Source organism: Oreochromis niloticus, linkage group LG16 (genome assembly GCF_001858045.2).
Source record: "Oreochromis niloticus isolate F11D_XX linkage group LG16, O_niloticus_UMD_NMBU, whole genome shotgun sequence".
NCBI classification, from domain to species: domain Eukaryota; kingdom Metazoa; phylum Chordata; class Actinopteri; order Cichliformes; family Cichlidae; genus Oreochromis; species Oreochromis niloticus.
The window spans coordinates 34,362,394-34,434,482 of record NC_031987.2 but is presented as its reverse complement, the minus strand read 5'-3'; the positions used below and the strand labels follow the sequence as shown (position 1 = coordinate 34,434,482).

Here is a 72,089-nt window from a genome sequence, read left to right as displayed (position 1 = left end):
CATTTTTTTCTGCTATCTTCAAGTTTGCTGCACATTTCCTCATTTGCACTTCGAGTAATCAAACACTTGAGAGAAACCAGGAATCTCAGCAGGGCTGACATGTACCAGTTTCTCTGCTCACTCAGATCAGACAGTGGGAGGGTGAGCTGGACACCTCGGTACTCCTGGTGGGACGACGTCAAATTACGACGTCAAATCCAGTCTTCCTCATCGTTGACTTAATACGATCTGAGGTGCTGCACAAAGCCAAATTAGCCAAACGTTTTCCTGGCACTGGAAAGGCCTTTATGTCCGTCCTTTAGCCCACTCCTCCTGGTCATACTCAACATTAACAGGACTCTGGAAACACTTTTTCAAAGCATTGAGACTGATATCACACTCTGTCCATTCATTGCTAATTTTGAAGTTCCCTCAAACTATTCTGATTTAACTCAACTGAAATGAAACATTGGTGATTTCTCTCTGTCGTTACCCACAGCGTGTCCTTTTACACTGGAAATCATGCAAGCCCCCAGCAGGAATCATTTGGCGGTGTCATTTCTTAGACTAGAAGAGATTACATTTTGTATTTGGTCACTTAAAAAGTTTTAAACTATGGCAGCCTTTTCCCTCATTTTTATTTGAAAAAGCAACAAGCCCACTACTGTGAAAAGCAGATCGTATTCTCTTTCGTCTTTGACTGGATCTTTTTCTTTATTTTATTGTTTACTGAGCCAAGCAGCTATTCTGATACACTCAGACTTCCTTTGGTTCACCTGTTGTGACGTGCTGTATAAATATGGAACAGCTCCTAATAAAGTAGAATAGATGAATTGACTTATATTTGTTTCTTCGTCCAGTCTTCCAGTTTTTCTTCCAGTAGTGAACTAAGTTGTGGATACAAGCAAAGAAATGGGTTTGCTTCACAGTGTGGTTGGCCCCAGCTTTGCAGCTCTAACATCCTGAGGGAGCTCTCTGCTCTGCTCCTTAGTATAGAAGGGAGGTAGAGAGGTTTGGGTATCTGATTAGGCTGCCTTCTGAGTGCATTCCTTTGGAGGTTTTCCAGGCATGTGGAGCTAGGAGAAGACCCCGGGGTTGACGCTGGAAGGATTACATATCTCATGGCAATGCCTCTGGATCCCCGAGGAAGAACTTTAAAGTGTTGCTGGGGAGAGTAACCCTGCTTATCTTGCTGAAACATGACCCAAACATCAAGTGAAACAGCTGGCATGAAAACTGTGCACAAAAAACTGTCATGAAGCCAGAGCTGGACCTCTGCATGCAGATGCATTAGAGGAATCAGTTAATGGTACAAAGTGCACGGTGCATCTGCAATACAACATTTTGTAATTCTCATAAATATGTAGTTTTAGGCTCTGTCTTTATGAATAGCTGCCTTTCATAAAGACCATGAGGGGTCTGATTTTTTTTTGATTTTTTTTTTTGATATTCAGTAATTTATACGGTGCGAAATCACAACAGTTCACTTTACATTGTAAAGTAAAGACCCTACAATAAGAGGAATAAACCTGTGGCAGAGCCACGCTCAGGGAGATATGAGGCAGAGCTCAAAGCTCTGCCTTGTGTTTTACTTTTAAACACTATGAATCACAAATACACCAGCAGTGTGAGAGTGAAGTGCTCTAATAGGGTGATATGGTACTACAAGGTCATTAAGATAAGATGGGGCCTGATTATTTAAGACCTTGTATGTGAGGAGCAGGATTTTGAATTCAATTCTGGATTTAACAGGAAGCCAGTGAAGGGAAGCCAAAACAGGAGAAATCTGCTCTCTCTTTCTAGTCCCTGTCAGGACTCTTGCTGCAGCATTTTGGATCAGCTGAAGACTTTCAGGGAGTTTTTAGGACATCCTGATAATAATGAATTACAGTAGTCCAGCCTGGAAGTTGCTCATGTTGCGTCAGCTTCTACACACGACCTCTGTGTGGTGTCCTTTGGGTTCTGTGTGAAGCTGCTGCCATCTGGGTAACTACTTGTAAAGGGAACATGTGCATGAACACTCTGTGTTTTCCAGCAGCACGTCACATTTCATTTGTTTACTCCTCAGTTTGTAGGTTGTTCTCCACCAATATCTTTACATTCCTGCCTCCAGTTTAGTCTGTAGTGTCTGCAGAGTTACTTCATTCTAAAAAAAAAAACATGTTTTTTACTCCTTAATGTCACTACTGATTAGACCTCAGTGTTGCATTATACCAGACAGAATTCTGTGCCTACTTCCCTTCCCTAGAGTTCATGTTTTCCACCCTCCATTAGTTCAGTGTGACTGCTCCAGGCTGCTGTGCTGTCAATTATTCACACTGTTTTTGTCTCAGTAGCCTGATGCTCTGGCACTGGGCATGCAAGGAGACAACCTCTTTTCAGCCTCTGGCAAGCACCTGACCTTGTCTGTCTGCTCACAGTCCAGGTCAGCCAAGAGCTCATTTCTTACTTTTTTAACTCTTGGAGTGCCCTAAGAACTACTTTCTGTTTTCTTCACATTTAGCTCCCAACTTTTTCAGTTAATGTAATCAGTGGCCTGGCTTATTATACTGCTGTCTCTGAGAGTGACTGACAGATAACAACTTTTCATATAGAAAATTAATTTACAGTTATTGTTTTTCTTTTGCATTAATCAAATGTAAGTAGATCTTTACAAAATCGTATTGTCAAATGAAAATAATTTCATCTCTGAGCAAAGTGTAGACTTGAGGTCTGTGATTTTCCAGCTGACAGTGTAGGGGTATATAACATTATAATAACACATATCAGTACACTGTAACCATGGCTACTATTGAGCTTGTGGAAAACATTTAAAATTGTGCTTTTAAAAGGCGGAGACTTTTCAGAGAATTATTTTCTTATACTTTCTTATACACTCTTGCTCAGGTGACCCAGCTGAGGTTGATCAAGCCTCATCTGGCAGCACCTTCCTATAAATCTACTCTCTTTATGCAGAGCCAGCTTTTTCTTCTGCCTCTGTGCTGCCAGAGATGGTCATTCTTTTCCTTTTGGCCGCGATGCCGACTGCAGTACAGTCCCTCCAGAAGCTTTGAACCATACCTCCACAGGCATGAAGCTTGCCTTCCAGCGTGCCTGTGGCAGTCACCATGTAATTCTTTGCACTATACCTAACTCAAAGGCCTCCTCGGCTTTTTCCATGCTGCGGTGAGCTCCAGCATGACAATGTTCCTGTTGCCTCTGACACTGTGATGATGTCAGGTCTAAGGGGGGTCTTTGTAGTGGTCTTGAGGGTCCCTTTACCAATTTATTTTACCATGATGGTGTTTGAGCCAAACGCCAGCACTGCAGAACCTGATTAGGAAGAGCATCATAGACAGCCTGGACCAAAACCTTACTCCAGCTGCTCGGTAGGCCCAGCCATCCCCTTAGACGTCGTCTGAATCTCCTTTTCAGTTCTGTGATGATGGCGATGGGGAACTCCTCGAGCAGCAACAGTGGACACAATACCCTTTACACAATTCTGTGTTGATAGATCCATGCCTTGAATTTCCTCAGCAGGCCTGTCTTGTCAATGTCTTTCAGCCAACCCTTTAACTCCTCACAGGTGTTCTTTTTGGAGGCTGTGTCCCTGGGATGGTTGGGATTGTGTTGCTGATATGGAGATCAGGAACTTCTTGACACCCTTTTACAAGACAATTGGATCCTCTGGCTCAGTGCTGGTGAAATTCGTTTGGGTCTTCCACTGCGTCCCACCTCAGCAGCGATGGCGCGGTGTGAGAGACGCTGCTCATGCTTGCTCATAGGGGGTTTTTCTCTGTATGTACTATTGCAGGGTCTACCTTACAATGTAAAGCACCTTGAGGCGACTGTTGTTGTAATTTGATGCTGTATAAATAAAACTGAATTGAACTGAATTGAAAAATTATGCAGTTCCACAACCCGACCACTTTCACAAAGGGTCAAAGTTTTTTTGCCTTTGCCATCAGAGCATCATGACAGTGTGACTACCAGACAGAAAATGACAATGATTCCACATTTTTGCATAGATTTGCCCTTTTAAAGGCATGTGGTCCTAAACTTCTGATCAGCTGTAAAGCAGCCTGTTTCACTTTAAGTGTTGTTTTCAATAAATTGCTCAAACAAAAAGTTTTTTCTGACTCCCATTTCCTCTTGTTGCATGTTGAAGCTCTACTTTTCTTACTACTATTATTGTAGGGTCTACCTTACAATATAAAGCACCTTGAGGCGACTGTTGTTTGGTGCTGTATAAATAAAATTGAATTGAATTACTTGGAACTTTGTTAAGATCCAACCATGCAAAATATGATTTTGTGCTAGGGCTGTGCGATATGACCAAAATCTCATATCCCGATATTAAGACATCTATCGTCGATATAACGATATAAATTACAAAAATGTAACATTTCCTGTAAATTCTGTGAATCTCGGGCATCTCGACTTGCGTGAAGTGTTTCCAGCTGGGCGTCGTGTACCTGGAGTCGAGTGTTTTAACTGATGCATGGAACTATACATTTTTAGACGTAAGTTGTAACGGCCGCCGTTTTCTTTGTGAGTATTTACACAGCGTGCTGCGGAGAAAAGTCTGTTCTAACGTTTGAGTCTAAGGTTTATTTTTTAGCACCTGGCGGCTCTTTTTTGCTTCTCATCCGTTAATACTCTGCATCTTTCACGTGACTCGTTTTATTTTGAAAAGCCTCAACAGGATCTTGAGCTTTATTGTGAAAGGTTTATGTGGAAAATAAACAAGCGGACACGCCGTGGTTTTACCGTCGTTGTTGCTAACGACAACGCATAAAAAACAAGCGCTTGTCCGTCAGTAGTGTGGTTATATTAAATATAAGAGAAAGAGAGAACTTTAAGAAATTAATATAGCCACTACAGTGACCATCAAAATGATGAAAAAATATTGCCGTAAACAGTTTATTTTGCGACACCACGAAACAAACGATAGCGTAAAATGAAACGATAGACGTTTTTCTATCGTCATCCGATATATATCGTTATATCGAACAGCCCTATTTTGTGCCATTTTTCAAGCGGTCTTAAACTTTTGATGTTTGACTGTTGTTATGGTGGATAATGGTCTCGCCATAACAAGAGATACACCAGCTTATGAGCCATGAGCATTGAGCTTCTAATTAGTACAAAGGAAAGACTAATTACAAATGTATTGGACAGGATGTGCTGTATATTACAACAATTCTTATTATTCGTCAGAAAATTGTGCACCAACCAAATTCCACTTTAATGCAGTCACCTATGTCAGGACAAGTGTCAGTCAAAGCAACTACGCCCCTAACTCCAGTATCAAAAGTTCACCTCTAATACAGTTCTTCGGAAGAAAGAAAGTATCTGTAGTGACCAAAACAACTATTTGTACCAGGCAGTAAACATGCTAATGTTAGGCATTTTAACATGGGGATCTATAGGGACTGACTGTTTGGGAACCCTCAAGTATCCACTGAAGAGGCTGCTCGTAACAGGCCAACGGGTGGAGTATACCCTGGACAGGTAAGAGCTCCACAGGCTGTAGCACTAATACAAAAACTCAGTCATGCTTACATTAACACCAGGAATGACACACACAAACAAACCCTTAACAAATTAAAATGAGTCAGTCTCCCCAAAGGAAATATAAACAGTCATATGAACACTTGAACGGGTCTTCAATGTCTCATTGGAAGGTTGCAATACATTATTACCTTATTATACATATATTACCTTACAGTATGATACACATTTATTGTTGTGATTTGGCACGATATAAAAATGAATTTAATTCTGTCCAGCTGAAAACAGTTGATGTGTTTGTCCACACAAAGACAAAATCCTTCCTCATCACTTCATCCACTTCCTAAAACTGAAAATCCAGCTGAACACACAGAAGAAGATGTGGCACATCCCACAAAGCCCCAAGTATGCCTCAGTCATCATCACGCTTCTTTTTGTCAGCAAGTGCTGCATTTGTGTCACACAGGAGGTCAGAGAACAGGGTCACGCTGGGGGCCACTGTTCTTTGTAATGAGAATGCTGAGAGAGCTGTTAGTACTCAAGTTTTTGTCTTGTGTGTCAGCATAATGCATGGTGACGTCCTTCCAACTGGCCACATCAAAGCAAATCAGCTTAAAGTCTGCATCGCCAGAGCCAATCAAAAAGGAGCGGTGGCCATAAACACTAAATGTTGTTGTCTAGCCATGTCTCTGATTTCAAACACCTCTTCGCATTAAGATCCGGAGCACTGATTTTATACTGATTTGAACAGCTCGTGTCGTACAGTGTGATGGGTGTCATACAGTTAAGTCAATAAATAAATTGCATTAAGTTTTAAGGAATTTCAGCCATTTTTATACACGATCCCACAATTTCAGAGGATCGAAAGTAACTGGACAAGCTTAACTGTGAATATGAAGGTTGTTTTTAATACTGTGATAAATACTTTAAAGTCATGAATTCATGGATATGACCGAACACACTGGTTCCTCCCTCTGCTAGAACTTTACTGCAGACGTCTTCAGATGCTGCTTGTTTCTGAGTCTTTCTGCCATCGTCTTCAGTATCTGAAGCATGATCTTGGTTAAGATTAGGTGACTGACGGCCATCAAACAATGTCCCGTTTCTATCTGAGCATTGTGTTGGGTTTTTATGAGAGAAAAGACAAATGTGTCTCCCAAAGCTACATGTTCTTCAGACACACCTCTTAGAACTTCAATAATAACAATGTTTCAAAATCTTTGTTAATTCAAGATCAATATTCAGAAATCATCTTAACCACACGGTTACCTGAGGTTCGACCAATGCACTGTTAAAGTCACTGGTACCAGTAATCTCAGGTACCTGACCACATCTGAGGCAGGAAATCTAAGAGTCTTTTCCTCCACAGTATCTGAGAGGTGTTGGACCAGTTCATAATCTTTATTATTTTATCACCATGCAGGCTGCACGTCACCTACCTCTGTCTAATGTCTAATTCATATAATACCATAAACTACTTTAGTGATGTTAAGCCTTTTAAAAGAATTTTGTAAACAACACAGTATTACAAGAGGTTTTAACAGAACTTCAAGTATAAAAATTTCCCCCAAAGTAGCAAAAAAATAGAATAAAATAAAATTGTGCACAACTAAACAATTAGTCTTTTTTAAGTCCAAATGGTACCGGTGGGGCCCATGACAAATGGGTGTATTGCAATAGAGTCCTTCCAATGAGGAGTGTGTGTGTGTAATTGTCTGTCCTACCGTACTACTTGTACAGTAGAGGATTGTAGTCCATCAATGTGCAAATGAATGTGCGTGTGTATGTATATCAGGCCCTAGGATCTTGGGTTGGCTCACCGTCCAGTGAACACTGGAATACACTGGGATCTGGAAACGCTGACCTGGTCTTTGGATTCGTCCCATATAAAAACCTGACCTATAAACAATGGTCAAATATATGTCACGAACCATTTAAGCATAACTCTCACAAATTAAACTAAAGTAGTGTCACAGTGCAGTAACTACTATTCAGATCAGCTATCAACTCAGTCATCAGTTCAGTCATGTTGTACAACATTAAAGTATCAAGGTTCAAAGTTCACAGTATCAGTATTCAAAATTTAGTTGTAACCTGCAGCAATGTTAAAGATTATCTACAAGGCTTCAAACATTCAGGAATTATAGTCGCCATATAATTCACTTCCATGGTAAACATTCATTGCATCCATTAGGTATAAACTCACTGCATATATATAATCACAAATAAATAAGTATATTACCCCTTTTAGGAAATGGAGCAATACACAAACGCTTATCAGAACTGAACAAAGTGCAAATAATCAATTTCAATAACATGTAAACACAAGGACTCAGTCTACGAATAGAAGTATTAAAATAGGTGTGCTTAATCCCGCTTGTACCATAGGTCTACTAGTACAAGTGGAAATACACTAAAAATTACCTCCAAGTATTCAATACTGAGCATTGTAAACTGACAACTGACTGACATCAAAAAATTAAGCAGGAAGCAGCATAAAGTCTGCTTACAATTATCTCTCTCATAAACTACCTCTCATAAACTTATTTTCAGCTGCTTTAAACATTTACAGCTTTTCCCAGGTTAATGACTTGGTCAACGATCTAACTAGCATGCCAACAGTGCGTTTCAGAGACACCCAACAACTGTATCCACACTCCGCACATCACGTGTCTGATTAGCCACATTTAGCTTACCGCTGTCGAGTGGATGCTCAGCGTTTATATGACGCCACAGCTTGGTAAACTCCGTTTTCGCTCTGCCCTCTACGACAACAAGTGCAAAACCATACTTTGTGAACAATATCAGTTTAAACGGTTTTTTAAAACTTGTTAGAGATTAATTTCTCCAGCTTACTGATAACAAAGTTTTAGCCCGTGTGCTCTGTTCGGCTGTAGAAGCAAGAGACTGAAAACTTGGGAGCTGGTACTAAGGAGGGACGAGCTGCCTAGAGCTTCACCGATTGGCTGACACGCGAGGACTGGAGTAAAACAGGCTCTCATCAGAGCTCATCAACCCCCGGAGAAACTTAACCCTTGTTCAACCAAAACAAATATATAAATCTGTGTCCCTTTTTTGTTTAAATAAATATACTGATCTCGTTTCACTTTCATTAAACAAGGACAGTAAGAACAGAAACAATGAACATAACATTTTTTACTTTTTCTTCTTTTTTTGTTTGAGATGATTTTAGGACCTGGGTTACAACCAGCAGGCAACGGGTGAAGTGTCTTGCCCAAAGACACAGCGACCGAGACTGTCGGAGCCGGGGCTCGAACCGGCAACCTTCCGATTACAAGACGAACTGCCAACTCTTGAGCCACGATCGAAAATCTCAAACCACTTTTCGGTTCAGGTTTTTTTGTGTGTATTGACTCTTCTTAGACTAACAAAAGATTAAACGTTGTTGGTTTTTTGTTTTGTGTTTGTTATCATTAAAGTCTATCACTTGAATTCACATGTGTTTTTCACAGTTTCTATTATCCAGGCTTTAAAAATAAGCTATTAGGTTTTAAATAGACTATCAAAATTGAGCTCTACAATGTTTACTCATTTATTTTATTATTTTTTCAGTATCTCGAGACTCTTGGACGGATTCCTTTTCATCCTTCGCTCCTTGGCATGACTCAGATGAAGCTCTGGCAGGTTTCTTGTCTTTGGCCTGAGAGGTTACTTTACATACTCCTCCCAGTGTTCCCGTCTCAGTCACATTTCCTTCCCGGCCACCTCGGCACAGTCATGCAGCTCATGCTCTTTGGAGGTTTTTCCAGCTGTCGATCCTTTCTGTCCCATAGGTGATGTGTGGCTGCATCTAAATGCTGGACACTGTTTCTTCTTGAATATTGCTGTTTTCTCCATGTTGTCTGGTCTCTATGTGTAGTTCATCAGTGTTTGTCATCCTCCCTCCTTTTCCTGAAAAAGGACAGCATTTACATCACCACCTTCTTCAGAAACATCCAACTAAAATAATTCACCATAATCAGGAGTCGCAAGAGCTGCAACATGCGTTTGGGCGTGTTTGTTTGGTTCCTGCTGTGGTCCCACTCTAGGTTGTCCCATCCAGTGCTGGGTGTCTCTTTGTCCTCTTGGACACTCTCATGCATTACAGTTAGTGTACATGTTCCTTAAGGCTGGAGAGCTCCTTTCTGGTCCGTATTCCTCGCTGTGATATTTGCTGTCGATGCATGACAGACTGGCTTGGAGGTGGCTCAGCTGGTGGCTTTGGCTGCTGTTGCGCTGCTACTGCTTGTTGTATCTCTTTCTTCAAATTCATAGATGTTGCCACCATTCGTCCAGCCTTCACCTGTTTTGTTGGCTTCCCAATCCTTTTCTGCCACGTGGTATATCAGCAACCTTTTATTTAAATATTTTATTTCTTCCTCTTCCTGCTTTTCCTTTGTCCTGTGTCAGTGCACATAATGCTGGAGGTGATTCATCCATAGGATAAAATCCACATTGGATATACAGGAATTAGAAGTGAGAGTGACTGCACCACTGCTACTCAAAGTTAGCTCATAGAATCAAATAATACAAAATAAAAACCTTCTTAAATTATGTTCTACATGAATGATGTTTGAACTTCATTGTTATTTATCTAAACTATACATAATCTGGCTTTGAGCTGAGCCAAACATTTTGAGTAGTAAGACAGAAAAACTGCAGTATTACTGCGGGGAGCTTGTTCCAAAACTACATCTGCTGCTGGTAGATTTAATCAGCTGAACTACTGAGAAGTGGCACTGTGGTTCTAGCCGTGCAAGCCATTTAACAGCTTTAGAAGTCTTGTAATCAGCCACACGGGGCCAGTTGACTATGTGATGCATTTCACTACGGGGCTGTTAGCTTTTGAGATACTGGTAATTTTATGCTCCACCAATTACAAATGGAATAACTAATGAAGCAGGGAAGACATTCACAAGCTGTTTCCAGCTCCTGTGGCCTAGTCCTGCTGGACAGTTTACATTTTTATAAATGGAAACGTGTTTGTAGCTGTAAATATAGGACTGTTCAGCAGGTAGCTTTACTTTGTCTTTTAGTGTAACTAAAGTATCATATTACAGTTGGGTAGTCTTGAGTCTGGTGAAAAAAACAAACATGGTTCCAACTTCAACAAGGAGGCCATCTTTGGATTGGTATCTGGGAAGTGACATTCATGCTTACAGTGCAGTTACAGTGCATCCTCTCACTATACTGGGAAAAGGGAAACCAGTCAAGTGATTTATAGAAACATGTGCAAACATAAGCAAAAACAAAGTTTTTATTATACGATAATAAAACATCTGTATTTGGAATGATCACAGCAGCCTGAAACTGCAGGCCAGGTCAAGCTGATAGTGTTGTTGTGTGTGTATTCTGGGTTTTGATACCCAGGTTTTACTGCATCGTCAGTGTTTGGAGTCAGAGCCATGCTGAAAAATGAAGCCATTGTCAATCCAACACTTGTGCCAGTTCAGTTTGACATGCTCCCCCAACCACACAGAGCCCCAAACCGCGACTGAGCCTCTGTAGAGTTTCACACATGGCTGTAGATGCTCGCCGCTGTCCCGCTATCCTGACCTCCTCCAGACATGCTTCATTGGTTTGTTGTGAATTTCTATTCTCAAGACAATCTGCGTTCAGTATTCTGTCCTGGCACTTTGACATCTTCCACTTATATGTTTTCTCTTTACAACCTTCCCATTTTGTTTGTGCTTACTGACAATTTCATACACAGCTTACTGGGAACAAGCAACATCGTTCACACACTGTTTGATTTTCTTCTTAAAGGAACTGTCTATTCTTTCACTTGACAGTTGTCCTGTTGGGGCTCTGCTTCCTTCCAATCAGCCAAGTTCAAAAGCTTCTTATGGTACGCAAACACTCAGTTTTAGATCTCCATGTAACTGCAGTCGAAAACTTTTTCCTCCCAAAATTGTCATCGTGTTTTTGATAGATGGGCTTGAGACGACGCATTTCATCTGCAGACTTTTAGACTTTTAGTCTAAGAAAAACTTTTTCAACCCCATTTGGACAAATTTTAAAAATTCATTACTGTAGTGACAAAACAAAATGTAGACTTTATGTCAAAAAATAGACGTAAATAACAATTGAGTTTTTTAGCATTAAGGCATTAAGGGAAAGCAAGCCAAGCAGTGCTCGACTAGTGAAATCTAAAAATAGACACCAGTAAGTGTTCAGCCTGTCAAGCTGATGGAGACTAGTGTGCTGACCAAGGACTGTATACGCCTCAATTTTAAGTTGGTAATTAAAATCCATACGACATATGTGAAGGTGTTTCCTTCAACTCAAATCAACTTGATAAGAAAATATGAGTTTATTAGTTTGACCAGATCCCATCAGCTTACATGTAAGTGGGACTATACTGCAGCCAGACACCAGGGCCTGTTACTAACCACCTTGGCAGCATGTGTGATGGTAGAAACCTTCAATAACTCATTTAGCACGTTAGCAATAAAAACTTTGATGATGGAGAGCTTCTGCCATGCAAGCAAAACAAACAGGTGAAGATGATATTTAACTCTCTGGACTCCCTTTGGGTGGTGTCTGAGGGGAGGGAGAAAACACACACACACACACACACACACACACACACACACACACACACACAGCATGTAAGCTCCACACAAAAAGGCCACAGACAGAGTGGATTCTAACCCAGGAGCTTTCTGCTGTGTGCCTGACTTTATCAAAGAAAACTATTCTTAAAGGTACTGGATTATAGACAACACATTAAACCACCTTTGACTAAGACTGCAACATTTACACAGTAAAGCAAATCCAGTACATGTTATGGGGGCATGGGAAAGGTCACCAGAGAGGGGAAGCAGCCTCTGAGACGGCTCATTTTGTGGGAGGTATGTTTTCTGTTTGTTTTGATGAACAGTTTTTGAATTTTAAAAAATGGAAATAGTCTCAAAAATACAGTTTCTTCATCTTTTTGAGATCTTGTAAGGAAAACAATTTCATTGTTCAGTTTTGTCCGACTGCTCACTTGCCATCGCCCCAGATTTGGAGGCAGAAATGCTTCTCCTCAGGCCGTTCCTGTGGAACGTCAGCTTGGACGCTGAAACTGTTTTGGCCTCTAGTGTGACCCTGTTCCAGTGAATAATTCAGTACCTACACTCCATTAACTGTTGTTTATTGAGAGCTCACAAGTGCCTCCTGCTGCTCACGCCACTCAACAGCAGCATGAATATAAATTGCTGCTGGGTAAAACACACACAGAGGAGGAAATATTGAAGCAAAAGCCTTTAGGCTGGCCACAGCCTGAACATACAGAAACTACTGGGGTCCATCGTGGCCCAGTAACCCAACAGTAACTCACTGTCATTACCTCATATAAAAAAATGTCTTTGCCAATAGTCCATTACACACAGAGACAGGACAGGAGCCACTCAGTCAGAATCTATTATTTTAATACATACATATTTTTGGGATGTACATTAGAAGACAATGAGCTCAGTGGGCTGATTCGATGATGAGAGTGGAAAGTTCACTTCAGCCAGATGTATTTATCTCCAACATCAGCGTTATATCCACGGGCGTACTTCTTCCCAGGGATCTACAAGGACCAACAACAACAAACACAGGAGTGCATTTAACCAGTGCAGATAATAATAATGATGACAATAATAATAATGACAATAATAATAATAATAATAATAATAATAATAATAATAATGATGATAATAGTTTGTGTCAGAGTTTCTCAGCTTCGCTGAGCTGCCTCTAGGACAACATTCCTTCAGTGGAAGTCATATTCAGACAGGATCCAAATGTCCTTCCGAGGCTTCATTTGTAAACTGGAGGAGATTATTCCAGTATGTGTCACCCTTCTCTTTCTCTCCTCTAAGATCTGGGCTCACAACAAAATGTCAGGTTACAGCCCGCTGCAGCGTTATGGAGCCTGATTCCTGCAGCAGTGGGAGGCGAATACGTCACCAGTCAATAAAGAGAAAAGGTCAGACCCAAATGTTTCCCCACAAGACCGATGATACAAACAACCTCGTAGAATATTCCACATCTGGCATTTGCCATCGAGTAACTACGAGCGGGTCAATAATTCAGCAGAAGGAAATGAGCTCCATCATGTTGACAGAGCTGCACTGGAAAGCTTAGAGAGTTCGGTATAAACAGAACGAGGGGGATTTATACCGAGGCACCAGCCTCGATACGGTTACACAGGCTGTAATAAAGTGCTCAACAACGAGGTCAAGTCAGACTCCATCCAACACACGGAGACTAAAGATGCTGTCAGACGGGGAACGGCCGCAGCACACTGTTCAAATGTAAAATGCTTCCACGCACCTTTGGTGAAACGTACAGCGCTGTGATCTCCAAACACATCGTCTGTATCCTTGAAGCCTGCAGATATGCTGAATGCATCCCCTCTTGGTGGCTCAGGGTCTTTTTTCTCCTGCCTTTGTGGCACACTTTGTGTTTCTGTGCACTCTGCTGCTCCCAGCTGTCAATGAATGGTTTTCAAGGAAACCACAGAGAGCAGCGAGTGTGTGTGTGTGTGTGTGTGTGTGTCACATTACAGGCAAAAACACCCATCAGCTCTGCACGGGTGGTTCTGTGATGTCAGTGTTTTCTACATACAGGCTTTACCTTAGCGGGCTGGCCTGTTCTTAATGGCTGCACAGATATAGTCGTACTTTTCCACTGTGACTGACTTCAAAATAAGAGCCAGGGAAACGTCTGGTGTGGACACCTAAGTGCATGAATGTAATAACTGGGGAACGAGGAGAAGTAGGGGATTCAAATTGATGCCACAGCTGCATCTACTACTAATCTTTGATGACTCTGAACCTCAGTGGTCTTGACCCCAAGGTCAATGGACAGATTAGGTTTGGTGAAAATCTTGTTAATGTGATCTCTCTGTAGACAGATGTCTATACAGAGACAGCACCAGCTCAGTGCGGTCCTGTTCCATGCAGCTAATGTGACATGCGTACATACCGACTTATAGGCGTAGTATTTTTGATCGTAGTCGTGGGCTCCGATGGTTATCTCTGGCAGGAACCTGGGTATGTGGGTCAGGGTTGCCACCCTCTGTTTATCTTCCACACTGCGAAATGCAGAAAAGGGTAGAAAGCTCACATATTTGCATTTCAGTGTGAAACTGTGTGTAAAATACATCCTAAAACTCACAGCATCCTCATGTGGTGGTAGCTGACATCATCCTGCTCCACCCACGGCCCCTTTTCAAACTTCAAATATTCAATATCTTCTGCCACCTGTGGACAGCGTGGGAGGCATAAGACACTGTGTTTGTTTGGTTTGGAGGTGAAGATGACATCTGCAGTTTAATCTTACCCTTTCAACATCTTGAGCCTGGGTTGCATCATAAGCCAGCAGCTCTGACGTCTCACTGAAAAGGAAAAGTGGAGGTGGGGGGAGGTGGGGTGGTGTTACACAGAAAACATTCTGGGTCGTTCACACATTACAGTGAAATTGTATCCACTAATGCCTCCCTGCTTCCAGCTTTGGTGACAGTAATAACAATAATAATGATCATTTCTCAGTTATAAACCCTTCAAAACAGTCTAACTAATGTTGGCACTTATGTACTGAGGCTATATTACTGGAATATCAGCAAACTGTCATAAATCACTACTAAACTCAAAAACCATGACGAGGAGACCTTTGACTACAGGGGTCCTCCTCTCGTCCCCTGATATTTCCACCTAATATTCAAGCTTGAATCTTGAATCTTTTTTGAACACACACACACAAAAAAACAACCCAAAAACTGAATTTTGGACAGATTGCCAGAAGCATTTCTTTTAAATGTTACATTTGGATCAACTGAGTCACCTTTGGATTTGGTCTAATATACTTTTATGGTAATTATTCAACCAAAACGAAAGAATTTAGTGTCTAAATTACGACTTAAACTAAATGACGTTTTAGTCAGAAGACTACTCCTGTCAAAGAAACACTCGTCTGTATGTAAACTGCACATAAGGATGAAGAGCAGTTGTGAGGTAAACTATACTAACTGATAATGTTTTCATGTAGTTAACCATCTGCCTTGAAGCCATTGTCCATCATTATATAAAGACTCTGGTCAGATATCTAACAGCATGTGTAACAATCTTACCTGATTTTGGGGAGAAAAGTCTTCTTGTAGCCATCCTCGATGCTCTTCAGATATGGCAGAGGCACATTTTGAAGGTAGGACTGAGAATAAACATATTTAAAACATAACTCACCTATGATCAATACTATGAGGTGGTTTTCTTTTTATTTTCTGCTGTTCTAATGAAACACTGAGACGATATCCTGCAAAGACAAGTGTCTCCCGTGGTTTAGCAGAACATGTGCCTCTACCTTGGCGCTCTGCTTCAGCTTCTTCTGCACCTCCTCAGCTGGCAGGTCCACATAGATGACGAGGTGTGGAGGCAGGAACTCACAGATGCTAATGTTTTTGATCTCGCTGTAGTGCTGCACACCTGCAAAGCCACAGGTCACACACATCATCACCATCAGGTGAAAAGTGGGGAGATGCTGCTGATTATCTGTATGTATTTTAATTGTCTCCCTCCCTGCTGTTAGTGATGCAGAAGCACTTACACTCCTTCCTAATGTAGCCCTGTTTGAACATGGCCTCCAGGAAGACCACATCACTGAAGGGGGAGCGCTCCAGGATCACTCCCTGACCTAGAAAACAAAAGCCCAGGATGAAGATCACTGCCATACAGATGCATCAACCACACTGCTGAGTCAGAGATACCTGTGGTGAGCAGGTGTTCGATGGCGTCAGAATACTGGAGCAGCCTCATGTTGTACATCCACAGCTGCAGCCTGTAGCTGTTTCCATCTGCAGCTTTGGGGTCTGTGTAGAACTTTTCCAGGCTGCACATCCCATTAAAGTCGACGGGGAGCGGCTCCTTCTCCCCGGTCATCTTGTCCAGGTAGAAAGTGTCAGGCTCAGGCATGTACAGCATCCCTGTGCACAAACAAGTAGAAGCTGTTTTCTGCATCATAAACTCCAAGCACCATGTACCCACTCAGTCTAAAGCTGCGTATCACTTCCTCTAATACAGTGGAGTGTGGTAAAAGCAGGAATCACTCACTGAGTGCACTGTGGTGTGAAAGAATCCCTGTGATTAGATAATTACCCAGTTTGTCGGCCAGTTTCTGGGCCAGCGCTCCTTTCCCCGAGGCCAGGTTGCCATCCACAGAGATGATTTTGCTGTACTGCTTTAACCGTGGCGTGGTCCTCTCCCCCAGAGCGTAGGCCCACCAGCCATATCGCAGGCTTCTCACTGAGCTTGTATGAACGCTGGCCTGGAGCATCAAAAATCAATGAATAAACCTCTAAATGATAAGATGGGTTTGCTAATTATTCAAATGAACAAGGAAAACTCTGTTGGATATTCTCTGCTATGTGTTTGTGCCTCACGCTGCATTCAACAATAACTGAGTTTGTTACTGTGAGTGCAATCAAAACCATCCCTCCAGTTGTTAAACTCATAATAAAACTCATAGTTTTAGCCTTAACCATTATTCTATACATCGGTTTGTGTGAGTCAGTAAGTGTCCACACACAATGAAAGAATACAACATGTACACATCAAAAGTAAATATGTTACAAAAAGTGCTTTAATATGTCAACATTATATTTTTAATTAAAACATTTTTAAGGACCCTGATATAACCAAACATGTGTACAGCTACTACCCTGATATAACCCCGCCCTCATCCCCACCCCTCAATGTTCACACGCTGCAGTGCAAACCTGACTGTAAAAATTGGATTAGGTATAGTAACATGCGATCAATGAGTTGATCAGTTCCATGTAGTTCTGTGTTTATTCCACCAGGTGTCAGGAGACCATCTGCTGATAGCAGGACAATGAAACATAGCATGGAGGAAGCTAACAACATTATTGCTACACAAACTGTGAGCTGGAGCCTGAGATCCCTCTCGTGTTATGTTTGGGGTAACAGTTGTTGGGAAGATTTTAACTGAACTTGCATTAACATAACATGTTGTCATCATCTCAGTTCATATTTCACTTGTCTGTGGTTAGCAGCGTGTGTGTATCTGCACTCACGGTGAAAACGGCGAGATGAGAAATCAGTGACTGCAACAGCAAAGGCTGTCACACCGAGCAGAAAGGACACAGGTGCAAATAAATGAGGGAATGCTGTCATCTTATTAATAACAATTACAGGATTAATCATTCATTAAATGTATATTTTTTTGATACATTTTCCTGTTATATTGTATTTAGTTAGGAAAGCTGTTTAAGTGATTCCAGTCAGATCACATCAGTACTCATTCCTGGCAGGTGCATTTCTAAAAACCCAGGACGAGTCATCTTTAATTAATTCTTTACATCCATCACAGACTTTTAAATAACCACAATGCATTTATTCAACCGATATAAGCACAACTAACACGTAAGCCATCTTTACACAGCTTAATTTCCACTTATTTTTCTAAAAACGGCAGATTCTTCTAAAGTGTGGTGCAGCAGCATCCACCTCCTGTCTGCATGTGGTGAGTTCAAAGTGACGATGTGTTTTATATTCTGTCTGCAACTAAATGCACTCGGGCTGGTACGTTGTCTTGTTCTAGTTTTAAATAGAGGCAGGACCAGGACGACACGACCACAGGTGCACGGGACAGAGGTGCGTGTTAGTGAACCTTCTCACGGAGCTGACCGCACTAACTGTTGTTTGTCAACATTAAAACCAAGCCTGCCGCCTGTGAGTGAAGGGCGGTGATGGTGGCGGCTAAGGGGGCAGCTAAACTAAGATAGCTTGCCCTTGTGAATCAGAGTGGAGCCGAGCCGGACAGAAACCCGGCACACCGCGGGTCCTTACCTTGTGCGCCGCGGTGACTACTCTGAAAGCAGCTGCTCTCGCCGGGATAAGCAGCCGAACTGTCCTCAGGGCCATGATAACCTGTGCTGCACAAACCCTCCGAGCTGACCCGAAAGTCCTCGCAGCCCGGTGACTGAATTATACGTCACACACGCGAGGCCTCTGGGTAGTTTGACCCGTCGCATCCATTATACGTCACGTGGATGACGTACCGTTTGGCTCTTTTTTTTCCCAACTTTATTTCAAAAGAAGCTTTAACAACAAACATAATACATGAAGAACACGTCGTACTACTGTAGTGCAAAATTATAATACAGTGGAACAGTATGTATAATTAAACAAATAGGATAGAGATGCAGGTTAAAAAGGGGAAAAGGCGACAGAGACATTGAATAATTAAATAAAGACATTAAAAATATGACAAATATTAATGGTTTTTAATGCTTTTGTGTTGGGAGAAGAACAAATTGTAGTCACATAGAGTTCTGTTTCTTTCCTGAAAGTGGAGATCTTACATTTATGGATGTGGAGTAAAATCAGATTAATGAGTCATTCTCACTAAAGTCAGTATAACCAAATAACACGTTTTGGTAAAAACGTACAAATTTTGATAAGATGCTGTTAGAGATGAAACTTGTGATATCTTTCCATAAAATCTGAGTAAAGGTACCAGACCAAATAAATGTGAGGTCTCTGGTTTGTTCATTGACATAAGCGTTGATAGTGTTAGTGATATCACACTTTTATGTGGAACCTATATGCTGTTACTGTTGCTAATGAAACATTGTGCCTGTTTTATTTGTGTAATATTTTTTGTTACAATTCAAAAAAGACAAATACAAAGTATCTATAACTGTAACGGTCTCAATAGAGATGGAAAACTTCTTCAACAGTGACCGAGCTGAGAGAGCAGCATAAACAGAAACAAATCAAAACACAAATGCCACACACAACTAACAAATGAACAAAAACCTGCAGCTCATACCAGTCAAAGCTCAGGGTCCAACACCAAATAGATCTCAGTGCCAGTGTGGAAGTATTCACACTGACTGTGTGTTTTCTGCTGTCAGAAACCACCAGCTATACCAGGAAAAAGAAGCTTTTCTGTCTAAATGATGAAGATAATGTAGACAGAAAAGCTGGTGTGTTGTACAGTATGTATTGGGAGAAAACAGACTGTACATATAATACTATGAGGGCCAAGGTCATACTGCGTAATTTTGTCTATGAGATGAGGAAGAGAGGGAGGCGGCTCATGGACACACAGCGACTAATGTATTCAAGGTAAAAAGTCGCAGAATTCAAGTGTAGTTGAAAGAAACTTTGGTGTCACATTTGTGTCGTTTATAATGTCTCCGTTCTTAACTGTTTGATAGCTCCTTTATCAGCTTTCATTTTTGGAAGATCAGATGTTAAAGCTTTGCTGTTAGAGAACAGCATGAGCTTGGATTTGCCTGCATTTTACACCAGCTCGACTTTAGTCTGAGGACTATCCAAATGCAGTCTGCAGTAAGGGTTCTTTCCTCCGTGAGTGCAGACCCAAACAAAGGCAGCACAGCGAAGCCATCTGATCTCCTCACTGTCAGGGTTTGAGTTTCCTTTGTTTAGTCTTCCTTTCAGTTGTCACCTGTTTGTTTTTTGTGTTAGGAATTTTCTCAGGACTGAATTGGAATTTATATAATGTGGTTCTGAATAATGCCTGACATCTCATTGCTTCTTTGTAGCACATCAGTGACTCACTAATAAGGCAGGTTTAGTTGATCCGGTGTGGTGGAGATGCTGATGATTAGCCTGTCACAAGCAGGTTGTTATTTTAACAGCGCTGGCCCACAGACAGTGATGCATATCGTCTGAAATCATGTATTCTCTTTCAAAGGCATGTTTCCAAACAGCAGTAACAGCAGTGAGCAGCACTCACACATGTGTAATCATCATCTGTTTATAGTCTGATCCTTTGCTGCACTTACAGCTACAAACTCATTACAACTGCACCTCAATTCTCAAGACTTTATATAACAGCAGTCTGTCAGCACATGAGAGTGACTCACAGCTTGTTTCCTCTGTAGGCATGGAAACCACTAATGTAAACATGGCTGACAATCACACCGCTGCATGTTTCATGGGCCGTTCAGTCAAAGCAGTTCAGTTTTCCACCAGCAGACACAAGTATTCCCATAACTTTACTGATGTTACTATCAGCTCTGAATGCTTCTCACATGTTACAGATCTCTGCTGCATTTGAACTACAACACAATTTAACTTAGCAATGTCCTACAGTCAGCTCAACAGGTGTGACATCAAAAAGAGAAACCATGGGCTCTGTGTAAAGTTCATAACATGTTCATGATATTCAATCTAAGCTGAGTCATAGTCATTGCCATCCTGCTGATTTTATATTGGATGTGACAGCTGCTCTTACTAAGGAACAGTCCACACTCATACAGTGGCAGCTTGTAGGCCGGAGGCCCACTCTGAGGCTGTGGAAGCTTGGACACCTGAGGCTATGCTTGTGTCAGCAGTGACCACGACGCTCTGTGCAGATGTCTCTGTGTCAGCTTTGAGACAACACACTGCCAACTATACACCACACATCAGGTGTGTAACAGGAAACGTATCATGAATGTGGTTATTTGTGTTTCTCAGCTAACCTATAAAAAGGAGAGTTTAGAACAAATAACAGAGTCAGGCAACCTGACTGACTGTGGAGAGCTATTCCACAACCTCAGAGCGAAGGACAGTTAGACCCTGGTTAAATGATTAGAAAGGCCCGCTGCACTGATGAGGTGTTAGAAGCTCTGCTGTATAAGCAGGAGTCTGTCCACGTAGAGCTTCATGTGTTCATAGCAGAATTTTAAAGTGGACTCTGAATTTCACTGGGAGCCTGTGAAGCAAGAATAGGTGCAAAATGTGACCACAGGCTAGTTTTTGTACTGCACTAATTGGAGAAGAGCTATGGAGGGCTGAGAGAATTCATTGTTAGTCATAAATGATACCAAGGTTTCTAGCAGATATTTGAAATTAGAGAATCGTCAGTTTTACCAGGACTGAGGGGAGAAAATTGGTTGCAGAATGAATTTTCATTGTAAATGAAATAATAGTTCTGACTACTCACTGCTGCACTATAAGTGTTATTTATCAGGCACATGCAAACCATATTGTGGGCTCTACCTTACAGTATAAAGGCACCTGATGCTGTGATCTGGGGCTGCAGAAAATAAAACTGAACTGTTGTTTCATGTCGTCTTCAGCATGATGAAGATTTACAAATTACCTCACAAAGAGTACCTCACTCACTTATGATTTCTGATTGTTGTATGACGTGTCCAACAGATTAATAACAGGTACGTTAGGAGACATGAAAGAGAGCTACAAATATACACAGTTATAGTAAAACACACACACACACACACACACACACACAGGAAACAGGCTAATTAGTCGACAGTAAAACAACAGTATTCCACATTCAGCTCTCACGGCTGAGGGGTTTGGCAAATACAGCTCTGCCAAATTTCCCCTGGCTTTATTTCATCTGCAGCTCAGTCTTGCTGTCACAGAGGCAGCAGGGAGGGCTTTGCCTTCATTGGATATCATTAAAAAACTCAAATGCATGGCAACCAAAACAGTAGCCTACTTTTTGTGGTCTTCTTTTTACCATCTTTATGCAGAGAAACCTTCTACACAACGTGTTGTGTACACTCTCTATGTTTTATTTGTTTTTTTTAATGGAGCATTTTCTTTAAAGCTTTGGGGCTCATTATCCTGCTGCACTATGAATTCTTGCACAGCTCCAGGGAAGTAAACACCTCCACACCTGAATATCTGAGCCATGCTTCACTTTTTTTTCTCTTTTCCTGTGGGTTATATCCACTGTGGTTTCATTAACTCCTGCTTCTCCTCTTACAGCAACCCTTCTATTTCTACCATCTCTAACTGGCCCATGGGCCACACTGTTGATTGTCCTTAAACTGTCTGCATGAGGTAAAATGAAAAGTTTCAGATTGCTGGACAGCACCTGGCCCTGACATAATCCTCACATACTGGCTATAGAAGCTAACTGCACTGCATGAGTGACTAGCAGCACAAATGAGCTAACTGCTAATGGACAAGACACACCCAGAATGGCTAACATCATAACTAAATGGCTGGCATACAGGAACATCTGTGCTGAGTATGGCCTGGAAGTCCCGAGGTCAAAATGGGAGACGCCCCCTAGGGTGGTGGAGAATGACTGAAAATGACTGTGGGACTTCCAGATACAGACAAACTGGTGATGGCTAACCAACCAGATATAGTGGTGGTGGGCAAGCAGAGGGTGATGGTACTACTGCTGACAGTGCAGTTAATTTGATACATTTTGCCACATCTGTTTCTACTTTCTTTTTTCTTTTTCTCTCTTAGTTTGTCAGTTCCACCTTTTCCCTTTTGTTGTCCATCTGATTTACCCACTTCTGTTCTACATGAGGCACATGAGCACACAGGGAAGGTAGGGGATGGGCCGGCTGTGTTAAGATGATCGGGCATTCTAGTGTAACTCATGAAAATGAACAAATGGGATGCTGCCAGTGCTCACAGAGCTGGTGCATCAACCCATCAAGCCCACAAATGTTTCAGCCCACTGGGCCCAGTATGCCAGATTGCCAGTCCAGTCCTACCATGAACTTGTGTTTTTATTTTCTGAAATTAGGAATAAAGAAATGTCTTGGAAAGGTTCCAAGACTGAAGATCAGGGCTGCTGGTAGCAGGAGGTACAGCAGCTCATCTACTCACTGGAAGGTCGGTGGGTCGATCTCTGGCTGCTCCCAGTCTGCATGTCAAATAGCTGTGGGCAAAATACTGATTCCAAGTTGTTCTCTGATGCATCCATCTTAGTATGAATGTATGTAAATGTTCAATAAAAATCACTGACTTAGAAAAAGCTCAGTGAAGAAAGTGCTCGAGTGATTGAGCTCTTTGGTCAGAGAAATGAAGCATGTTTGGAGGAGAACATGTGAGACTAAAAACAGTATCAGGCATGGCAGTGGCAGCATCATGCTCTGGGGCTGTTTAGCTGCCAGTGACACTTGTACATCAAACAAAGTGAGTGGAATAATGAAGAGGACTACCTCCATATTCTTCAACGTCACCTAGGATCAAAAGCTAGACACTTGGACACAATTAGATGTTCCAATAGGACAATGACACCAAACACATAACAAAATTAGTTTTGGAACTGATAACCTGGTTGGAAACCAACCAGTACCAACTTTGTCAAGAAGAGCGGTCAAATTATGCTAAACATGTTAATGCCTACCAAAAACATATGAGTGAGGGACGTGCTAAATAACATTTACTCAAATATATTTGAGCCTCTACACATACACTTTGACCGTGGGTAGATTAGAGAGAACCTTGAATAAATTTAACCTTTTATACCCAATTTAAAGTCATTATCAATGTATACTGTATCACTTCAACCTGAAAAACCCATGCCCATGATTAGTGCACATAAGCGTCTGACCATAGCTGTGCGGGGTAACCGGCGCTGTCACTGGGATAAATACATTTGTTCTTGTTTATGTTAGACTCTGTGGTGAGCTGAGAGCTGGTTGTTTGCTGACATCAATGATTAGTGGACTCCATTTCTAAATTATTGTTAGTTATCACTGTTCACTGTGGATGCTCTGAGTAGAAGACAGACATGATGGTTATTTCTTTAATAATACTGAAGAATACTGTCATGACAAAGGTTAGCATCCACATGGATCTCTGTAGGCTTCATCTTCATCACGATCACTGAGATTAAACTGAGGTCGTCTTTGTGTCTGCTGCTGGGACTCTCTGTTAGATTCATGTAACAGGATTTAACTTCAGATCAGAAGTTTAGTCTCTGCATAAACTGAGCTCACTTAACTTGATTTAATGCTTTTAAAGCAGGAGCTTAAAGAAACTGATGACCGCTGGTGTTAAAATAGTTTATACTTCACTAACAAGTGCAGAATGTATGTTATTCTGTAAAATGCACTGCTTATTTAAATAAAACTATTTTGTTTCCAAGGAGCCAGACTTTGACTTTTTAAAAGTGGTCCTGAGTGTTAGTTCCCCAGGATTTATGAGTTTATGTCTGGGGGTTGTCCTCCCACTAGGGTCATTGACCCACTACTGATCATGTGCTCGTCACATAGAAAAGGCGTGATTCATTATCAGCAGAGGTTTGGGGTGAAACCGTTGTGAGATCTTGCCTCACTTTATCATGTGACCTATTGAGGTCACCTGATGCAAGATGTGAGCGGGGATTGAAGCGCCTGAGAAGGGATCTCCACACTGCATTGTAAATGGCAGACGGTGTCGTAAGCCACTCCCTCTTTCATCAGTATGATTATGAGCTTTGTGCTATTTAAAAACAGGCTTAACTAAATGTTCCAAAAGCTGGAATACCGAGATTTTTCATTTATGATTTTGAGGAAAAAATCTTTGCTGTTGTTAACATCATTATTATTATTATTATTATTATTATCATCATTATCATCTTAATACATTACCAGTAATCCTAACCCCGCTCCACAATTGTACTATCCTTCATCCTCTTCATCCTCTTCCACGTATCCAATGATACTTTTACTAACCGGGATATATTAGCACACTGAAATATTACACACAGTCTAACAGTGCATGCTTCAGTGCATCTTTTGGGTTTTTCTTTCAGTTAAACAAATTACAGATGAACTCAAAATGCAAAAGTCCACATACTGCCACTTCAGTGTGACGGGCTGAACGGTGCTACCAATGTCCAAAGTGGACAAGTGGAGGGAAAAAATGGCAGATCTAAAAAATAACAACAGCACATGAAAGTCATGTTACGAAATTGGGGAAAAAGACTGAAAGAGGACATGATCCCGCTACCATTTGCCAAAGTCTCACCAGTAATGTCTTGATGCATATTGAATAATCCAGGCAAGGAAAAATCAGTGGCAACAGGTTTTTGTTCTGTGATGAATCCAAATGTGAAACCTGTGGTTCAAAACACCTTCAGCCTGTATGGAGGAGGTCAGGTACAACAGTGAGACTCTACAGCCCTGTTTCAAACAGACCTCCTGAAAAAGAAAATAAATATGAACTTTTATACACCAAAACAATTCCATCATTGGAATTTTTAAAACTGAGATCTGCAGTTTCTTCTTCACTCACTATGTGTTAACAGACCTCTCTGCATCGAATCATATCTGTTATTAATCTCTGTCTCTCTTCCACAGCATGTCTTTATCCTGTCTTCCTTCTCTCACCCCAACCAATCACAGCAGATGGCCCCGCCCCTCCCTGAGCCTGGTTCTGCCGGAGGTTTCTTCCTGTTAAAAGGGAGTTTTTCCTTCCCACTGTCGCCAAAGTGCTTGCTCATAGGGGGTCATGTGATTGTTGGGTTTTTCTCTGTATGTATTATTGTAGGGTCGACCTTACAATATGAAGCACCTTGAGGCGACTGTTGTTGTGATTTGGTGCTTTATAAATAAAACTGAATTGAATTGCAAAGCTGAGATGATTATACAGTCCTGGGTTATTCAAAGTACGTGGAGTCATTATCAGCAGTGTTGTGATCAGCAGCCTTAGTAAATATTAATGCCTCAAATTATTTCTCTCAGAGGATGTAGGCTGTACAGAGCACTGCACATGTCAGTTTTCAAACAATTCATTGGGAAAACTCAAACTGCTTTGTGACATGGATACTTGAAACATAAGCGCTCAGTAAAAAAGCTGAAAATATAAAAAGAGCCTGTAAGTAGAAAGATTAAACATATTCGGACCTAATAGTTTACTAAGCGTCATTGTTTGTTTTCACTTTGTTTTTATTTGTTTTTCAGTGTTTTATTGATTAAGAGCTTTAGTCGCTTTATAAACTTTATAAACTCAATAATATATAACATGTGAATATTTTCATCATCAAAATATTAAATGAGGATGGAGTCATACCTACATGTAAAGGAAGGTTTGTCTCAGACAGACCATAATCAGGCACAGTGCAGCTGAGGTGCAAATCTTTAAACTGCATACAGACTTATTTATTTCAAGATGGGGTTTTTATACAGCTGATAAGACGAGTCCCTCTTCCTCCTCACTGCTAGATGACCTGATGCAGGACAGAAGTGAGCAGGTGTTCCCTACTGTTTACCTCTCTTTCCATTTCCTTAAGCTGTCTTTCTCGGCATTGTGCTGGAATTGGCAAATCCAATGAATCCATATTGTTCTTGACAGTCTAACACCAACACTGAGCTGTGGTCGGCACCTTTGTCTATCCTTGCACTAAAGTCTCTGTGAGTACTTCTGTCGGGACATCACCATCTCTGGCTGCCTCACTCATTCTGTTTCCACAGCAGGGGCGGATCTAGAAGCGTGGCATGGGGTGGCAAGTGCCACCCTAAGGATATTTCTCTAGATCCGCCCCTGTTCCACAGGACCGACTGCACGTGTGCTGTGACTGCGTGTTTGCACCTGACACAGTCTGGCTGTCCTGTGTTCCTCAGGTAAACAGCTTCAGTACCTGCTGCATATCTTTTTACCTGAAAGCCCAATAGAACAATCTCTTTAGTCAGGGCAAATTAACTCATGTCCATGGCTTATTTTTATTTTTATTTTTGAGAGTTCTGTCCGCTGGCAGATTATTTAATCAATCCTCCACGTGTTTGATGTTTTTATGCCTGATCTCCAGGATTTGATTACAACTGACTGTCCATCAGGAGGTGTGGATCTGGTCTTTAGTCTGCTAGATTAATATGTATACTTATGCTGAGGTTCTGGTGCAGGGATGGTGTCAGTTTGCTCAGTGGAGTCTGTGGGGTTCACCTGCTTAAGCTGTTGTTGGTCTTTCAGCCCCCCACAGAGGACAGCGAAATTATAACAAGATTTGAAGTTCAACTAAGTGTTAAGAACAGTGAGGAGGATCCACTGTAGCCCCTGTTGATATTTTTCAGAGTTCACAGTTTTCCCCCTAACGCAGTCACAAGAAAGCTTTCCTAAGAGAGTTTGGGCTGAAAGGTGCGCATACCAAACACCTACTGTATATGCTGTTGTGTAGGCTGTTTGTCACATATACTCTATTTTCATGTATGGTTGCACATGTTTCAATAAATCACATTACTGACTGTTTGAAGTCGAAGTTAATAATGACACTTAAAAGATGTTTTTAAGATAAGAAAAGATAAAGCATACCTTATTTATTCCATAAATGATACATGTGTTCATCTGTGCTGTTTAAGAAAAAACAGGCGTTCTAGCTCAGAGTTTTCTTGTGACCTTAGCCTAACCTCAGGTGGGACACACTATGACAAATATATACTATAAGCACACAGATACTGCAGTATAGTACATTTCCTGAAGTACAATTCTTTTTATGATGCTGCAGTTTCCTGACGGGAAATGGTGATTTCTACCAGCTGCCTTAAATAACCTCGAGTTCATTCTAACAGCTCTGTGGTTGAGGATATAATAGAGTTAGTCAGTTACATCTCACTGTGAAAAATTCCCTGCTGTCCTTCACACGCAATTCTTCCCTTTCCAAAGGGCAGCAGTCCTGCTTCTTGTCAAGCCTCTGCCTGTTTGAAAAGCGCTGCAGTTCAGAGTGCACTGATGTCCAACAGGCATCTGATCAGTTTTCTTTCAAATACACAGCATAAAATGAATCTTTCGGTGGTATGTAGCTGCCTGACAAACTAACAACACAGCATTACAACAACCCAAGAGCTGCAGTACAGGAGGTTCCACATTTACCTCGGTTCCTTCACCATCAGACGGAGAACTAATAAAAGAGATCCTGCTCCTCCCACGTGATCGTCTTTACATCCGTGTCATATAAAACCTACCAAGGTTCTGTTGCTCGCACACAAAGACCTTACTGACCAAGTTTAATGTTAGGGCCCACCCTTCTGTGCAGCTGATTCTACTCAGCAATTAGGCCAGGAGTACTTCAGGCCAGGCAGCGCAGCGTGCCAGGGAACGTTTGCTTTGCTCTGAGCTGTGTTTAAATGCATTCTTGTGCTCAGTGGAGAAGAGGGTATCCCACCAGTGCTTTAAGGTCTCAGTGCAGCCCTGTCATGATTTATTCTTCATGTACTGGGAGGGTCAAAGCTGTCTCATCTGTTCAGACTGTAGCAGCATCACCTGCTGTATAACTGTCTTTAAATGTTCCTGTTATTATCTATGTAAGAACAGTCCTGGGAAGTAACAAAGCACAAATACTCCATTACTGCACTTAAGTACAATTTTAAGGTGTCTGTACTGTACATGAGTATTTTTTCTGACTACTTTACTTTAACAAATAGCTATACTTTTACTTTGCGTTTAACACATTTGAGGGGCGTTATTGTTTCATCACTGCGGGTCTTTGAACATCGAATCGATTTGAGCCTGAACAGAAACATGTGAACGGCAGACATGTTTGTGTATTAATCATAAAAAGATATGAAAGAGGCAAAACTGTGTGCCACAGTCAGGGTTCAAGTCTGACGGTGCTTTTTTCAGCTTGTTTTGTTGCCCAACACTGGAACGACTGCAGGGTTCCATACGTTTCAGTTGCAGTGTTTCAGCATCATGCTTGCCCTACTGAAGACGAGCGAGCATAAAGGAAGCAACGCTTTTTTAAGTGGCGTGTAATTATCAGACATCAAATAAAAATACTGTTTGTGTGTGCAGTTACACACTGTGTGCTGCAGCCAAAGGTCCAGCTGCTGTATTTCACATGCAGAGAAAAGAAAGAGAACTCGGAGATGGAGACAGATAAGAAAGACCGGACAGGAGAGGAAAAACAAGCTGAGGCAGACCAACTGTGTTATTTAAAATCCTCTGCAGGTTAGTGCAGGACAAACAGGTGAGTTTGCTGCACTGTGATGGACTTACAGTAAAGAAAAGTGTGTGACTGGTGCAGAGTGGCTGTGGTTTCATGGTCAGAGTTGGTCAAGTGTAGCCAAAATTATGATGTTTAGATCCATTCACTGAATTCCACCTTTATTCCAGCTGTATAGTGTCTGGTATAACAGCAGTATAAACAGGGTAGTGTCAGTGTAAAGGGTGGAAATCAACCAGGACGACTCAGGAAACATCTGCTTACATCTGGTTGAATTCAGTTGAGTAAATCCACAGAGCAGCAGGTCAGCTGATCACAGCAGAGGTCACAGTAAGAAAATCTACTGGAGCTCTGAACACCAGTTACTGTGAGTTGTGAGCCATTAGTCCACCTGCTGAATCCACTTTAACCTCGTCCCTTCTCATTTTCCTGTTAGAGGCAAAGTCATCCTCTACAATGTAGCTAATTTTTATTTTCCTCCTTAAAGGGAAAGACCATCTCTGAATCGAGGAGGGGGCCTAAGGGTACATCTGTCACCATCTTACCATGCTGTGATTGCAGCCATTCCCCAACTCTCTGTGAATGGGACTCATGGACATTGATCAGTAACCACTGATCAATGTCCATGACAATTTGCATAATTAAGATGAAGGAACTGACCTCCCAGCCCATTGGTCCTTCAGTGGGCTGGTTTCAGTCATTATGCAAATGTACTGTTTATAAGGTTGGAAACCTGCAGTCAGCTGAGACTGAAGAAGTCAGCTGATTACAACGAAACGTTTCTCCCACTGAAAACTTCCAGATGAACAGAATCAAACTTTTGGGGACTCCTTAAAGGAAAATTAAAATTAAAATTTAGACTGAAATTGTATTTATTTCCATCTTCTAATATTTTGTTATTATTACATTAATAAAGCACAAGGTTTAGTTAGCTTTGCAATAAAATAGCTGGTAAGCGTCCTCCAAAGAGCTACTCTTTACTTTCTTACTTTGAGTACATTTAAGAATCTGTACTTTTTCACTTTTACTTGAGTAAAGAAAGAGAGTTGAATCGGTACTTTTGCTGGAGTATTTTTTTACTAGTATCTAGTACTTCTACTTAAGTACAGAATGTCTGTAGTTTTGCCACATCTGTGTAGAAAAAGTTTGAATTACTACATTTTGAAAAATAGCTAACAATAGTAAATATATATTCAGTATTGTTGGTTATTTTTCAAAATATAGTAATATGATACTATTATACTATATACTATGATACTTGGCATTATTTCAATAATTCATTATAATGAATTATTGAAACAATGCCAAGTATCATGTAAACGTATGCTGCAGAACCTAGGATGCATTATTTAAAATGAGTGGCAGCTTATTAAAGCCCTGTGGATTCACCACAGCCTCCCAGCACTCCCAGCACTCCCAGCACTGCATCACCTGCTTTGAAAGCAGCATAAAGAGCTGCAGCGACAGAAGCCTCAGAAACCTGTCGCTGCTCCATCCTGTGCTGCTGCCAGTGTCTGCATTTCACTCCAACGTTGTCCTTGTTGCTTTTTGGAACAGAAGTTTGCAGCGATGCATTCTCACCAGCTCGGTTTGATGGATGGAGGTAGCTAATCACAATCAAGCTCATGTTCATTTACAGCTGAATTCATTTCTGTTTCCAAAATCATTCCAATCAAAGCAAGTGTGGAAATTATCTTGATGAGGAATACTGATGTGTAAATTAAACTGAGATAATCTAAAAGCCTATGAAAAAATACTTTTTACTGGGGGAATCGGTAAAATTTCCAGGTCGACCTACAACAGTCACTTTCCCTGCTGCACTTTACAGCAAATCTCATTCATAGTAACTGAAGGCCTGAAGGTGACGTGGTAGAGCTTCCTAAGCCTCCATCTCAGGCAGTGCTCTGCAGGAATATAACATATTTGCCCCCCTCTTCTTTTCATGTCAAAGTTTATGTTTACATCAAAATTGTCGACTCTTTCAGAAAGTTAGGACTTTACCGACACAAAGACAAAACAACCCAAAACACTTGAAATCTGACTGCACTTTTTCATGAAAACAAAGCACTTACATTAACACGCTGTGTTTGTGCTGCAGGTGGAAATTATATCTGACACCCTGTTTAAAGTGATTTTCTTTGTACCTGCAGCAAAACTGAGTATTTGTGTGTATTTGAACCAGTGACAGGTTTTCAGGAGGGAATGTGAAGATGGCATCTGTTATAAGGAAGTATGCTCAAGCTGTTTACAAAGAAACAATGTGGGGAGCTCAGGGTGTGAGCAGTGTCAGCGACAACTGTCTGTCAGCAGTGTGAGGTCAGGTGACGCGGTGAAAATCACCTTGTTAACTATCTGAGAGATGCTTTTCACATTACTAACATCATGAAAATATTACACTGTGTCCCAGGCAGATGTGGATAGTAACGAGCTACATTTAGTTGAGGAAGTTTAGGAAAAAAATGTACTTGTAAAAGTACTTTTATTGCACCATACTTTTTACTTGAGTACATTTGTGAAGAAGAAACGCTACTTTTATATCAATATTGGACTCGTTACATTTTTCATATAATTTATTTCACACATTAGTGACTGCTAATAAGAAATCATGCTGCCAGTGGATCCACCTGTAACTCCTTCACCAATCAGATGTAGCCGTGCAGTCACATGACCAGATATAGAGTGTGCGGTGTGTCCTGTGTGAGCTGAAACCAACGGACATTTCAGCGTAAAACAACTCAACTTCTAACCTGAGGAAACATGTGGCAGTAAGTTGGCTCTAAATATCTTTTTGCTGTGGTAGGTGGACGTCAGTCTTATGTTACAGCAGCTGTGTCCCTGATACAGCACATGAATTAAGTGGCTGAAGCACCACCTCAGCATGCAGTCAGGTTCCCGATCATTTTATCCAGGTGTGCATGTTTAAAAGTTTCAGGACAGCCGCCCTCGAGGACTGGAGCCTGACTCCTCTGGGTTATAGAATCACAGTCTCAGGCAAGGGCGTAGATTTGGTTTTGGCATTGGTGGGGACGGATGATTCAACCACTGAACCCCGCCCTGTTTCTTTTTTTCCCTTTTTGTCTTTGCTTCTTGATAAAAAAAGGAGAAATATACTTGCCTACATGTGCTATTCTACATGCTTTTAAACCATTTAAAATCACAATTCATAGTTTTATATGTGAATTATATAATGTTAAATTACTATTAAACAAATGACTGACTAAGTATTTTAGACTTTAGTTTACTTCAGCCATATTCCATATAAATCAGGTATCATACAAAAATAAAAAAAGCTTCAAATACAGTCATGACAATAAAGAATATGACTTTAAGGACTTACGAACATTACTTCAGTTATATTACACCAACATCTGTGATACATTAGCACTAAGGGAACACTGACTGACCTGCTGGTTTTTGTCCATAAAACTACTCATCTAAGATCACCACAAAGTAAAAGATCTCTCAGCAACATTATGCAACATTTTAGGCACTATTGCCCCGATCAACTCAGTGAGCTGGGATGTTTTATTCTAAACATGAACTACTGTTACAGCAACAGACATGGACTACTGGTGCCCCACACAACAACTCAGTGTCCACTGTGTGAAGGAGCCAAACACATGCCTTCTCCTCTCGTTAACTGAGATAAACTGCTGGCATATTTGTTTTACATCTATACAGTCCAGTCTCTCCTGGTGGACATGGCAACACGTTATTCATGGTTACATACAATTTTAGACTGATGTGGGCCAAAGCCTCGCACATACTTGCCAACACTGAGACCTCAGAATTAGGGAGACATTCAAAAGGGCTGTTGGTGGGGGGAGTGGTATACATACAAAAAAACTTGAATCTTACAGTGTTTGTTAATCGGATAAAATAAGTTAAATGTCACCGTTATTATTGTCCGGCCGGAAACAGGCTGGGGGTGCCCAAATTCAGAGGCTGTGTCCACCTGAGGACCCGGCCTTCGCGATCTAAGTGGGCCGGGTCCTCCAAAAGCCAGGTAGACCAGAAATGAGCGACTGTGAAATTGGACGGGAGATTTTTGGGAGGGGCACTGAAATTTGGGATTCTCACGGAAAAATCAGGAGGGTTGGCATGTATGGCGTAGCATAGCCTGTAACGTTATTATGACGGACACATTTTATGAGTGAACTTGACTTTAAGTGACTTACAGGTTTCTTTGAAAAACACTTTCTTATATCCAGGGTCTTCCTGTTTGCTGCCATCCTCCTCTCCTCCTTGCAGGTCCTCGCAGCGCAGGCTTGCCGCTGCTAAAACTAAACAGAGCTCCCTGAAAGGCACAGCCAATCACATTGGCCATATTTGTCACATGAGGTAGGTCTCCAATAGAGAACGTAATTTAACTCTTTCTGCACCGCTGGGTGAATGAGACGCTGACAGATCGTTTTTTTCTTTCTATCGGTTTTGTTTTTATTTACTCGAAGAGATCAAATTATTGGTGGGGACAATTCAGTAATTGCTGGATATTGGTGGGGACATGTCCCTTCTGTCCATGCCAAATCTACACCCTTGGTCTCAGGCCTTGTTCACATTTACATGGATATTTCTGCTGCATTTGCAACTTTATTATGAGAAAAGGAGATTTTTTTCTTTTTTTACCTGAGTATGTGGGGGTTGTTAGAAAAAAATGATCCCTTTCTCTGCTACAGACTACATCAGCATGGGCAGCTCTACCAGAGGGGAAACCAGGGGCCACCCCCTCCCAAAATACTAGTCCCTAAAACACTTGTAAAAGCGAATTGCTTCTTTGTTGAAAAGCCTCTTATAGCCTTTGTTTTCTTAGAATATGATACAATAACTCGTTTTAAAGTGTTTTTGTGGATGTTTTGTTGACTCCATTTACACACAGGGGATTTTCACATACGTTACTGTAGAGCTATGTGCCACCCTGCTTACACCTCTTGTGTCTCCTTTGCCACCCCATGAAAATTTTCTAGATCCGCCACTGTTCATCAGTAATTAAGCTGTTCTAATATCTTTCTTTTGTCCACACATGACCCTTTGTCCTGACTCCTTCTTCAATAAACTCCAGCTATGAGCCGTAGAAGTTCATAACTAAGAAGAAAGGCTAAACGGTGTCCAAGAAATTTCCAGTTACATTTTTTTTAAAGGAGTCTCTTAGCTAGCGCTGCTTAGCCTTGTATAAATTCATCTTTTCAATCTTAATTTTGAAATCACCACAAACCGTTTGCGCGGGATATGAATGGCACAATTTTTGTTTTTTAGTGGAAACACACAGACGGCATGACTTCTTTTTCTTTCAAAAATGGGGAAAAATGTATTTTTTAAAGTGTATACAAACTGCTTAGTCACATGAAGTTTCATAGTCTGATTTCTTTTTTCTGCCAACAGAAGGGCCAAGCCCACAAAATGTAGATCTATACAGAACAAACAGAACACAGACAACAAAAGTCTTCCTCTTCTACTGAGTCACCTGTGAAGAACTCACTGGCTCTACGCAGGTGACACAAACAACTCCTGCTTACGTTTGTGAGGCCAACCAACCATTTCCTATAGGTGAGACAGCCTCCTAAAGAATATCATGGAAACCTTGCAACCTCAGTGTAATGACAAGGAAAACTTTGTGCTCAAACATACAAGAAGCTGCCAAGAACATGAAGAACATAACCATCAAAAAACTGAGCACTGTCAACTATGTTGCTACCACACAGACTGCTGGTCAGCCAGAAAACAGCACCTACAAGTCACTTGTTCCTGGATGACATCTCTTTTTTGCACTGACTTGTAGACCTCTTAAAAGTTTGACGTTTTTGCCGCAGCAGTAGAAGAAATTCATTCAAGGGACCAGGACAACAGATAGTGGTTCAAATGTCTTGACGGCCTTTGGATTATATATAAAAGCCTTCAATGGACAGGAGGATGGAGGGTTCTACCCTTGATGATGCAGTTAGAGGTGGAGTATCAAGATGTGTGTGCCATTTTGAAGTGGTGAGTACCACCAAACGTGTGCATGTCATCTGCTCAACCTTATATCATCAGTTGATGCTATTGCTGCAGAAGCTGCTAATCACACATATAAGAGGTTGTCTCAGTTAGAGTCTGCAAAACGTCATGCTCTGTGAAATGAACCAGCAGGTCAATCATCGCTAATGACAAAGTGGAATGTGAATGCAAGTTTCAGTTTTTCTGACCCCGTCAGACTCGTTGGAGCTCCGTGGTCCTTGATGTGGAAAGAGTTGTGCACATTCATAGAGATAAAGGAGAGAAAGCAATCCGCAATGTTTGCATGGCGTTAACTTGTATTGTTTTTAAATATTAATGTGTGAATCCACCCTTCCTTAGTAACTTTGTTTCACACAGACAATGCACAGTAATCACATTGTCATAGAAATGGCTAGGACTTGTTACTTGTTATTTTTTTAAACCTTTTTAGGTTAAATGCTGCTGAAATGGAATTTTTGGCTGAGTACACTGCTGTGATGAAGCCTGTTGCCATGGCCCTTTACATCCTCCAAGGGAAATCATCTGTGCACATGCTGCCAACACTTTACCAGCTGCTAGAGAATCTGAGGAGGCTGAGTCATCTTGCAAAATGTGCAGCCCTCTTGTTGATACCCTGCAGGACAGGATCCAGAAATGTTTCAGGGTAATAATGAAAAACCCTGATTGCAGTATTTCTACCAAGATTCAGGACATCCTGGACCACAGAGGAGAGCATCAACAGCTGGGAAATATACTTGTTATGCATTAAATTGTGAGCCACTGGACACTGACTTATATTGACTTTAATGGTTACTGTGATTTAGGATTATAGTGTTAGTTAGAAAAAAACATTAGTGTTATAAAGTTGTCATGGCAAACATGAGACGCTTGGTAGTCTGTACAGCACAACAATCACACACAGACAGAAACCTCTCAACTTCATCAGACATCACCCTGACACAGAGTTGGATGAGACCAGCACAAAGTAATATTATATGAGCAATATTAATTTAAAGTAATGCTACTCGAGGACCATTTTTGGCTCCTCAACCCACCTGTGGTCCCAGATCATACCGTTACTTCATACTGTGCCAAGACAAAACTGTAAAGAATTATTTACATTTCAGTCCTTGCACAATCCTGAACTTTTATTGTACTTTATTGTATTGTACTGTTCTTCTTCCAGTCTGTGTTCCTAGTTTCAACAAAATTAATGGAATTTTTAAAGCCACAACACACAAATGTTGTGTTTAGACCAGGGGTCGGCAACCTTTCTGATGAGTGCCATCTAAAATTTCCTCAGAAGTCAGTGTGCCATATGATTGCATTAACAATAAATTTAATAACGCTCTATATGAACAGTTACACACGATATAGAACAACTTTATAGGATTATATTTGTTCGCAGATGTTGGCAGCTATCAGCGAATAGTTATCAGCTATTTTAAAACAAAAAAGACTCTTTTTATCCATAACAGCAAATGAACTGTACAACAGAAAATGCAAATGCTATTTATGGTCTCCTCACAACAATGATAAGAAAAATAAACTGTGCCAATATGGCATGTCTGTTAATACAGAGACACACGTGTTAATGTGATCTCTGGTCTCCCACTCAGAGACACAGGTCTCCCAGTGTCCAGCATTCAGACGGCTACCTGAGGACACTCATGTGAGAGAAAATCTGCTCACACAGATATGTAGAGCCAAATACTGTCAATAAGGCCTCTGCAATGTTCTGAAGACAGTTAAACTTGTCAGGTAGTGATGTCCAGCAGGTGAAAATGCAGCTCCATGAACACGCACAGCTGTAGATTCCAGCTGCGTTCGTAGTTCTGCAAACTTTGACCCCCACAAAGTCGAGGTTTTCAGTTCAATCAGCTGCATTTCGATGTCCTCTGTGTCCAGCCAGTTAATGCGAGACAAACCCAGCTGCTCATTAAAGCTTTCTGGTTTGATCAGAAAAGAAAACACTGGTCCGTACACCTGAAAGTCCCTAAAACACATTGTGAATTCTGTCTTGAGTCTACGGATGTATCCGTGTATTTCCGTGGTGCTGATGCTGCGCTGAGCGGGCAGCTCCTGAAGCATTTGAAGTGTTGGAATGTGGAAAGCTAACAACATCCCTCTCACCGGTAGGTTAAGTGATTTTTAGCCAATTACAAGTTGAATCTGGTAGTTGGGGTTGTTAGCTAAGATACCGTCATTAAGAAACGGCACAACTAATGTGTGTATGCGAGCTAATTTGCGATGTGCACCGCTGGCCCGGCCATTTATTTTTTAATGCACCTTCTCAGATTAATTCACTGCGTGTCGTGTCCAGGGCTGGACTGGGACAAAGAATCGGCCCGGGTATTTTGACTAGAGACCAGTCCACCAGGTATTAAAGCCTTTGAATGAAAGCAAACGCTGTTGTGACAGTGATGTACAGTCTTGTTGGTATATGTATGATTTCTATACATTTTACATCAGATAAAAACTTTGGTTGTAAGCTTCAGATAATTATTTATTAAAGCGAGACATTTTAAATGAGAATAAGAAAGAAAAGTATTTCTTTGTGCCCCCCTTTCCCTGTTAATGCCCTACCTGGCCCCCTGGCATAACTTTGCTAGACCCGCCCCTGCACAGTTACCAGCTGTCAGCTACATAGAAAAGGATCCTGGTGTTATTTGTCTCTCAGAAACAGTTCATAACTTCCCTTCAACTCATTCATGTCACCTAAAAGGTAAACCTGTTTCTCCATCACCTGTTCAGCTCTGATGATTCAGTAAGGACATCTCCTGGTTTCATCTTCATGTTTCCCTCTCACCACATATTCAAACCGATATCATGACCAGCAGCTTTACAGCTGTGGCTCCAGCAAACATCAGCTGATACTAGAAATTAATATTAAATAAATTCTAACAGCAGCTGATCAAGCTTAAACGTGCTGCTGTTGTTTAGCGCAACATCCGCTGGTTTCCTCTTTCTGGCGCAAAGTGGGCGATAAACAAACAAGAGGGAAAAGCTGATCAGCTGATCATTGATTAGTTTCATGATTGAAGTAGCAACAGGAGAGGGAGGGGGGAGAAGAAGAGGCAGCTGACAGCGTAAACCCACATAGCAGACAGGTCTGGCCCGGATCCGGCATCAAGCCGGCACTTCTGACTGACTGGTGTCATGGCAGGGTGTATGTCAACCAGATGTGGGCCAGGTCTGGCAATGATGGCAATATTTATGTCCCTATTTTCCAATTTCAGTTAGGAGACCCAAATGCCATGTTGCAATACTATACCTGCAATGTTTCAAATGCAGGTTTGACAGGTTTGTGAGTGTACACTTTATCCAAAACCTAGTGAGGGTTTACTCATGTTTACCACAGGGTGGCTGTAGCTCAAGAGGAAGAGCAGGTCACCTAGTGGTTAGTTCCCTGGCTCCTCCAGTCTGCATGTCAAGAGTGTGAATATGTATGAATGTAGTTAGTAGTTAGGAAGCACTCAGTTTGGAGAAAGTTTGATTGGGTGAATGTAGCATGTTGTATAGAGCACTTTGAGTAATCTGGGAGAGTAGAAAAGTGCTGTATAAGAATCAGTCCGTTCACTGTCTGAACAGAGTGTCGTCATGTAACTTTTGCAGTGTTATGTTCCGGCACATGTTGTTATTACATGGTTTGATTAAGGTACACATTAGGCTGACATCTGGGGCCAGAGCTGAAACTGTTCTGGGCCAGCACAGGGCCAGCAGTGTGTCTGCAAGTGGCCTTGTGCTGGCCCATGTGTGGGCCACCTCTGGCAAACCGGATCTGGGCCACCAAAGGGCCGCCATTCTTTGTGGTATGTGGGCCATGTGTAAGCACATTGTGTGGGACAGATCTGGGCCATACCAGTTTTGCTATGTGGGAAGACAATAACTCCAGCTTTGTGTCTTTTTCCATTGTAGCTGAAGTACAGGACAAACTGTGTTCCTTTTCACCTCAACACGAAACGCGTAATATTTTCTCTGAATGAGGGACGATTCCGTTTTTTACGGGACGGTTGGCAACTCTACTAACTAACCTTATGAATAAAATAAAGTTCACTATCAATAACACCACAGCACTCGCCCAGCTGTATAGAAACTCCGTCATGCTAGCTAGTACGCAGTACGAGTTATTGTAACTGACTGTAAAAAGTCAGCACAATGAAAACAAACTCCACCTAAACTTGGTTTATATCTGACCCAGATAGACTGCAGGTCATAACTTCTTACCAGAAGTTCAGTTCACCTGACGCTCGGACCAGCAGCCGCCTCGAGTCTCTCCTCCTCCTGCCTCCCCTTTCCCTCATCCACCTGCTGGCCTCTGTGGAAGCTCCGCCACAGCCACCACCAAACAACTGAGTTATTTTTACACATCTGGCAGCATCTGGCCAATCCACCACCTTTCATTGTTTATACCATTAGAAAAGAAAAAACAACAACAAAAAAAACCCCATCGACCCATAAAAACGAAAGGATGGCCAGTCCAGCTATGGTCGTGCCATCAGTTAACCCTTGGCATGCCAGCTGTAGCACGCGTGCCCAGGGTTGCTGACCCCTGGTTTAGACCATAGTGCTTCCAGCATTGCAGGAATTTGTGGAGCTTTTCCTGCTGTAACATCACAATAGCCCAGTCCACAGAATGAAGTCATTAAAGCACCACATTTTTGGTTCTCAGGGACTGCTGGAAACGTCCACTTTTTCATCATTTAATTCCCAAAAATAAACTATTTTATATTCATTTCACATGAAGTCAAATTTTTCAATTTTCTTTTTGTAATAATTGTGATTATTATGGCTCATAGTTCATTCAGAAATCCTGCATAGAGGCAAAGAATCCAAAGTGTTTTAAGTTGAGTGTGAAGCTTCCAGTCTGTGATGATTTAGGTGCCGTGTCATGCTGGTGTTGGTGGTGGTTAGTCCACTGTGTTTTATCAAGTCCAAAGTCAACACAGCTGTCGACCACATTTTAGAGCACTTCATGTTTCAGTTTGCATCAAGCCTGATAGAGATGTTCATTTATTTTTCCAACAGGACTCGGCACCTCCCAAATGGTCTGCTGACCATGTTAACACCCACTCATCTGACCTGAACCCGATCCAGAATTTGTGGGGTATTGTCAAGAGGCAGATAAGAAACCCAAAAATACAGTTGAATTGAAGGCAACTTTCAATCAATCTGGACTTCAGTAACAGCTCAGCAGTCCCACAAGCTAACAGCTGCATGCCACGTGACTTTGATAGAGTAATTTGTCATGAAGGAGCCTCAACAAAAAAACTTTCAGTAGCTGGACGTTTCTTCTAAATCCTTTTTTGATTGGCCTTAGAAGTATGTTCTAATAACATGCTGGATTTCACATAATCATGGGATATATGATAATAACAATTACAACAAAAGTTCCAATCCTCTAAGTAGCCTCTAACAGTTTTAGTGTTGATTTCTGTGCCAAAGACTCAATTTTCTGTGAAAATCCAAAGGATCTGACATTGATGCTCCCTCCAGTGTGCCATGCCTCACTCCCCTCTTCTACTTTCTCACAACTGTGTAAGTAAAAGACACACTAGAACAGGGATGGGGAACTCCAGGCTTCAAGGGCAAGTGTCCTGCAGGTTTTAGATGTGTCCTTGATCCAACACAGCTGATTTAAATGTCCCGAAGTTCTCCAGAGGACTGATAATGAACTAATCATTTGATTCAGGTGTGTTGACCCAAGGTGGGTTCTGTCCCTCAAGGACGCCTTCCCTCGAGGCCTGGAATTCCACACCCCTGCCAAGAAGATTAGAAATGAAGTCCACTACCATCAACAATCGATCAGCTCACAGCACAGTCAATCAACACAAACACCAAACAAACAGAAAAGAAAACAGATCTAGCTTCAGATAGTGGCTATGGTGAAGGGCTCACTGCCAACCTGAAGAACTGTGTAGATGGACAGAGTTAGGTACCTGGATTGCCACTTGCACAGAGAGGTCTATATTTTCTTACAGGAGAAAATTTACCCTAATCGAGTCTTTAAGAGATGACGTGATGAATCCTTCTTCTGCGCCCAGACTACTCTGCGTTTAATAAGGCTGTTGTGTTTTTAACACGTTTTAATGCTTTGCATCTTGTTCTATTTAATCCGAACAAGCCCCTAAAAACAGTCAGTGATCACTGTCGGCCTCTCTCGGTTTTCATTACTGCTATTCATTTTAAAGCTCAGTTTTTAAAATCTTACGCTGTACCTACAGCCCAGCCCATGCAGCAGTATATTAATGACTAACCTCGTATTGTGGATGGATTATCTCAGTTGTTCTCCTGACTGAAGTTTGGTCCGTTTACAGCATCCTGCCATGCGATTGCATTTGTCCCTAACCATCAGGAACCCTCACGTTAACTTTTATCGACTGGAAAAAAGTTAGTTAGCGATCACGTAGCACATCATTATATACCAGCTAGCCCAACTTCAGTAACCCTACAAACGTCACTGCTGTTTAGTTTTCTGTCTTCATTTATGTTGGAAGTGATAGCAGAGCTGTACGTTTGAATGTTTCAGAAATCTCTCAGTCAGAACATGCTATATCATGTTTAGGTGGAAACTAGCGAGCTAACTTCCTGCTAACTGCTAACTCTGTTAAATTTAATAAATCCTGTTTTCATGGATGCCTGGATGTTAAACTTAATTGTTACACCTGGTAAAGCAGCAACGCTGATCATTTTATTAAAGATGAAAGAATTTAGACAGTTTTTAACTCTCAGTGATGCCGCAGTGTTCGTTTGAGTTTGGGACCTGAAGCGGACGGAGCTTTAGACCCAGACATGGCTAATGACATAAGACATAAAGACCAGATTAGATGTTTTTGCAGACACTGTGTGGCCCAGTCATCTCACATTTAACTTCAATATTTAATGTGATATAATATGATGATATAATTTCAATAGTACAGAATTTCAATGAAGTTGGGACGTTGTGTAAAACTAAATAAAAACAGAATACAATGATTTGCAAATCCTTTTTAACCTATATTCAATTGAACACACTACAAAGACAAGATATGTAATGTTCAAACTGATAAACTTTATTGTTGTTTTGCAAATCTTCACTCATTTTGAATTTAATGCCTGCAACACGTTCCAAAAAAGCTGGGACCGGGGCATGCTGACCACTGTTTCATCACCTTTCCTGTTAACAACACTCAATAAGTGTTTGGGAAATGAGGACACTACAATTGTTGAAGCTGTGTAGGTGGAATTTTTTCCCATTCTTGCTTGATGTACAACTTCAGTTGCTCAACAGTCCTGGGTCTCCTTTGCTGTATTTTGCACTTCATAATGTGCCATACATATTCAATGGGAGACAGGTCTGGACTGCAGGCAGGCCACTCTTTCACTTCGAAGCCACGCTGTTGTAACACATGCAGACTGTGGCCATACCATCACAGATGCTGGCTTTTGAACTGATAACAATACGGATGGTCCTCCCTAAGACCTGCAAAGGATTTAATATTTTGATTATGTCCTGGTGAAATATTAGAATTGAAAGCGCATGTAATTTCTTTTCAACATGACTATATGTGGCTATTATTCACAGTACTTCATGACGTATTGTATATACTAGAAAGCGACTGGTAAATTTAGTTTTGGACTCTGAATTTTTGAACCCTCAACATTATCATTTCAGCTGCAGTCATGTTAGTTTTTTGGAGCCAGAAGTTACCATATTTGGATGAGAGACTGGATGCTGCCACATAATAGCAAGCATAGAAGAAATATGCTCTCTCTTTCTAGTCCCCGTCAGTACGCTTTCTGCAATGTTCTCGATAAACTGGAGTTTTCCTGATAATAACATATAGTCCAGCCTAGAAGTAATAAATGCATGAACTGGTTTTTCAGCGTCACTCTGACACAAGATATTTCTAACTTGAGATATATTGTGCAAATGGAATCCTAGCAATCCTACATATTTGTTCAATATCTGAAATTAACATGAACAAACTAATAAAATACTAGACTTCGACTCAACCAAACAGATGCACAAACATCTTGAATGGTAGAAAACCATACATCTAGAAAGTATGCACAGAACTTCACTTCTTCCACATTTGCACAGTTCAGTAATGTACAGACATACAGAGACATCCTTGATAATAACCTGCTCCACAGTACTTTGTACCTCAGACTGGAGCAAAGGTTCTTCCAACAGGACAATGGCCCTAAGCACACAGTTAAGATAATAAAGGACAGCTTCAGAGCCAGTCTGTGAAGCTGCTCGAGTGGCCGGCCAAACATCTCTTGAGATATGTAAAAATGTCTGTGTGCTGACCAGATGAGAAGTTCTGCAAAAAAAACAATGGGACAAACTGTCCTGAAATAGGTGTGCCTAGCCTGTAGCATCACACTCAAAAAAAGGTGAGACTATAATTGCAGGCAAAGGTACTCAAACAAAATATGCAAATGCTGTGAATACTTAAGTACAGGTTATATGTTTAGAATAAATATGCAAGGATTTCAAGCACATTTTTAACTTTGTCATTATAGTGTATTGTGTGTAGAATTTTGAGGTGAAAAATGAATTGAATCCCCCTCAGAATAAAACGGTAGCTTTAAAAAATCATGGGTAAGATCATTTTAATTAAAATGCTCCAAAGGCACCAACGGCACAAACTTAGTGATTAGGGCTCAGTTTGATGGTTCCAGTGAGTGATGATGAAGCCCAGTACACATCAGTCTGCCAGTGGATTAACTCCCTATACAGTTGTTATGAAAATGGAAACTGGTCAAGGTTTTATGTACCAGTCTGTAAAAATGCTTTTTAATGCTTAAAAGTTGGGAATTTAAACAATCGTAGTTTATCTGGACTGACTCACTTCTGCATCAAGCCTCATGTGGCGCCTAGAGGAAATGCAGCTGTTGTTGTGTCATTTTTCAGCCCCTATGGTTGGATTTAAGCTGTGCATAAAAACTGTGTGATAACCTGGAACAAACTCAGATTTACATTTGACAAATGACACTGACAGAAGGTCCATTCACCTGTTGCAGTCACAGAAATAATGTAAAAGTAATTAAACAGACGATGTTTTCTCATAAACATGGGTAGAAAGTTCAATTAAAAAAAAAAATGAAAGTGATATGTGCTGTCAGAGTTCTTAGAGTGAAAACCAGGAATGGTTACTCCGACTTGCACAATAAATAAATAAAAAGAATCAAGGTCCAAACGCTGCAGCTGCCCATGCTGGCTTACATGAAAGTGTGTAAACACAACAACAATATACACACCTCTGTGTTCACAGAATAAAACGTCGGACATTATATATGTGTGTGTGTGTGTGTGTGTGTGTGTGTGTGTGTGTGTGAATGAGTGAGGGAGAGAGCCAGAGAGAGGAGTAGGGGGACACAGACCCCAGGACAGATTGACTGCTCTCATGCTGCCACCATGGCCATGACGTCACGACCTGCTTTGGTCAGATACTTCAAATAAATAACTGTTTTTTTTTTTCAACTCAAAAGTAGCAACATATGGTGGATGTTACAAAAGCAAACGTTCTCACAATGAGTCCATTCCACCTTAAAAAGCTGCCTCGACAGACTGTACACACGTTTCCTGAAAACGCCCCGTGTAAGGGCGAGAACGAAAACTCGAGTGACTCTGAATAATAATAATAAGAAGGCGGCGTTGTTTATCCAAAGGAGAGGGGTTGGACATCGGTACCAGACTTCTGTGCCAAGCATTTTTCCATTTACTCCCCTCTCAGTAAACCTACCAGCACTACCCAGTGTACCCTCACTGCGCTACCGACCAAGGTCAGCAACAGTGACCGCCAACGGGAGCTGTCAATGCGGCAGCAGCCCTCCGCGGGCCCCGGCAGGTCTATAACTTGGGATTTAGATCATCAGGCTAAATAAAGGACTGTCGCCTGTCGGATGGATGAAAGCGCCGGAGTGGAGGAGTGAACGAGCTGAAGAGAAGTTAGTCTAACTTAAAGGCTGTGAGAACTACCTGCGTGACACCATGTTGAGAAACCCGGGGACCTATGCGAACAAGAAAAGGAAGAAGCCCGCCCTCAAACAGTAAGACTTTTTACTAAGACAGCACCGACTCCACAGCTTTTCTTTACCTTATAATAACAGCAGAGTTACCACTGTTAATAACAACATTATGGCCGTACGTGTTAGCGTGAGGGTGAAGGTAGGCTTCACTTTGGGCAAAAAGCCGTAAGCAGGAACTAACTTCTAGTTCACTTTAAATCTCTGCGCAAGTGTAGAAAGGTGACTGAAGTTAAACACTGCTTTGTTTTTATAAGCGCGACACTCGGTTACTTCGCAGTCAAGTTATGAAATCAACCTGTGCTGGAAATGAAAGATAAAACCAATTAAGGTGGACTGTATTCTCCCGTTATCGCTGTCAGCTGTGTGTAATTATAAAGCCGTATACTTGTTATGTTTGCTAAAATGTGGTGCTGTGTTTCTGAGACGGTCTGTGGGGCTTCCACGTTTAGGACCACCTTAAGAATGCGCCTCCATACTGGATCTGGCATGGATATCTTGCCCTCGCGCATTAATCACAATCAAGTTTGAGAGTCGGCTGCTGCTCTCACGCGATGCTCCGGGGAGGGCGGGGGGTGGAGGAAGGGGAGGCGAGGGCGCGAGCCTCTGATGTTATTGTAATGTGATACGGCCTCGCGCCGTGTGCGCCTTTCTCGCTCTTTTCCACGCTATTGTTTGGCTTTTTTAGCTTTTAATGCTCAGTTACACGAACAAAAATACTTAAATTACTTTGACATACTTTTGTTTCTGTTAACCAGATGTATGAAACGTAGACCACCGTCTCTGCTCATCTCATTGGGAGTTTTCTTACTTTTAATTACTTTTATTTATTGTGACCTTCTGTGCGTTACAAATTACATTAATAACGTGAGACATAATCTTTTAGTGTGAGCCTTTGATGGTTTAGCACTGATGAAAATCTGCCCCTGCGTCTGTGTACTAAAGCATGTTACTGCATGCAGGTTATTATGCTGTGATAGGCCCTGTGTGTGTGTGTGTGTGTGTGTGTGTGTGTGTGTCCTGGGGTCTATGGCCTTTTCCGTTTATTTTTTTTCTTTGTGAACTTTATTATACAGCAGATTGTTACACTAGTGTGACCTATATAGTCAAATTTCCTAAATACAACTTCCAAGACTTGCATGCAAATTCAAAACATGCACAATAGCAGCTGACTGTGGACCCATTGATACATTAACCACAGACATGTTTTCAGACATTGGCCAACTCAGGTTTAGTCTAATAATGAGGTGGTAATACTAGAGCCCCCCAACAGCTTCCAGAAAGTATCACATTTTGTATTATGTGGCAAAAAATCATTGCAGCGTTGTGTTAGTGGAAGTTTCAATGGTCTGAAGCTTCAGGTATATTTAGCCTTGTTTATGACTTTTATTCTAACTATATTCTGAGGGGGGTGTTGGTGGCACTTACTGCTTTTACAGTTAGAATCCTATTAATTTCACTGTAACACGGTTGGGCTGAATTATCTTATTACATAAGAAGGATAAATATGTTGGTATATGAAAAGAACATGACGATTACACTGTAAAACATTTCTGATAAGTGTGTTGCTCTAAGTTACAGCAATAAAGATGCATCAAACATCATTTTACATAAATACCAGACATTTGTGGAAAAAGACATTGAATTGAACAAATGCTACTGAAAGTAACATTTTTATGTGTTTGTATGTAACCTCCCCTACCTCCTGGTTATAACTGTGTTTTGGGAGTGTGCCCGTAACCAATAGGAAAATTAGAGGGCTGTACAAATATTCTAGAATTGCAGTTTTGTTCAGCAGCTGTAGTTTTATTCAAATAAGATGCTTTTCAAAAAACTGCAATGCACCTAACCCTTCCTAATGTAGGGAAAGCACAATACTAATTGATAAAAGTGTTTCAACTCTGCTTGAAGTATTCAGACTGGAGTAAAATCTTCTCTCTGCAGCTCTGGGACTCTTGTGCAAACGGAGTCAGCTTCATAAACTGTTAAACACAGATGCTGAGAGTGAACACTGTGGGTTTGATGTGTCTGATTATACCGATCTGGTATATTGTGTGTAGGCTGTTCCCGGTGTAAATCCCAAAATAAAGAGGTGGCCTGTGTGTAGACGTCTGTGTTTCTGAAAGTGTGGGCTGTGCAGTGAGGACTGAGGTTTCCTGGATGGCCAGCTGTGCTCAGCTGCACAAAGGACCCATTGAGCCTGACTGTAAAAAGCTGTGGTCAGTGCACAGGGACATTCCACGGCAGATCTGTCCGTCCACAATCTGTTTTATTATCCGTATTCTTACCATGTATGTTGCCAGTCTCCTTTGCCATTGTCTATTATTTTAAATATTCTGCATTTTCCAAGTTTATTCTTACATTTTTAGTCCGTTTGAAAGCAACATTGTTCACATGCATCCTGGTTTCTTTTGTTTTATTTGTCACACTTAGATGTCATTTCATCTAATAAATATTAATAGTATACAAGATAAATAGAGTAAATGCAGAATGCAGTTTTCAACAATTATTTCATTTATTAAAGAAAAAAAAGGAATCATAACCTACCTGGCCACATGTGAAAGTAATTGCTCCCTAAACCTGACACCTGGTTGTGTGAACTGTAGTCAGGCGTTTATGATAACTGCCAATGAGCCTTTCACAGTGGTGTGGAAGAAGAAGCCACACGGAGGATTTTCAAGCATGGACGGTCATGTCTGATCATCTCAGTCAGAGTTAGGTCCAGACTTTGACGAGGCCACTTTAAAACCTCCAAGCACATTTTTCTGCCCCCGTGCTTTCTATCAAACACATTCACACACCAACGGATGCATCAGAGAGAAACCTGGCATTCAATATCTTGCCCAAGGATACGTTGGCATGCAGACTGGAGTAGCCAGGGACTGAACCAGTAACCTTCTAATTAGCAGATGACCTGCTCTACCTGCGGAGCTTCTTTTTGGTGTTTCAGCTCATTGTCCTGCTGCACAAACCGAACACACTTGAGGTTCAGGACACAAACTGATGATTGGACATTCTTCTGTGTGTGTGTGTGTGTGTGTGTGTGTGTGTGTGGCGACACTGATTCATCATCAAATGAGAGAAAACAGAGGATTCTTCTGACTGTTGGACAGACCTTAATGAGTGGATTTGCAGAGACATTTGTTTGTCTTGTGTCCTTTACTTTTTTCACCGCTGGTCATTTTTGTTAGTAAAGAAGTCAGGTGTGCTTGGCGAGGGCACGGTGACGAGTGCAAGAGAGACGAGCGACATATTTTAGCCACTACTGGATGATACGGGAGGCTGGCTCATGCTGTAGAGTGGCTCAGGGTAATCAAAACCTGTAAAAAGTCTGAAAACAGGACTGAATTTATTTTTTATCACATCTATCAAAAACAAAATGAGCATTTACAGACTAAAAATATTAACACTAATAAATTTACATTTATATCCACAGCTCCATCCTGGACTATCTTGCAGATGTCCCTTATCAGATTGGTCCAAAAAGGTGGAGCTCTTGACTAGATTACAAGTGCTGCTAGGACCAATCAAAGTTGAGCCATATTAGGTAAAGCTCTGTGATTGGCCCAGCACAAGTGGAAATGTGTTTGAACAGGAGACAGAAGCATCCTGACAGAGCAGGTGAAACACGAGCAGTGAGATGTGTCTGGTTCCCATGGTAGTGTGTAGGGCTCATTACCTCCTGCTCTCTGTGTGTGTGAATGTGTACTCAACACAGACTACGTGGATTAAAGGTGTGTACTTTGTAGCATCAGCATGCGTTTACTGCAGTGAGCAGTTGTGTCCTTATTAATGGAGATAATATGCTTGCAGTGCAAATATTTTGACTCGTAATCTAAAGGGATTGTGAAAAACACACAGAGACATGCTGATAAGAGGTGTGGCAGGACATTACCCTTTGTTCTGTGGCCTTTGTTTCGTTTTTCACCTGTGCACTCATAAACAGTACACGCTTTTATCCATTTTTAAAATTATTTTTCCCAAAAGGAAAGGATGTAGGCACAAACGCACACAGAGAAGCGTTCCCTAATGACTCACGTCTGTTTCATGATGGGGTGTCACAAGATAATGACGGTAACTGAAAAACCAAATACTAATAATGTGTATACTGTCAACATTACCATTTAGCAGAAATACCAATGTGTGTGTGTGTGTGTGTGTGTGTGTGTGTGTGTGTGTGTGTGTACAGAAAATATGCAAAATAAATGTGGAATGCATCAAATATAACCAGCAGGGTGCTTGTCACAGAACTACAGAGTCATTTCTCCATCCTGTCTGCCTACCTCTGTGCTTTACTCCCAGAGTGAAAGACAAGGGCTCAGAGTGGAAAGCAGTCCCAGCCCTAAGGCTTTTAAACGCCCTGGCACAAGTCTGACCTGAGGAAACTTTTCATCCAAATCCCTACCAACATTCAGTACGTTAATGTCACATTTCTATTGTGTTTAAAAGGCTTGTAAAATGTTCTCCTAAATCTTTGCAATCAGGGAGCAAAACTATTGGAACTAACACATAATTGATCATCAAAAACTCCTCCTGTTCCTTCCACCGTTTAGTGTTCCCACTGATTATGACTTGAACACCGGATTAATGCTGAAGATGAAATTATTAATGAAGTGGTTTCTCCTGACGCCATCGTTTCTCTTTATAGCGATGTTGGTCATAGTACTAGTTCATTCAGCTACTTTAGCTCACACGGCCCTGAAATCTCAGCTGATGCCCTCCAACATACCTAAATAGTTATTTCATGCAGGACATGCTACTCAAGCTGTTTCAATCTGCTGTGCATCTGCAAGCCATTTTGCAACCCACCTCTACCTCAGCCCATCCTTTCATGCTGTTTCTGACTTAATGTTATATCTTGTTGTCACTAATGTTTGAGCTTTTCTGTGCTGGGGATCTCGTTGCGTGATCCAGTGGATATAGACGGGTCACAACGCACAGCCGCAGATGGGAATAACCATGTTCTTTTAGCTCTCGTGGTAATGACTCCAGTACTGTAGGGTGGTGCTGGTCCCACTGTCACTCATTTGTCATGTCTCTGTCTTTTTTCACATGTTTGTAGAACACGTGGTATTTAGTGTAAGTGTTCTTTTTCCTCTGTCGAGGAAACTGTTCTGCTTCCAGTTTTGCCGTCTGTGTTTGTCAGCATGTGTTTAGAAAGCATGTGTTTCATACTTTAGCACCACTGAGTCATCCTTCTGCATCTGGCAGACGCTCTGCTTGTTCAGAGCAGACAAATGTGCATCAGCGCTGCCTTACAGCTGAGATGGAGGACTCTGGGTTCATATCCCTGCGTTGCCCTGTTGAGATGAGGAATCCTAATAGATATGCTAAAACATCTTCCTTTTATACAGCGAGTCCCCAGATGTCTTCAACCCCGTGATCCATGGCAAAGCAAAGTGGAAAAAATGCTTCTGAATGCTGGCTTTTGTCTGTGCTAGCATTTCTTGAGAGTGAGGTCAGGCCTGCACCATTTGTGGGAAGGTACAGCTCGGGTAAGTCGAGTTAGTGCTGCAGGAGGAAATTTAATAACCTGCCATTAACCAGAGTTTTGGTAAAGAGACAAAGAGACAGCCACAAACTCTCAATATGCTACAGTAGTAGTTGAAGTGGGTGCTACTGGTAAACCAAGTGGTTTAATGTGATTAGACTAACACAGTTTACTGATTGGTTCCACTTCATAAGAAATTCCTCCTGCTTTAGAAACACAGCTGTTCCCTGATGAGTCATGTCTGTTCATATGAATTGAACTCTTTCATGTTGAGGTGTCACAGTATAATGACGGTAACTGCAAAATTAATTACAAATAATATGTCGATAATATAAATATCATAATAATGTAAAGCAAGAGTAATTATTATGGTTGCCGCTCCACCAAGGGCATCCACCAAAGAGCACAGGAAAGAATAAGAATAGGAGGACGCATGACTACAACAGCGCAAACATACACTGGGTGGGCTGGTAGAGCAGGTCATCTGCTAATCGGAAGGTTGATGGTTCAATCCCTGGCTAATCCAGTCAAATATCCTTGGGTCAGATACTAACCCCAAGCTGCTCTCCAATGCCGAGTGACTGTTAGATAGAAATAGTGCTTGGATGAATGTATAGAGTGCTTTGAATGCTCCGGGAGGTTGGAAAGAATCAGCACATTTACCGTTTCCTGGAGGAGATGTAGAAACTGTTGAATCAGTAGAAGCCATAACCTGTTGGCAGACAGCACAATTCCAAGTGGCTGTGGGCAAAATAACTGCCAGCATCAGGAAGTGGACGGGTGAGTAATGAATACCACTGATTGATATATGACCTGGTAGTAAACCAGGCAACCAGAGCCTGAAATGTGACTAGCCATGAGTTTGTTGCCATGAGTGAGTCGCTTCCAGTGTGGATGCAGCTTAAGGCAAACCCTAGTTTAACCTGTCATAATATTATCGTGGATGTTTTGTACCAGTTATACAGGAATGAAGACCCCAAAAGCAGGACACTGGGTGGCAGAGATAAATCCAAACTGCAGAAACCTAAAGTCCAGACAAGGGTCACAGTCAGCCAAAGCAAGCACAGCAGAGGCAGCAAACTCCACAGGACAAAGTCCAAAAAGTCATAAATACAGCAAAACAACAACACATGAGGAGCAGAAGGAAATGTTGGATCACCTGACAATCCTGCAAGTGTGCTCTGTGTACACAGAGCAGAGAATGATTGGCTGAGTGGGCAACAGGTAACACTAATGAGAGCGCTGCAGGCAGACAGGGTTACACTCACATCCAGCAAAATACAACAACGAGGGAAGAGTCATTTCACTTCAGTAAAGTCACTAAATTATGATTTTTTTACTCATTAATAGTGAATCCTGCTCAGTTTAAGGTATTCAGACAGACTCCCATCAAGTCATGATTCATGGCCAGAGTTGGTGGGGGTTAGTTGACACTATCAATTATAAGAATTAATCCATGTCTGAAATATATGATTTATCACAAGAAAGACCATTTAGAATAATCTCTAAAACACATTGATTAGTTAAATCCCAGGTTATTGTTCAGCACAGAAGTAGGAGGGAGAACATGGGAAAAGTCATCCTGATCATTTGTTTCCATATCAGTCAGTGTATATTTCACTACATAAATCCAGTGATTGTTTCTGTCAAGCTGACAGTTTCTGTTTTATTACTGGATATTTAGGTGTTATTTATTTTCTGACATAAACATGTCTGTAGAGATTATACAGCTGTTTTTAAATAGTGAACATATATAATGATCTAAAATCTTAATTCTGGCTGTTAAAAGCTTAAAGTGTTGTAGAAGGAGACCAAATATAAGAGTAGAGTCTTTGATCATTTCCACATCAATAAAGTAAAACCTTTGTAGCATTCACGACTGACCATAACTCATAGTTTCGTGACGTAGGCCACGTTGGGCTTACGCTGCTGAAACCTGAAACAGCATCTGTCACAATTTTGGTTTCATGTTTTTTACTGTGTCTTAACTGCAGGATTGTCATTCCTGAGACTTCTCACGCTTTGTGCGCCATCTGGTTGTCCTGGCACGAGTGAGCTGCCGTGTAGACTTCAGGAGGTGGTTGGTTTCTGAACATTTGGGAGTATTTCTCCTCGTGCTGTGAGTTTGCTCTGCAGGTGTTCACCGAAGGAATGATAACAGTGGTTTTGTGTGCTGATCGCTCACTTTCACTGACACTTGGTCTTACTCCCAGTTCAGCATGTGTTTGTGATTTGTGAGTAATGACATGTATCTCCAGTGAGCCTCATGAGTTTCCCCTTTGCATTTGAGCATGGATGGTCAAGCAGATGTCCGTGGGTGTCGTGGTTAAAAACTGGTTTTCCTCTTGATCGAATGACTTGTGGAGATGTGTTTTGTAAACTGCTGTCTGTACTATTTATGCTGAGATTGTTGTTTCTTTGGCAAAGAACAACCAGTCTGCTTTGTTCTGGTGTTTAGAACAATAGATATGTTCCTCTGAAGCTGTGGTGTGATGTTAGCATCAGAGTTTTTGGGTTGGATTTCTCACTCTGACTTTGTCTCGTCATGGTTTAGTAACACCTGCAGCTCTGATGCACGGCTGACTCAGTGCATCCATGTGCCGTGCTGCACCCCAGTTAGCCAGGCTTGAACTGATTCACTGTTGATATTTTGCCATGAAATCACTAACCGGATATTTTCTTTCAAATCCTCAGAAAGAAGGTCAGTGAGGGCAATGCAGTGGTTAAATCCAACCCGTCAAAGCGCCACCGGGATCGGCTGAATGGGGAGCTTGACAGGCTGATGGACCTCCTGCCGTTTCCTGAGGAGGTGCGCTCTCGCCTGGACAAACTGTCGGTCCTCCGTCTCAGCGTGGGATATCTGAGGGTCAAGAGCTTCTTCAAAGGTAAAGACCAGCCACAAGTGTATATCCAAAGATTTGTTGAAATGTCAGTGCTGTGTGGTGAAATGAAATGATGATAAGCCCACTCTGACCTCCACATTCGCTCCCTTAATATAGCCACAAAAACATGACAGCCTGCTCTTTGTACCACAGAGTAAACAATAATATTTCTATGTCTCATCTTACCGAATCTTGTGCTGAGTAATTGTGGTACTGTGGTTGAGAAATGTGTTTAACCACACAAACCCAGCGGCGCATACCTCGACCTTCCACTGAGCAAACGCTGGTTGACAAGCCGACCTGAACAGAGAAGAAGAGAGCAGAAGAGTTTAGCATCATCAGGAGAAATGCAAAAAGCATCAAAGATAAAGAATAGAGTATGAAATGCACCTGCAGAGGCCACAGTGCACACTTTTCATTGTCTTTAACACTCAGTTTCCCTTCTGTTCTTTGCATGATATGATTTAGTTGTTCTCTGCGGCTGACAGAGACCAACAACAGCACAAGGAAGAGCAGCCCACAGACCGGTTCGACCACATACTTTGGACACTGCCTCCGTTTGGCAGCAGATGCTCTCTGCAGATAGGCTGTCTGCAGCTCCCTGCAGTCTGCCGCGGCAAAGCCGACACAGGACAGCTTTGAGTCAGGGCAACTTGTAGTAGAACGGTGGTTTATAATTGGAAATAAAAGAGAGACTCTACGAGGAATGAAGCTCATGTAGGTTTAGTGTGTCACTAGAACCCTGTCAGTCCAACAGGGGGACGTGTAGGACTCAGTAGGCATGAAACAGTGGACGCAGTGAAAGGTAAAAGGTATATATGAGAGGTAAATCAGTATAGAGGCTAGACTTTTTAATTCAACCGTAATAATGACACAAAAGTCCAAAATACTGATAATGAATACAAGCAAACACTTGTATGAATGAGGTCATATATGGAGACTAAGGTGGGAGTAAAGGTAGACAAAGCTTGATAACTGGGCACAATGAAGCCAGCACTGGAAGTGACTGAACTATGTGCTCTACATCTGACAGCTGAGGCAGGAATGAGAAGCATGCAGGAATCTAGTTTTAGGAAACGGCACATCCTCACTGCTGCTAACCTCACCCCACCTTGCCTCCGAGCAACACCCACAACAGCCTTAACTATTTCTCAAATGCTTTTTAAGAAATGCTTTGCTGCAACTTAATTAAACATGCAGGCTTTGAAAAGCTGATGAGTCATAAGAAAGTCAATGACATGTGAGTCGTTCACATTACAGCTGCAGAGGATGCCTGTCTTTAAGTACAGCAGACATTTTAGCCAAGTTGTTGCCTGACAGACTGCTGAGTAAGTTGCTGTCTCTAACAATAGACATGAAGTGTCTTATCTCCAGGTGTCTGCGTTTCTGGATCTAGGTTTAGGAGTCGTACGGAAGTAGAGGTAAAAATGCACAAAGTGAATTCCAAAGACGGCTTTTATCAGTAACAGACATCTTTGAAACCAAGTGAAATTATAAATGCTGTGCAACCTTAAATAGACAGTGTGTGAAGTGTGCGTGCTTGTTGTCAGCCCAGTTGTTTGCAGTGTGAGAATGCATTGTGATGGGACATTACATGTTGTCACATGAGCGCTGGCATTGCTCTTACACCTTTTTGCCTACTTCTGTCTGTACAGGTGAGACAGGCTCCTGTCTCTGTATGAGACTTTCACAGTTAGCTAAGCACTAAAAGGAAGACGATCAAGAGTTCGAAGACTTCAGATTTTACCGTACAGCTTTCTTCTTCTTCTCTAAAACTAAAACTGAAATAAATCAGTCTGGATTGAAGCCTCCCATTTATTTTTATTTTAGACCAGCATAAAGAGCACACGAGACCCTCTGAGGGTGGGTTTGTGTTTCGTTCTGGTCTCAGATCTTTTTCATGTAAGGCTAAATGGTTAAGTACTACAGCATGGGGTCACTGCTCCATGCTGCTGCTTTAAAATGCTGCTGTTCACGTTGTAGCCAAAAACGATGTTTGTTGGGGAAACATCAGATTAGACCGTCAAGCGTCGCAGCATTTATTCAAGTCAACAGTTATATCTCCAAACAAGGCGTTGAATCCACTGATTTTAATGTGTTTCAGCCATAAATACAGAATATCCTGATTTTGCTGCAGCTACTCTTTAATAGAAGAATCCATATGAAGCTTACATTGAACTATTTTATTATCATGTGGCCAAAAGCATGGATTGCTGTGTTGTATGGTTTATTATTCAATTATTGAGCGGTAAATCCGAGTCGTTTTGAAAAGCATCCATTTGAACAGCTAATGTGGTTTTTGCATGGTGCAGCTGGTAGTGACTGTGGAGTGACATGGATTTATACTGCGACTACAATCAGTGCATTTCACTGCATGTTCTAAGAGTGTTTGCGCATTTCCTTGATATTGCTGTGGCAAAATGCATTGAGAAGAGGAGTCTGCAGACAGCCCTGATCACGTATAGGAGTGCTGGCTTTGACGTAATTTATGTTTGTTCTAATTTTGATTTCAGTTTGATGCAGATGATGGTCTGAGTCTCAGATCAACACCTGAAAGGAATGCAGAGTTCTTCATCGCTGGCAGATGTTGTGCTGAATATAGAGCTCTTAGTTCAGAGTTAAGCTCTATGTAGAGAATTAACATCCTCCAGGTTGCTGCCAAACCCTGTATGGGTAGTGTTGGGTTCATCAAAGAAAGCACAGTTTGTTTCTGAAACTCAAAGATGTTACTCTTTGAAACCGAGACTCTTGCATGAGTTTTGACCTTAGAGATTTTTCCTTATAAGATTACCATTCTTGTATAAAGAATGAATGACAGCCCTGTATAAAGAGGTAGATGCATGCCTTACCCTAAACCTACCACTAACCCGACATCGGTCAGCAGCAGTTTTTTCTGGTCATCAACGGTGACTGTCCCAGTCAAAATATGAGCCCGGATTGTGAGCGTTCAAGTGGTGGCATGCCCACGATTTAAGATAGGGATCCTGTAAAACCAAAGTAAAACACTTTGGCTAAAAGAAAAGGGCCTAGAGAAAAAAGAAACAGGCGGTTTTAGGGGCAGTTTTTATGACATGATCATGAAACATTATCAGGCTGCCTGGTGATAGCAGATCTCCCTGAACAAGCTGGGCCCCCGGCCTCATAGCGTGACTTTGTGAAGCAGAGCTGGGTGTTTTGGAAGGCTTGTGGCTCGCTGCTGCTGACATATTTGTGTGACGCTGGTAGAAAACTGAGAAAAATGCAGAGTTTCCAAGTTCATTGAAAACATCCAGGCCTGTTAGCAATCACAGCTGAGGTGGTGCACTTTAATGTGATGTCATGACGTGGGAAGAAGAGAGAATCAGTTTTGAGGAGACCGGTCTGGTCTCAGTCCTGGTGGGCTCATTAGGAGGAAGTCTTTGGCTGTGCTTCATTCTGCTGTCTCATCACATCAGACCAGTAGGACGTGTTAGTGTAGTGACAGCCAGCTGGCGTTTTGATTCGGCTTGCATGTCAGTATATTGTGATCCTCTAAGCAACAACTGGGAGAGCGGTTTCCATTTTTTACGTTCTCTGGAAGGTTTGTCCTCAGCTTCTTCAGACCACAGCGCTACATCTCTCTTCATACCCAAAGTCCTTTTCTTTCCCACAGTCTCTGCTGGTCAGCCTGAGCTCACCCACCAAGGCTTTCTGTGAGAGGGTTCCAAAAACACTTTGCTTATTTATGTCCTGACCCAACATTGGCTGTTGTCCCACTCAGAGTTTGGATGGGACATCAGAAACATAGAACATGTGTTATTACATTTATTTAAGCACTGTGATTCAAATCTGCCAAGAATGTAAACATCAGTTAGCTTTTATAAGTGCATATGTGTCCATACTTGAAGCAGCTAGCAGCATCCAACTGCTTCAATCTGATTTGCCAAGGCTACATTTAGAAATGCTGTGGCTGTGTTGCCTCAAACTGTTGGTTCATTGCACTTAATGACGTGGAAACACCTGGCACAGTAAACATAATATCCTATTGTGTTATGTTTTCTGAACTCTGGAGACCGTTGCCATTCTCCCACGAGTGGACGTCCTAGCAAAGTTACCCCAAGACAGTGAACCTGTGCAAAGTGGCAGAAGGAGCATCCAGACTGCAGCTCTGGGACCTTGTGATGGTGGTAAACCCTGTTTTGCCATGAGCGCTGTGGCCAAAGTGCATCCTGGAGCTGACGAACACATCAGCACAGCCAGGGCTGAGGCCCCAGGTTCTTACACCAGCTATTGTTGTTGTGTTGTTGTTTCACTATATCACTCTTGTTAAGTCTGGTGTTGGGTTTGATTTCATTTGTGTTATTTGAGTGTGGAGTGACTTGTTTAAAGATGTCCACAGTGGGTTAGTGCTTCTTTGTTTTTTCTCTCTATGTGTGGTTTGAGGTATTAAAGGAAAGAGTTACGTACCTGTCAGCAGAAACACCTGGATGGGGTAAAACATTTTTTAATAAACCCAAACAGCTGATTGAAGATTCAAGGCTGTCCACTTCTTACATTTTTACTGTTTGTACTATTTACTTTATCAGGTCTGAAAATGATGACATTTGCATAACTTCATGGTGGCGTGATGGTATTCATCACATCCCACAATTTACTCTAAACTCTGAGTGCGATCAGCAAACCTGTTTCCACCCAAAGCTTCGTTTTTTGGGATCACACTGAAGTCTGATCCTAAGGAAAAGAGGCCAGTTGTTTCCCTTAAAGTCAGGGAGGTAAATGGGTACACTGATGGGAGGATGAACCTTTGGACCAAGTGATCCAGCTAATTGGCTTCCTTGCAGCGAGCTCTGCCCTTTCCTGCACATCTGCGTGAGAACAGAGATCTCTGTACAGGATCTACTGGAACTAAATGTTTTCAAATCTAGATAATATTCCCATATGCATTGCTGGCATGCTTTATACTACTACTCTGAGTTTGGCAGACCTCCAACTGTGACTGCATTTCCCTTTTCTCCCCTTAGACTCACTGTGCCTCCACTTCATGCTGTTACTCTCAATTACACATTACATGCTCAAGAATCCAGTTCAGTTGTTTATTTAGTCTTATTGGCTTATTTTAGTGCCTTTTCTTCTTTGCTGTTTTATCCAGAGCTGTCACTGTTTACTGATGTAGGTTTCACTGGACTTTGTTCTGTCTCCTGAATATTCAGACTTCATAGTTATTTAATTACCACATGGAGCAAAGGCATGAAAGGCTAACACATCCCTGAATGACAGACGTGGATCTTCCATCAAAGGTATACAGTGTACCTTAGCCAGTCTGTTTTCTTAAACAGGAAGCTGCAGTTTAGTGTTGAGACAGGCCCTCTCGTGGTGTCACGTTACACTGTGGCCTGCGAAAACAAGAAGAGCCATAACATGGTTTATCGGTGTGAAAGAATTACTGCCACTGCCCTGCAGCTGCCTTTGTGCCTGGGTTTAGAGGAAGGGTGAGTTCTTAAAGTCATGGAAAACCGTAGACTGCTCCCGACTGCAGGACACATCTGACTGTTGGATATCTGCGCAGTCACAAGGTGGCTGTACATGTACAGACTGTACATGCATGTTAATCTGTGTTTCTCTTCTTTCACTGCCCCCTGCAAGCCCTAGGAAGTGTTTCCTAAGATGTGGTCAAGCATCTTTAGACTTGCTTCTTGCACAACCTCACAGAGCTTTCAGGACACTCGACAGTGCCATGAGCTGTTGAGCTGTTAGCAATGGAAAAACGAGAACCCAACGCAGAGTTCACACAGCTCGAATGAAAACAAACAGACGGCCACAAAGAGGCCTACTTACTCACGCAAACACTGAATTAGGAGGAAAAAAGTGATGGAGGAATGTGGTGGCTGGTCCACATTTGGACAACAGTGTGCTGTTTGTGTATATGTTTGGCTGAAGAAGCACAAATGAATTATGTCTGTTTATTTCTAATACAGTTAGCATGATTGTCTGTCTGATAGCTTCTATAGCCACATGTGAAACTCACATTTTCTGCTAGCAGCAGTTGTGCGTGTGGCTTTCATTACATGTCAGGTCTTGAGCTTTGTGTAAAAGTCAGGCTGTGCAGGTCAGAGTGTTTGTGTATGTGCTACGTGAGTCCTAGGCGACGGGGTGGCAGGTGTTTTGAAGCGGTGGCGCTCAAGGGCCGCAAATCAAAAGATCTGTGCAGCAGGACTGGACGAACAGAGTAAGAGAGGCCATATCCTGCAGTGGCTGTCCAGATAAAGGGAAGCATTAGTGTCAGCTGTTGCCTACTAAAAGTCCCCCCCAGGCACATGCACAAATGTGTCTGTGTGTGTGGATATGCAGCCTGCCAGATCAGTTTTCCAGCAATGAGAAAACCTGTTTTCTGGCAGAGAAACCAGAAACTGGACCTCTGCTAAAGCCAATAAGCTGGCTTTGCCTTTTCTGCTGCAAAAGCATGATGTGACACCCAGGACAGGCTCCACAGGTTACCATTAACCTGTTAATGTAGTATAAGAGTCTATTTTCATGATGCAGAGTGGAACCAACTTAAACTTTTAATTGCATACGTTATTAGCATGATAGAGCTTAAAGCTTCACACAAGCAGCTATTGGAACCTTAGCTGCACATGTTTAAATTTCATTGAACAATAAGAGAAGTTCTCTGAATCTGAGCATGACACGACATGTTCAGATTCAGTTTGGTTTATCTGTTTGCAATGCATGCGCCTCGCACACACTCCTAATGTCAACAAAACATAACAGACACATTGCCAAGTTTCTCTACCTGGAAATGGTTGTCTAAACTAGCTCTGTTCTCTTGCTGCCATGGTTTTTACAGCAGCTCAAATGAATGCATTAAGTCACTGGTCGTGCTGCTGATGGTCAAGGCTGATTGTTTTCTCATTGAATTTCAAAATCACATCAGCCAATGGAACATAAGGGAAAGGTTTTTGTGTCACTTGTAACTCTTTGACCTCACATAATGTAAAATCTAGCCTTAGCTTTAGCCACAGACCCACATTTCAAATGTTACTGAGTACATGAGCCTCTCAGATACTGTATGTGTGGTTCCAACACTGTCCTGTGTTTATTTGAAGGGATTGAACTGTAAACCCTGAGTGACCGTCAGTGATGAGCCTAAATGTTCATGTTACCTCAGCTGATTCCTGTTTCTCTCGGTTCTTTGCCAACATTTTGCGATGCAGCCACCATGAAGAACAGCAAAAGCAGCGTGATGTTTCCTGGGTTGAACGGGCACAACAACATGGACACTACAGCCTTCTCTGAAGGCGACCTGCTGCTCCAGGTAAGACTCGGGAGCTTTTATTATAAAAGTCCTTCTGCATGCAAGTTTCACCACTTAACGCCAACATTAATCCTCTTAACTGGGCAGTTTTTTGTTTTTTTCATTTAATTTTAAGGCATTTTCTAGAATCATTTTCATTTCAGTGCACACACAGAATCAACAGAACTGCTTTGATAACTTTATCACAAACCAAGGTGAATGTGGTGACCCTGTGCGCTGTTACAGAGGCCGTTCTTCCAGTTCAGCACTCTGTGAGCAGCATGTGCCTCTGATTCAGATAAACACGGTGCAGCTCTGTAGCCAGAATCATGACAGACCAGCACAATAACAGTGTTGGTCCTGAGTGATCAGTGAGCAGCCGGGGGCTGGCAGGTGCACAAACACACACTCAGCCTTTGTTTGTTTGTGTCATAGTTGTGTTTTGTGTGGAGCTAATCCACGTCTGTCCAGTCATGAGGAGGTTATGACAGGTGAACGTGCCAAAACCTCGTTACACTTTGTGGTTCCTGATAAAAACCAGTGTTTATTAGCACTCAGCTGCAGCTCTTTGTCTTTTACATCATGGAGAGAAATGGTCTCCAAAAGCATCCAGATGCTACAGTATGATCCACAAGCATAAACTCCTGTGATTCGTGAAGCTTTTGAGAACTCACAAACGTAGACTTCAGTCCACACACAAACACAAATCAGTGTGACGACATGTAAAACACATACATCACTGTGATGCTGCTAATCTTTGTATACTGTGAATATTGATATAATCCAGATAATGTGGAATAACAGCAGGCTAACATTCATGTCAGCTTATTGAAGTCCCAAACATGACTTCAGCAGATCCTGTAGATCATAGGTGTCAAACTCTGGCCCGCGGGCCAATTTTGGCCCGCAGCCTAATTACATTTGGCCCGTGAAGTCATACCACATTATTATTAGAGCTGGCCTACTGGTATTATACAGCTAATATATATATATATTGTTTAGTATTAAGCTTTGCTTGTTCCATATTCAGTTTTTCAGCAAAACTTGTTTGAGTCCATAAGAAAAGATTTATTCTTATATCTGGAGGAAGATTTTTTTTTTTCAATAAATATTAATGTTGGCCCGCGACTTTGTTCCAGTTTTGAATTTTGGCCCACCGTGTATTTGAGTTTGACACCCCTGCTGTAGATCAAACTGTAGCAGACACAACGTTCTGCTCTGTGATCCATTCAAGGCAAAAAGCAGAACGCGAGACCCTTCCATCCTCACACAGAGATACTGCTGCACAGTGTGACAGTGTTTGTACGATGTGTTGAGAGATTAAGCTGAAAAAACACAATGAATGTGTAGTTCTGAACGTGTGCGGATGTTTGTGTCATCGGCGACTGTGTTGTTGTTCAGGCTCTGAACGGGTTCGTCATGGTGGTCACGTCAGCTGGGTTAGTGTTCTACGCCTCCCCCACAATCAAGGACTACCTGGGTTTCCACCAGGTGAGTCACTGCACACACACACACACACACACAGTGCCATTTGAATATTAGATAACTCACAAATGATGATTTTATTTATTAGGTGATAAAAAGTTTTCAGGAAGGAGGTAAATGACTTTTGTATATTTGCAGGAAAGTTTCTTTACAAATTTCTTTGTGATGTTAAAAATGAAAACATTGAGTGGTTTTCACTACTTTGAGAATAGACTGCTGTCAGTGTGTAGCTGTAGTAATCAGCACACACCAAAGCAGAGACAGAGGCTAAAGCCACACTGCCATGGAGAACTGAGACAAATCAATATGTGGAGGCTGTGTTCAGAACATGTTCGTGGTCCTGCTGCTGACGGCGTGTGGAGACAAAGGAGAACACAGACTGATTGGTTTGGATTATTTTATTTTGTGACTTTGGTGTTTGGATAAGTTGGTCTGAGTATGAACTTGCACTTTAAAATGCAGAAGTCACACAAACTCCTCCTATTTTAAATGTTGTGTTTGATTAAAGATGCAAGGAGCAGTGGTAGTAAAGTTGGATGAGTTTGATTACAGAGGGTCCACCACCCAAAACAACAGACGGTGTAAGAGAGGTGAAGATTACAGGCACAATGAAGGATAGCAGCAATAGTGAAAGGGATGATTTACAAGATTTACATGGACCGGGATGGACAGCATCCTGGAGAGGAGGAAAGTCCAGGTTTGAAGGTGGAGAGAGACAGAGGCAAGGCTGAGATGGTTCAGGTGTGCAGAGGAGGAATACTGGCTGCACCGAGCAGGGAATGCTCAGTATTGAGGACATGGAGGCAGACGAGGCTGTGGCGACCCCTAAAGGAAGCAGCCAGAAGTTTCACACATCAGTGGATTCAGTGCATGAAGTTAGTATCCACCTCCATCCTGTGAGGTTTCATTGTTGGAACAGTGCTGAAGGAGGCCAAGCCAAGAGCACAGCATATTTAGTTTTACCAAAGAAATGCATTATTTACGCAATATTAGAGTTTATCATTATACAATAAAATAATCATATGAATATAATATTTTTGAATCTCTTTTGAACATATATTAATCCAAACCTGTGAATTACAATCCTACCCTGTACACAGATGGTGACATCAGCTGTGTTTATGTCCTTGTTCACATGTTTTATAAGCCAGACTTACACTGTCTAGCTTGAATGTTGCTGGAATGACTGATGCTGTGCTGCTCTGCCAACAGTCAGACGTGGTGCATCAGAGTGTGTTTGATCTCATCCACACTGATGATCGGAGCACGTTCAGAGAGCAGCTCCACTTTGCTCTGAATCCACCTGCTGCAGCCGATGAGGATGGTGAGTGCAACGTGAGGGTGTGACAGTACATGCATCAACATCTTTGCTCCAAACATCCTATCACTATATAACCTATAACCTTTTTACCTCTCAGTCGTAAAAGGCTAATCAGGTATTATTGTTGTCATCCCCACCACCACCCCCGCGGGTGGTGTGGATGGTGTGCAACCCAAGTTTGTGAACGCAATAACTCATGCAAGTTCCACATTGATACCACAGATGTATCTGCTAGTGCAACATCTCTAAAGTTAGAAACATCCAAGCTACTTCATGCATTCATCACTTCCAGGCTGGACTACTGTAATTCACTATTATCAGGATGTCCTAAAAACTCCCTGAAAAGTCTTCAGTTTATCCAAAATGCTGCAGCAAGAGTCCTGACAGGGACTAGAAAGAGAGAGCAGATTTCTCCTGTATTGGCTTCCCTTCATTGGCTCCCTGTTAAAGCCAAACACATGTGTATGTGTATTTAGTGTTATAGTCATTAAGTATGTTGTGCCTTGACAGATGTGCATGTTACACATGTGCACTGAGGCCCTATAGCATTACAGATATACTTCAGTAGTGTTGATTCTGATTGTAAGGAATCGTCTCACACAGTGTGACTCAGTATTATTTTTGTTTGGCTTTATACAACATTTGAGTGCCTGAAGTACAAATTATGGCCAATGAGACACTTGTGAACGTTTGATCACGTGACCTCCAACCGTCCCTGTAATTGATCCGTCCATGCTATTAGCCTGAAGTGGGGCTGGAGCTCGTCCCAGCTGTTATAGGACAGGCGGCAGGATGTACCCTGGAGAAACTGTCTATCACAGGGTTCCACAAGTACAATGTCAATGCATGCAACAGTTCTACACCAAACCCTGATGTGCTACCTGACCTGGCACCTGTTTACAGAGTCACTCTCCTGTTATGGCATAAATCAGAGCTTCACATCAGACTCTTCTGTCGTGCAGTAACAGCTTCACCTGCCTTCTCAGTCTTGCAGAGTTGTGGTAATACAGTGATGTACAATCCGGAGCACCTGCCGCCGGAGAACTCTTCCTTCCTGGAGCGCAGCTTTGTGTGTCGCTTCCGCTGCCTGCTGGACAATTCCTCTGGCTTTCTGGTTAGTTTAAGGTTAAAGGTTAAAGGTCAGCTCAGAAAAAAAGAAAAATCCATCTCATGCCTTTGCTTATGTTAACCAGGCTCTCAAGTTCCAGGGGCGACTGAAGTACCTCCACGGCCAGAGTCAGCTGAGGGACAACGGGGCATGTCACAGACCTCAGCTGGCCCTGTTCACCATCGCCATGCCTGTGCAGCCTCCGTCCATCGTGGAGATCAGAGCTAAAATGCTCCTGTTTCAAACCAAGCACAAGCTGGACTTCACTCCCACAGGGATCGATAGCAGGTACAGCAAATTATCTGGGCTGGTGCGTTTTTTATATACTTGATATATTTGTTTTTAAAGTACTTAAAGTCTCAGAACACCATCCTCAGTCATGTTGGAGTCAGCTTTACTGCTAACTGAATTTAATTCCACTGGCCCTGACTCTACCATTTGTTGTCTGTTTGCAGGGGGAAGATCGTGCTGGGCTATTCCGAGATTGAGCTGTGCATGAAAGGCTCCGGATACCAGTTTATCCACGCGGCTGACATGATGCACTGTGCCGACAACCACATCCGCAGTATGTTAGCAATCCAGAGTCAGCCTTCAAATTTAAGACCATTGATACCATCGTATCAACATGCTGCAACACATCTACTGCAGACTGAGATCATGCATTAGACCTCTCAGTTTGGTCATGAAGCTGCTCGTGACTCGTCTTCATCTGAAACTGTCTTTGAAGTGTGTCTAACATTGTTGGACGTAAATATTTAGTGAATGAACTCTCATTTGCAAGAATATAGTCAAACTTTGTATCAGAGGGAAAGTGTGATTGTGACTTGAGCCTAACACAAACTGGCATAGTGTTAGTTTGGAGCATCATCAGCTGTGCTGGGACGGGAGATTACAAAGAAGTGATTGTGACAACATCTGGAATAAACCAGGATGTTTATACACGTTTGTGTGACCGAGCTCGGACTGCAGTTCAGAGGATGAGATGAGGGAGGAGAGAGCAGGGGTGGAAGGACGAAAGAGGATGTTAAACAGTTACATAGGTTAGGTTTGATTATGGCCTTCTCGAGCCACGATGTATATTTATGAGTACAACATTCTATTCTTTGTGGAAAAACCTAAAAATGACTCATTTTTAAATGTTACAGTGTTTTGAAAACATGTTTATTATGAATTTTATATTTTTGTGACAGGACAACATGTTGACTTCTTTTAACAGCGTGAACGCAGGAGACCAGCTGCTGTTGTCTGGTTTCCCATTCTTGCCTAATATAGGATTTCATATATGTATTTATTTAAGCATGAATACAAGCACACCTTCTCCTTTCTCACTATGAACCCTTTCCCGTGTGTCAGTGCTTAAAACAGGAGAGACTGGGCTGACTGTGTTCAGGCTCCTCAGCAAACCGGGCAGCTGGGTGTGGGTGAAGTCCAATGCCAAGATGATCTACAAAGGAGGGAGACCTGAATTTATCATTGCATATCAGAAAGCTATAAGGTGAGTGTTGGAGCCCCTCGACTGGTTGTTTAAAGCATGAAATCAGAGAGTAATGTGACACAGTGAAAATAAGAGGTTGTCTGGTGTTCTCTCTGGTTGTTCCAGTAACGCTGAGGGTGAGGAGTATCTGCGCCAAAGGAGCCTGCAGCTTCCCTTCAGCTTCACCAAAGGAGAGGCCACCCTCTATAACACCGGCCCCACCATGGACATCCCGCAACATCAGTCCAATAAAATGTTCGGCAACAATGACATGAAGAAGGATGTGGTGCCTGGCTCTTTGCTGGACTGCTTCTTGAGACAGGATGAAAGTCTTTACACCCAGACTGTGGAGACCCCACTACCTGTGGATCAAGTGTTCATGGACAGCAGGGCCCTGGTCAGCGTTGTCAGTGATGCGTGGCAGGGGAAAGAGGCAACGGTCACAACAAGTGAGCCTGTTGTGGTGAAAGAGGAGGCCAAGCAGTCCGTCATGGCTGTGATCGGCAGCTTTGAAAAAATGGCGCAGAGTGGGGATTTTTATTCAGCTTTGCAAACACTGGAGGTGGATAATGCCGAGCTCTTAGAGTGGGAAAATGCTCTGAAGAGATTAGGACAGGAGGATTCGCAGAGTAAGGTCAGTTCTGATCTGGACAGCATTGTTGCCAGCGATGTATTTGACTACATCGACAGCATTTTGTTCAAGGAGAAAGCCGAGGATTGTCTGGACACTGTCCCTCCCAGCTGCCTCACCGCCATCAACAACCATCAGCAGGAGCCCTTCACTCAGGCTGCCCACGTCTCAGCCTCTGATCTCTGCGAGCCACAGTTATTGCAGGCACCCAGCCCTGATTGCACTTACTCTCCGGTGAACGACCTCTACATTCACCAACAGGATACGGTCACTGTAGCAGTGACATCAGGGCAAAGCGCCCAGACGCTCTCTCACCAGGGTCCCCAGGCTGACCCCAGCCTGCCTTCTCTTCAGCAGCTCCAGCTCCATGACATCTTCAGCCCATCTATTGAGCTGCCTGGTCTCACTGTCCCTGACATCTCAGCTGATAGTGCTTTAGCTTCTTTTCAGTCCCATGACCAAGCGTCTGTCACACATACAGGCTTCCATCAGGACATTTCTGGTCACGTCCAGCAGTCCAACCATCTTTTGCTACACCAAAACAGTTTGCAGGCACCTGTAATGGCAGGAAGTTGTCACATAAAGAGCTCTGTTCCACAACCAAACAGTTTACCACCCACTGTTATGGACAGTCTGCCACCACTAATTCCTTGCCAAGACTTTACTTCCTCTAATGCACCTAATATTCCCTTTCAGTTTTCCTCACCTCGTCTGCAGGAAAGTCTTCCATTTGAAAAGCACAACCTTCCTCTTCAGCAGTGGCCACAGAGCCAGCAGCAAAAGCTGCTTCATGCTAGCATGATGCAAAATGGACACAAGACCATGCCAGTACTGCAGAGCCAAAATTCACAAAACCAAACCTGTTCTAGTTTTTTCCCGAGGAATGACACCAGACTGAATAGCACACAGCAGGGAGGGCTGGCAGGTTACCAGGCAGCTGCACCCAGCAGCTGCATGTTTTCTTCCAACCCAGCCGGACAAGACATCCGGTCCATCTCTGAGCCTTCAAGCCTCAAGGTGCCTGGCACGTCTTTGGATCAGAGTCCTCCTCAAGGTTCCTGCTACTCCCAGTGGAACCACAGTGAGCCTGCGGTGGGCACATCAGCCATCAATCAGCAGAATGTCAGGTCTCTAATTGTTCCTCCCAATATGCCTTCAGAGCACTCACACAGCATTCAGCACTACCTAGAAAGCAACAAGCACATACAGGTAAGCTTTTACTACAGCATTAGTAGGTGGCCCTGAGTGCTGGTCATCGAAATGTAAAATGTATGAATGTAGGAGGGTTTTTTGGAGGAACTGCATAATTAGCAGTGAGATTTCAGATGGCGTAGTTTGTGTTACCAACGGTAACTGTGGTCCCAACTGCCTTCACATAACATTTTAACAAGCTCTTGCAGTCTGGATTAAGGCTGATACACCACGGTTTCCATGATCATCCTCATCCCATTACTTTGCTCAATGCAAGTGATTTGCATGGGAAATGAATTTGCACTGAGCTCCAGACCGAGGGTAACTGATTTAATCTTAGTTCTGTGTAGGAATAATCACAGTAACAGTTGTCACCTTCTCACCAAGCGCTTCGCTGATGGTCTTGTAGCCCATTAAGGTCTTGTAGCCCACTCCGGATGGTCTGTCTTGTCCCCAACGTCCTTTGACAGCTCTGTGGTCTTGCCCGTGGTAGTGGAGAGGTTGGAATGGAAGAGGCTGATTCTGTGGACAGGTGTCTATGCACATAACAAGTTAAGATCGGGAGTATCTGTAAGATAAGATTGGTTGACTGATTGATTGTAATCTGTGAGCCACTTGGGCACACAACCAATCTGTGGGGTGCCAAAGACTTATTTCACTCAGTGACATGCAAAGCAATGAATAACTTTTCATCTGTAATCAGTTTTTCTGGATTATTGGCAGTCGGCCTTAGTTCTGTCCTCTCTTCCCTCACTCGTGAACCCAGAGATACTTAAGCTCCTCGTTCCAGGACCTGACCCCTCTCATTGAGGGCAACCCCAGACTGGAGACCAGCCCCTTTTCAGGAGACTGATTGCAGAGGGAAGCCATGCGTTGAGGTAAACCCTGCTGTAACTAGCTAGGACCTCTCAAACTCACGCACTAGCTCAGGCTCCTTCACCACCAAACTGGTTCCATGTCCCAGTCGCCAGTCACGATAGTGGGGATTGGTCATCTAGGGCTTCCGCCACTGGCTGTCGCCCGACACACACTGTGCCTCCTGCAGGCTGTGGCCTACAGGTGGGCGGGCGTATCTATCCTCTTCGGGCTGCGCCCCATAGGCTAAAGACCCTCACCTCATCTTCACCATTTTGCCTTGGGAGACCCTCCCAGGGGGCAAAAGTAACCCGACAACATAATCCCTGGGACACACAAACCCCACGTAAACATGCTGAGGTGGTGATTTGAGCCTTCTGGAACTCGTGATTTTAAAATCCAGCTGCGAATCTTTCCTATAATTGTATTGTGAGCAGATGATCCGTCTGCATCTCCCTCGATGTGCTCGTTCTGAGAGGAGAAGAGTGAACTTGCAAGAGTCATTGTTGGGACGTGACTCTTGTTCTGTTCTTACTTCCTGTTTTTAGCTGGACTGACTTCCTGTTCATAATGTCAGACAGAAACGATATGTTTAGTCATTTTAATACATCTGTTGATTCTATATTCTGCATCTGAATAAATTATCACATGTATCGGTTTCCTAAGTGAGGCCTCGGGTATCTCAGCCTCTTTGAGTCTGTGTAGCTGTTCTGTTTGCAATCATTACATTTTTATTTTATCCAAAAACTGTTTTTCTTCTTTATATGCAGCGATAAAGAAATATAACAAGAGAATGTGGTTATTGGTGTTAAAGGTCAGAGAGGCTCCACCCAAAACAAACTGACTGACTCTGCTGTGAATGTCTTTGTCAGTGTAATCGTTGAACATCCTGTTGTCTCTGTCCAGCAGAACGATATGAGCCCTGTGGAGAACAACAGAGCTTCCTTCACACTTTCTCTGATGCAGCCACATACCTGATGGGATGGAGCACGCCGCCGTGTTGCTGCTGGTGCTACAGTTGCTGGAGAAGGACAAACCCCAGCATATCTTTGCCTGTATCAGTGCTTATCCACACATTCACACACTTACACTTATTATTGTGTTTTATATCCCTCTGTATCAGATACACTTTGTCCGGCCTCTGTTGTCTTTAAAAGCTGTTGCTTTAGTGAAGATACACTATGATAACAATGAAGTATGAAGCCGCAAGTGCATTTACTATGGCGGAGCTCGAACCAGGTAGAAGGTGAATACAAACAGCCAAAGATGTTATTTAGAAAGAATAATGATGTTTAAGTATGTTCATTCTGATAAAGTTGGGATGAATTTCAAATTTATTATAAAAACAGCATAAATGTCAGTGAGCAGCAAATGGACTGGACTGATTCTTATATAGCGCTTTTCTACTCTCACGGAGTACTCAAAGCGCTCTATACAACATGCCTCATTCACCCAATCTCACAAGCACTTTATCTACACTTAGTGCTTTCTAACAACATTCATACACATTCATACTCCGATGGATGCATCGGAGAGCAAGTTGGGGTTAGTATCTTGCCCAAGGATACTTGACATGCAGACTGGAGGCAGGGATCGAACCACTGACCTTGTGATCAGTAGGTGACCTGCGCTACCTCCTGAGCTACAGCCACCCTTCCAATATGTAATCTGGATACTCTGGATACCCTTAAAGGGCTTGACTTGAGTGCATAAACGTTTAACAAGGTCTGCACATGTTCAGCACATGTTACTATGTCATACATGTGTTTTTCTGTGTGCAGCGTAAATGCACTTTGATGGAGAGTATGTTCCAGTACACACACAGAGCTCACGTCCCAGAATTTCACACCAGAAAGAAGCGAAGATCACAATCGTGCCTTTGTGAATTTGGAGGCTGCTGTAGAAATTCAAACATTACTTCATGAAGTCATTGCCAAAACGTAAAAAGCAAGCATTGCTGGACCAGAGTTGATGTGGGTGTGGCTGTATGGGGGTTGGGGTATGCAGCGTGCGGATTTGGCAAAAGACGGGAATTTACACCCCGGGAATGAGAACAGTGTGACATTAGAGTCGCTGTAACTGTAAGGACGTTCAAGTAGGGACGTATCACTGCAAACTCCTCGGAGGTGTTGAAGTGTTACAAACCTGTGGGAGTTCCACACCTGGACAACAGGTAGTGAACAAGTGAAAAGTTTTTAAGAAATACCTAAAAATATCTTTGACTCGCACCTCATTAATAGAATGGACTTATGACCTGGTTCAAAGGATGTGCTACCTGAATTTTGCTTCATGAGACGCGTTCAGTTGGATATGCAGCAGCTTTCCTCCCCTTTTCATTATTGTGATGTAGCATGGACAATAAATACATTAAAACTGAGCCATATCCAGTATAACCCTATAGATTCTCTGTGCCTTCTCGCTGAACAGGCAGCTGAAATCATCTCCTATCTATTTTTATTTTTTGCCTTTTTGTAGAAAGCAGATCAAATAAAATACATTTTTCCTGGTTGTTGTCCAAGTTCTTCAGTGGTTTAAGGGAAGCCATGTCTATCGGAGATACAGTATCTAACAAGGTTGATCTTTAAGTGCATCCAGCGTTCATTCAAGTATTCACGCAGTGCAAACAAGGGAAAATAAAATGAGCATGTGCCAGGAAGAGTGTTTTCAGTGAAACGTGGAGATGTTTACTGTTTCTTCGACTTTGTACCTTCTTTTATTCGATTCTTTTCATCACCATGCATCTATTATATATTTACACTACATAAAACATCATCTCCATTCACCTGAGCAGCAACAGCATGAACAAGGCAGCTTCTTTCTTATTCCTGCTGCACAGCGGGAATCTGTCATGTTTATATTTGGAAGTGAGTTTTAATGCAGTGTTTAAATATGAAAAGCGTACAATGTTAATTGAAAGCGTACTAAAAGTCTGTGTAGTGGGGCCTTTCTCCTTCCTGTGTCCCGGCTCCATGTTGTGGCGAATGAGCCGTGATGAAAACATTCAGTCCAGCGTGAAGCGCTGACTGTGGAGACCGAGGACCTCGAGCCCACAAGAGGCCTGTGATGTTGGACTTTGATGCGGACTGTAGCCACTATGAAAAACCTGGAGCCACATGTTTGACTCACAGTCGTGCTGGAGTTTTGACCTTTTATGCTCGTGCCTTGACTGCTGCCATATTTCTGTTCTTTGTAAAAACAATCAAAACAATGTAATCTACTTTCATTTTGTCATACTATATGTAATGCAAGTTTAACAAATAATTATGCTTTGTCTAATGTCCATAAATATGTGTG

General features: G+C 42.2%; 2 protein-coding genes and 1 long non-coding RNA gene across 5 annotated transcripts; 1 reads left to right on the top strand and 2 right to left on the bottom strand.

The window, feature by feature from the left end:
* Nucleotides 1–6,524: 6,524 nt before the first annotated feature.
* Nucleotides 6,525–8,739, bottom strand: LOC102082299 (uncharacterized). The gene is made up of 3 exons (XR_269900.4): nucleotides 8,329–8,739; nucleotides 8,169–8,237; nucleotides 6,525–7,371 (listed from the first exon to the last, which is right to left on the bottom strand). It is a non-coding gene; the product is annotated as an uncharacterized LOC102082299 (long non-coding RNA).
* A 4,130-nt stretch (nucleotides 8,740–12,869) lies between these two features.
* Nucleotides 12,870–18,469, bottom strand: ndufa10 (NADH:ubiquinone oxidoreductase subunit A10). The gene is made up of 10 exons (XM_003457330.5): nucleotides 18,312–18,469; nucleotides 16,599–16,767; nucleotides 16,211–16,426; nucleotides 16,051–16,137; nucleotides 15,808–15,929; nucleotides 15,578–15,657; nucleotides 14,791–14,845; nucleotides 14,626–14,711; nucleotides 14,434–14,542; nucleotides 12,870–13,033 (listed from the first exon to the last, which is right to left on the bottom strand). The coding sequence occupies exons 1-10, from the start codon at nucleotides 18,384–18,386 to the stop codon at nucleotides 12,965–12,967; spliced, it is 1,068 nt and encodes a 355-aa protein (XP_003457378.1). The 5' UTR covers nucleotides 18,387–18,469; the 3' UTR covers nucleotides 12,870–12,964.
* A 26,191-nt stretch (nucleotides 18,470–44,660) lies between these two features.
* LOC100711884 (aryl hydrocarbon receptor) lies at nucleotides 44,661–70,190 on the top strand. Of its 3 annotated transcripts, none has more exons than XM_019353071.2 (11): nucleotides 44,661–45,132; nucleotides 53,294–53,484; nucleotides 60,651–60,751; nucleotides 62,132–62,221; nucleotides 63,428–63,539; nucleotides 64,523–64,650; nucleotides 64,730–64,932; nucleotides 65,100–65,209; nucleotides 65,998–66,139; nucleotides 66,245–67,958; nucleotides 69,705–70,190. In XM_019353071.2, exons 1-11 carry the CDS (start codon nucleotides 45,074–45,076, stop codon nucleotides 69,771–69,773), a joined length of 2,919 nt encoding a protein of 972 aa, XP_019208616.1. In that variant the 5' UTR covers nucleotides 44,661–45,073; the 3' UTR covers nucleotides 69,774–70,190. The 3 variants fall into 3 exon arrangements, with proteins under 3 accessions (XP_019208616.1, XP_005475212.1, XP_019208617.1); XM_005475155.4 differs by having other exon boundaries at nucleotides 44,662–45,132; nucleotides 69,702–70,190; XM_019353072.2 differs by lacking the exons at nucleotides 44,661–45,132; nucleotides 53,294–53,484; nucleotides 60,651–60,751; nucleotides 62,132–62,221 and adding an exon at nucleotides 62,829–63,090 and having other exon boundaries at nucleotides 69,702–70,190.
* Nucleotides 70,191–72,089: the final 1,899 nt, after the last annotated feature.

Coding starts and splice junctions, on each gene's coding strand:
- ndufa10 (XM_003457330.5), bottom strand. CDS start 18,386: ATGGCCCTGAGGACAGTTCGGCTGCTTATCCCGGCGAGAGCAGCTGCT. Junction 16,768..18,311: donor TAGTCACCGCGGCGCACAAG/GTAAGGACCCGC, acceptor TTGATGCTCCAG/GCCAGCGTTCATACAAGCTC. Junction 14,543..14,625: donor TACCACCACATGAGGATGCT/GTGAGTTTTAGG, acceptor TGCATTTCGCAG/TGTGGAAGATAAACAGAGGG.
- LOC100711884 (XM_005475155.4), top strand. CDS start 45,074: ATGTTGAGAAACCCGGGGACCTATGCGAACAAGAAAAGGAAGAAGCCC. Junction 64,651..64,729: donor ACAATTCCTCTGGCTTTCTG/GTTAGTTTAAGG, acceptor TATGTTAACCAG/GCTCTCAAGTTCCAGGGGCG. Junction 67,959..69,701: donor AAAGCAACAAGCACATACAG/GTAAGCTTTTAC, acceptor GTCTCTGTCCAG/CAGAACGATATGAGCCCTGT.